Here is a 72,089-nt window from a genome sequence, read left to right as displayed (position 1 = left end):
AGAAAAAGCTCTAGAGAGAGGAATAGTAGGACGCAGGTGCTATGAAGCATTGGTGGAAAAAGCTGGGGCATGGTTTAACTGGGAAGGAGTGAGGGAGGATAATATAAAGGGTCAGAGAGGGAGAAGGGATTAAAAAGACATTGAGGGTATTTGAAAAAGTCATAGGGAAGCATAGATTATGTTTACTTAAAAATACATTTTATGTGTGTATGCAGGATATACATACATACATGTATAGCTTCTTAGTGTGAAGTTATACCACTTGGAGTGATAATAGACTAACAGAATCTCAAGTTCCTGGGAAACTTCCCTTCAAGCTGTTGATCAGGGATCCAAGAGACTCCCCAAAACAACAGAAGCTATTGCCATTACCCATGGTCGCCTCTCAGAACTTGAAGGAAAGACCCTGTTGCTGAAGACCCCACACTTTTCAGAGACAGGCAGCTGGAACTGGCTTGGAAGCCTCCTCCCTGAGGAGTAGCTCTCAAAATATCTGAAAGTGTATTCAAGCTGCCAAGGGAGAAAAGCAGTCACCATTCCTATGCAGCTGCAAAGTCTATGAAGCACAAAAATGAACAACAGAGCAGGAAGTTTGACATCTACTTGTTTTCTGCCTTGGTGGTGCTGGGATTGAACCAGGACCTCTCCCACACGGAACTATGTCCCTATCCCTAATCAGTTAGATAATGACATGTGAAGGAGAACATATTGAAAGCATTTCTAAAACCCAACAATTATGTGTGTTCTTCACTAAGTCCTGCTTTTCTTTTTGGTCTTTAAAAAAAGGTTTCACTCACACAGACACACGCATATACACACATGTATATTCAAACCCCATTTACTTTTGCTCGCCAGGGTCAGACATTTTTAAATTGTGTTTTTCATTTTCATCTTGAGAATCTTCTCTTAATTTTGAGTATTATTTGTATAAATAATGTTTAATGAGTGTCCTATCATGTGATGGTATTTAAATGTAGCCATTCTCAAATTGAATTAGTCTGTGTCTTAACAGGAAACAGGTGAGCTAGCCATCTGGTGTAATGGAAGGGCTTGCAAATGCTTGAGCATAGTCAGGGACAGCAATGAAAGGCAGGAAAGTACTTGGGAGTCATTATTGCTCCAGCCTAACGGGTGAAGGGGTTGGGTGGTTCCTGATGAGAATAAGAACTATCAGGCTCTCTGGGAGGAGCTGTAGTTGCCGATGAGGGGCATAAATAAATACCCTGATTCCTTTCTGCTCCTGCTTCTTAATATCTCAGTCTTGTTTCTTATTGGACACACACAAGGAGAAGTGAGGGAACATGGACATTTGTCGGCTCAAGGCCTAGAGATGTCAGTGAGCCTGGAAAAGAAGCTGGATGGAAAAGAATGGAGACTGACCTTGAAATTATCCAGCACACAGATGTTTTCAGCACCTCCAGCACCCATTTTCACCATTGTATGAACAAGGCTATGAGAACTACTATGGTATACAAACATTGATAACCAATTATTCAACAGTGCTAAGCGTCTTTAATGAATGAACCATAAGGTAAGCTTGGTAATGACTGAGAGCTGGAAAAGCAAATCTGCTTTGAGCCTTCTACAAATGACTAAAATCACATCTAACCAAGAATCAATCATCCTAGTTTAGCTCCATAGATGACATAAATAAAACGTGTAGGATAGATTTTTTTTTTTTAAATTTTTCTATCTAGGCAAAGATAGACTCCGTAATGTCACACCCGAGTGGGCTTTCCTAAGAGTTAGCCGAGCAGGCAAAGTCCCTTGGCTCTGCTGTGGTTTGTTCTGACTTAAGGAGAGCAGCTCCAAGACAAGACCTCCGGGGGACAGATGAAGGCTCCTTAAGGCATTGTTCGCCATTAGTTCTTTAAGAAGAACTCAGCATGCAGCAAGAAAAGAAGCCAGCTTATAGATTTGCTTATCTTTTAGAGTGAATAAAATGGAATTGTGATCTGCCATTCACTTGTTATAGTATAGTGACTAAAATGGAAAGTAAGCCCTGTGCTGGTGTCTGGGTATTACCCATGTAAAGGTACAGGATGTCTACCGAAAAGCTCTCTGGAAGAAAAGCATGCAAGATGGCACTTTTGAGAAAAATGCAAAATTTTAAATTTTAGCTATTTCTCCTTTAGCAAGATATGAGGGACAACTTATTATATATGGGTGTGAAAATAGGGCAGCCTGGAAACTTCAACCCTTTTCCAAATACACCAGAGGTTTGGAAGGCATGGAGAAATTTTACTTCCAAAATGACTCTTCATTATTATTTTCACTGAGAAGTTGTAGGATCCCTTATATATTTTGGACAGTAGTATACTTGCCTCCTGATAATGTGATTTGCAAATATCTCTTAGCATTTTGTACATTTCCTTCTCATTTTGTTCGTTACTTTCATATTGTTAATGAAAATGACACCACTAATTGAATTCTTTCTGTACTTGAGTATTACACAAGTAGAGAAAAAGTTAAATTCTCTAATTTAGTGGACTTTTCCCTCCCCTCCCCCACCATTTCCTTATTTTCCCTGAAACTGGGAACATTTAACTCATACCCATTTCCACAAAGTATTCCCTCTTGATTGCAATCTTTCACATCCTCATTTCTCTAGTCTCCTTTAGCCTTAATATGCCTGATCTTTTCCTCCTTCTCTTTGCACCTTAAGAACAATTAAAGCTTAGAAAAGACTCAGAAAATCATTTTTCTAAAATGTTCATGTAAACAAGCCTCCCAGCCCCAGAAGAATCCTAATTCATCTGAGGAACCAGAACATGTTATCTTTTAATCCATTTTAACAATTTCATGCATGTGTATAATATACTCTTATTACTCTGTACCCTATCCTTCAAGGTCTCTTCCATCCTTATCAACCCTTCATCTTCCCTACCTATCACTTTCCAAGGTTTCATGGCTTTTGGTTTGGTTTTATGACCCATTTAGTTCAACCAGGGCCATCACTGTGACCATTAGGTCAGAACTATCCATTGGAGCCTGGTAGGGTCATCAATTGGTATGTCTGAGAACTTTTGAGAATTCTACTGCTGAGCTTAGGAAGACCTTATCAGACAATAGTTATATATGAAGAAGTTACCTTACCCACTAGACAGTGGCCACCTCCCTTAAGATGACATACTGCATTTATACTTCAGCAGGTGCACCTCTGCCTTTTAACCTGACTTGTATTTGGCCTAGAAACATGGACAGAAACATTGAAATGAAAAATAAACATAGGACTCCATACTAATGTATAGATTCTGAATGCCTAAGAAGATAATCTTAGAAATTACGTCTTGACATTTTTACTACATTTCCAGTGAGGTCCTTTGGAATGCAAGGAAATAGGAACTAAGCCATTTAGAGAAAAGATGTAGACTGAAGGATGCAGCCAGTAACAGCCTGGAAGACATCAGGGCCTAACGCAGTAGGGGAACTTTTTGCACACAGTGCTATCATACACCTAGAAAGAACACATCTCCAACAAAGCCCCGGTCTTCCGTGCCTTCCTGTAGCTCCTCCGAAGCACAGTGATGGGTCCCTAAACAGGAATTCAGACTCAAACCCTGGTAATGGTTAAAACAGGGAATGGCCTCTTGATTGCTAACTGTCAGAATGTCTACAGTCATGAGCTTATTGATGGCAAAATTATTCAGGGGAAGGATGATATATGTCTGGTAATTAGTTGAGGCAGTGACAAAGTAAAATCAGAAACTACAGTGAGTAATAAAACAAAACGGATGTCTTCCTTTATCAATGTTGCACTTTGCATGTGCTGTTTTTAATCTCAGTGCTTGACCGTCTTTTTTTTCATCCCCTGCCCAGCTTTCAGTGCCCTTAAAGACAACATCCAAGAATGTGTGATATTGTGCTCTAATTACATTTGAGGGCGCAGCGGCATGTGGTTGCAGTATAATAGCTAAATCTCTGGAGTGCCTTTTTCTTCCATTAAAAGTGAACTTAGCCTTGGATCACAGGACTTTGCACTGATTGGCCTTTACCGTGGTTTCCTCTCCCGCAGGTCTGCTTCCTCATCCAGGGTGATGCATTGGATTGTGACACACGGGGGCAGGGAGCAGAGAAATTAACTATCTTTCCCGTGAGAAACAATTCATCAGTCAGTGTTTGGTCATGTGTGCCTGTGCTGGACGTGAATGAAGTTGTGGGATGTGATAGGAGCAGTGGAGAAGACAAGCATTGCATAAGTGTCATTTAGTGTCCATTAAGACGGCAACAATCATTTTTACCTCTGTAAGGGAGGCTTTTGAACTACAGAAAAAGAAACACTGGGTTTGGTTGCTGTGAAAAGCCATGGTTATGCTAAGTTCTGGTCTCAGGACACTCTGCAGGCAGGACAAGCTGTAGGTTGAAGGCTTAGTGACTGGGTTGGTGTCCCAATCCCTCCACTTGAGGCCTTGCCTGGTTTCAGAAGACGGTCTGTAGCTAGAGTTTTCCTGCCTGGCCCACAGTCAAGACAAATCTCTCTCACCTGCCAGTCCCACAGCCGCTCAGACCCAACCAAGCAAACACAGAGACTTATATTGGTTACAAACTGTATGGCCGTGGCAGGCTTCTTGCTAACTGTTCTTACAGCGTAAACTAATCCATTTCCATAAAGCTATACCTTGCCACATGGCTCGTGGCTTACCAGCATCTTCACATGCTGTTTCTCATCATGGTGGCTGGCAGTGTCTCTCTGACTCAGCCTTCCACTTCCCAGCTTTATTCTCCTCCTTGTCCCGCCTATACTTCCTGCCTAGCCACTGGCCAATCAGTGATTTATTTATTGACCAATCAGCAACACATTTGACATACAGACCATCCCACAGCACTCCCCCCCCCTTTTTTTTTTCAAAAATGAAGGTTTTAACCTTAACAAAGTAAAATTACATATAATTTGGGAATTTGGGCATAGCTTCTCTTACTACTTCCTGCTGGAGGGGGGCGCTGTATCTTATGGGGACACAAAGAAAATTTTAGGATTATGGAATAGTCCATGAGGTTGTATTGTCTGAGCCAGTTCAAACCATTCTGGATGTTGGATCATCTGGGCCATGGTGTTATCGGAGACCTTTCAGGGGGTCTTGGCTGGTCAAACCTGATGTATCTTAATCTGGAACAAATCCATAGCCTCTGGCTTTCTGTGGGAACAAAAGCAGAAACTCTTTTCCAAAGCAACATATCCTTATATCCAAATTTTGAAGTCAAGGTACCTTTAAAATATACATTTTGGCATAACTCAACAGCTTTTAAAAGCAAATGTTTTTCTGCAGTTAAAAATCCCAAAGACAAGACAATCCAGATTCTCTGTGTAATATTCATCTTTACGTGGCTTATTTTTTATATTAATTTTATTGTCTCTTTAAAGACTTTATTTTTTAAAACTGTGTATTTGTTTCTATAACTGTATATATCACCTTTTTTGTCTCTTTCAAGCCTACGTATATTTTACACACATTGTAAACTATTACATCTGAATCTGTCTTATTGTGAATCTATTGCTTTAAACTGCAGCAGCTATGGTTGCTGGCTCCGCCCACCTCAGCTTCCCAACATGGCGGTGGTATGCTTACTGCCAGCTTTGGGAGCTATTGTGGGTCTGTGCTTTAAGCCAAGCAGCGTGTAGCCCAGAAACTTCTTTTCTTGTTTTATACTAGCAAAGGCTAAATCCACCAAGCAGCTTAATGTGCCACTTGCAGAGGCCTCATTCCCGCCATATGGCAGGTCGAGCGCACACGCTAGGAACCCACCAGTAGGTCAAACCGGCAGCTGCCGCTCATTTGAGAGAGACAGTTAGGAAGCTGTTTTTAGCTCCGTTTTAGAATCTTTTCTCAGGTTTTAGGTGGAAACTCTTGCCAACACGTTGGGCGCCATTTGTAGCTAGAGTTTTCCTGCCTGGCCCACAGTCAAGACAAATCTCTCTCACCTGCCAGTCCCACAGTGGCTCAGACCCAACCAAGTAAACACAGAGACTTATATTGGTTACAAACTGTATGGCCGTGGCAGGTTTCTTGCTAACTGTTCTTACAGCGTAAACTAATCCATTTCCATAAAGCTATACCTTGCCACATGGCTCGTGGCTTACCAGCATCTTCACATGCTGTTTCTCATCATGGTGGCTGGCAGTGTCTCTCTGACTCAGCCTTCCACTTCCCAGCTTTATTCTCCTCCTTGTCCCGCCTATACTTCCTGCCTAGCCACTGGCCAATCAGTGGTTTATTTATTGACCAATCAGCAACACATTTAACATACAGACCATCCCACAGCAACGGACGGCTTAGGCTGTGTGTCCACCATTATTAGGAGTCGTTGCTAGGGTTACTCTCATAGGTTCCAGGGAGTTTCCATTGCACTAGGTTTCCACCTTGCCCCAGAAATGCCTCCCAATTCCAATTGTTTCTCTCAGTATTCTCCCCCCACATCCCTCCTGTTCCCAACCCTACCTGTCTCCAGTCCACCCATGAAATTTATTCTATTTCCCCTCCCCAGGGAGATCTTTGCATGTCCCCTTAAGCCTTCCTTGTTACTTAGCCTCTCTGGGTTTGTGACCTTAGCATGATTATCTTTTACTTTATACATATAAGTGAGTACATAGCATGTTTGTCTTTCTAGGTCTGAATTACCTCACTCAGGATGATTTTTTCCAAGTTCCACCCATTTGCCTGCATATTTCATGATGTCATTGTTTTTAACAGCTGAGTAATACTCCATTGTGTAAATTTACCATATTTTCTTTATCCATATTTCAGTTGAGGGGCATCTAGCAGAATCCTCATTAAAGACACCAGAGAGACTTCATCCAGCAACTGATGGGAGAAGATGCAGAGTCCCACAGCCAAACATTAGGCAGAGCTTGGGGAGTCCTGCAGAGGAGGGCTAGGAACCAGAGGGGTCAGGGATACCAGGAGAACAAGGCCCACAAAATCAATTGACTGGGATTCATGGGGGCTCACAGAGATCAGGGAGCCTGTAGGGGTCTGACCTAGGTCCTCTGCATATATGTTATGGCTGAGTAGCTTGGTGTTCTTGTCAGGCTCCTTAAAGCGGGAGTGGGGTTGGTTGCTGACTCTTTTGCCTACTTATGGGACTCTTTTCCTCCTACTGGTTTGCCCTGTCCAGCCTTGATGTGGTGGTATGTGCCTGGTCTTATAATTGTATATTATGCCTGTGTTTGGTTGGTCTTCCTGGGAAGCCTGCTCTTTTCTGAGAGGAGATGAAGAGAGGGTGGATCTTGGGGAGAAAGAAAGGGAGATGGCGGGGAGAGAAACTGGGGGGAGGAGGGAGGGGAAACTGTGGTCAGGATGTAATATATGAGAGAATAATAATAATAAAAAAGCCACGGTTCTAACTATTGCTAGGGAAGTTATCTCTATTGGAGCTATTTTACACTCTGTTTTCTGTGTATTTCAATACTCTTAAGAATGGTGACTGAAGTTGGATATGTCTTCCTGCCTTTTCTAGAATTAAGAACTTTGATGCTTAACACCTGCAGGAGTGGAGATTACCATTTTCTCAGAGTCTGTATTGAATTTCCATCCAGCAAAACAAAGGACAAGAGACGTCTACTGAGTTAGAGCCATTCAAATACATCTTCCAAAATTCCCCCGAGGCTGCTTGCAAGTCAGACATTATGCAGTACTGAGCTAGGTGTATGCAAAGAGAAAGGCAGTGATTCTTGTTTTATTCATCTTAAAAGTGCATAGAGCCTGACGTAGCACATAACAAAATGTTTGTGGATGTATTGTGTATAATAGTAACAATTCAGAAATAATTTAAGATAAAAGATGAGCAAAAACAAACAATGGAAAAATCACTATCCTTTGTAAAAAGTGCAGTTGATCCATATGTGGAAAGGGATATGAGACGTAATGGACCTAAGGATGGTAGCTGTATAAAGTATTCTGTCCAGCATGGCACTCCATTTAAATATATAATGTACACAATGCTAAAGATTCCCTCCATTACTAGTAGATGCATAGCAAATAGCCCTGAAGGACACCCTCCCAAGTAGCTCCTATACAGCATTGGGATGTGCTGGGCCTCACGCTATGATGGGTTGTTTGTTGATAGTCTAGAAGCGGTGAATGATACCCTTTTCTGATCTGATGAGTTGGGCTAGTTTTGAGGAGTTCAAGGGATTAAAAGCACTAGTCAAAATGAGCTTTAACTATTATTTTTAATATCTTAGTTTAAAGGAGATCATTGTAACTCATCAAATATATCAAATACTAATTTAAATATAAGTCAATTGCAGTGAAACACCACTTGGTAGTTTGAATGCAATTGGCCCCCATAAGCTGATTGGGAGTGGCACTATTAGGAGGTGTGGCTTTGTTGTGGTAATTGTGGCTTTGTTGGAGGAAGTGTGTTACTATGGGGGCAGGCGTTGAGGTCTCTTGTGCTCAAGATACACCCAATGTCTCAGACCACTTACTGTTGCCTGCTAGTCAAATGTAGGACTCTCAGCTACTTCTCCAGGACCATGTCTGCTTGCATGCCATCATGCGGAACCGTGATAATAATGGACTAAATCTCTGAAAATGTAAGCTACTCTAAATGTTTTTCCTTTATAAGAGTTACCTTGGTCATAGTGTCTCTTCACAGCAGTAGAAATCCTAACCAAGACACACAGTATCTACGTTATAGGTGCTAACAATCCAGGGGCTAAGGGCACACACTCACACCAGTAAGATTAAAGTGGCTAGCCCTGCATTCCTTGATATCCTAGTCTCGTGCAATGGGTTATGTAGATTGGGAAGATTCACATCCCTGGTTTTCTTGGGTGAGCAGGGGCTGAGTGTAAGTCTCCTCAGTGAAAGGAAACCTCTCCAGCATTCTGGGTTACAAACTAAGAAAGCTTGTGTTGTCACTAGCCTGTTAGTCATTGGTTCATTCATGGAAGATGCAATTGAGTGAAGGAAAAGGTGGCATTAAAAGAGTCAAGGAGGAAAACCTAGCTTGTATTCATTAGGGTTTATTTTGCAGCAAAATAAAACTCATAATGGTCATCTGAATCTCAGGAGAAAGAACTGGAGGGAAGTTAACAGTATCACATAGGCCCCACAGTATCGATGGAGGGACAGTATTGAACTTCGAAAACACAGTTAAGATACTTCCCAAGTACCTTGAGCAGAAATGGTACTAGAGGAATTGGAGTTCACAAGATTTCTCACCTTTTAGGCTTAACAGTCTGGTTGTGAATAAATCTTTGTATTAACAACTTTGTACCATATCCATAGGACTGGCCTAGAGTAGGTAGGTCATATATACTTGGCTGACAGAGAAATATGAAAACCAACTGACATAACTAATACCACTACAGCACCTTCAGTTTCTGTAAGGGATCAAAGTCCAGACATCTGCCAACACAGCATGATGGAAATATCACAAAATGGGAATGGAGTAAGTAGTTGAATGGTGGAGAATCAAGAGTACCTCATCAACTAGGTACTTAAAAGAACCAGTTCCCATACTGAGCACTTTCTCTTGGTTTTGTTTCATTTGACATTCACAGTGACTCTGAGTTAAGCCTTATTGTTACCATTAGTTGCCATTTGTGACTTTCTCTCTGTTGTAGATAACTGCTGGAGAGTTTGTCTCCTCCCCTTCCCCCAAGTCTGTGTTTTGTTTTTTTTTTAAGACCTGCTGCTACAGATTCCCAGCATGTGTTGTCTTTTTGCTTTCTTCTCAGTTCATACAAGAATAAAAATATTTTAAATCACTACATGGGACAGGTAAAAGAGGAATGATCTAAAGCGGCCAATGGCTTCTCATAGCTGCAATTTCTGTACCTGCCAGACCTTCAAACAGAGTCAAAAAAAGATTCTTACTTTTCTAGTAATACAAAGAAGCAATTAGGAGTTACATTATTGGATCAAATGATCTGTCTCTCAGTTGAGAGCTAAGTGGAGACAAGGGTTTAGAATCACAGAATTAATAAAGTAAATGGTCCAGCCACCTGCTTGGAAAACTGTGACTACATCTCATTTCACAATCCACACTACCAATCACACATCACCGCTTGTTTAATTTTGCTCAGTGGCTTTTGCTACATTCACAACGAAGCTTTAACTCCTTGTCATATCTGGAGGTTATTAGAGTCTACTCTGCCTTTTGAGTTTCATCTCTCCCCACACCCTCCCAAGTTCTCTCTCTTCTTACTGTTCCCAAATACTCAATCTAGTTTCTACCTTGGAGATTTAAGTTCCATTCGATCTTTAGGCTGTTTTTTTTTTTTTCTTTAAGTCTTCACATGTTTACCTTTAGCCTCCAACTTAAAGGGTGTACTGAAGAGAACTACCCTGATCACTCAAACTCAAGCTGGCTTCTCTCTACATCCTTTGTCATAAGTGAATTTCTTCACAGCCCTATCACTGCCTGGGATTCAGTTGTTTATTTGTTTGTCTATTACTAATTAATTGATTCTATTCTTTAGACGATAAACTCCAGGAGATACGCATGCTTGTTTGTCTTGTTCAAATTCCATGCTTCCAGCCCCGGCCCATAACAAAATGTGGCACACAAATGTTTAAGGGAAAAATGTGTGCCATTTACTCACTCTCACAGTGGCTGAATTCATTTAACCATTTCCATTTATCTTTCAAAGGCTGAGTGATGGCAGGGTAGCACAATCTAGAAAAGTCTAGAACATTCCTTTTATTTTGTAGTTCAAAACACTAAGACAGAAAGGTAGAGATAAATCTGGTAGGGTCATAACAAGTTAATAGCAATTATGGACTAAAGTCAACATGTCCTTCATGTCAAGAATGGGCTCCTTCAGTATGCTGTGCTGCCTACGTTCTGGATGAAAAGACATAGGAGACTTCTGGCTTAAGACTTTTGTAGCCATCACATGGAACAATATGGTCTCATAAATGTGTTCCATCTATCTATCCATCTATGTATGTATGTATGTATGTATGTATCTATCTATCTATCTATCTATCTATCTATTTTTCTATCATTCTATCTTTCTTTCTTTGAAATACAGTCTCATGTAGTCCAGGCTGACCTCAAACTCATTTTGTAGTTGAGAATGACCTTTAATACCTTATTCTACTGTGTTAGGATTATAGGTGTGCATTAGTACAACTTGTGCTGTGTTGACATCTTGGAAACTAATATCTTACCTCTGTAAGGGCTGGGCATCTGGGATGATTATAGTGACAGGTATGGCATAGTATCCCCCATGTAATATATACTCTCTTAAGAGTATTCATCTTGTATTCATCCACATAATCTTCATTAAATCCCGCTCAATAGACAATAGTTTTCATCTTCAATTAGAGGAAGGACATGGAAAAACAGATGCCAAGGACCTTGCACAACATTACATTGCTGTTAACATGCAATGAACACCAGGACCAAACCTCAGACAGTCCACCCAAACCCCTGTTTTAGGATATAAATGTTATTTTGCTTGTTCTGGCCATGGGACATAATTTATCCTTCAACACACTAGATCAGAGAGTTTTCATGGAGGCAATAGAGAGAAGATTCCTGAGTGAATCATGAGGCATGTGGGAATCAATAGTGCAGTTTTCATCAGAGCAGTATTGGCAGAACTAACCTTTTTCAGGCTTTAAATTTTCTTGCACAATGGTCCTCAAAAAAAGGCAATAAAAGAAACAGGACAAACACCACTGAGTCACCAGCCTCCAAGGTCCTGAGTGGTGCTTTATTGATGGCAGGTAGATTGCACTTCCTGGAACATATTGTTTATGAATACGGATGTTTTTCTGGCAGTAGGAGAGTGAAGGGTTTACCTACCCTGCTGGCCTATGAGCATGATGCGTTAAATAATTGATTAAAGTGGAATGGCATTGCTGTTCCTCCATGCAGACAGAGCGTCTGATTAAGGCTGCTTCCTGAAGGTAGAGATGACAGCTGGCCCAGGGCAAAGGCACCAGGCTTGAGAGAGATGCAAACCACAGACAACAAACTCTGCCTTCTGCTATATGCAAGCATCCCTTTTAGGTTGAGTGCAATTTGATGAGCCTAAGAAGTTTATAAATTATTAGTGCTTTACGTTTTGTTAATTTGGGGTTAATAAAGCTATGTATTGATGACTACTAAACTAAAATAAAAGAAAAAGTGTACCAGAATATAGTAACTCAGATATAGAAAGAAAGATTGGATGAATCAAGTGTTAAGTATTACTGCACTGAAATGTCTCACTTTTATAGCAAAAGTTTGTGTGTCTTTTTCACTCCATTTTTAAAGCTCTCCAGGTTATATATTTGGGAGTTTTCTGACTTAACGAGAGTTGCTTAGATGATGAAGTTTGGCTGCAAAGTAGCTGCTCTTGCTTTCTCAGATCCACATCTTAGATAAGACTAAATCCAGAAGTGAGGGCAATTGTTTCCATGATGATTCCCAGAGTGGCATAAGGTGTATGGGTGTTCTGAGAGGATGGATAAACCTGTTAGGGGTATCTGGATCAGAAGTAGGCAAATCTGCTTCCTAGGAGACCTGCCTTAAGAGATTTGACTCTATGATTGTGGAGTCAAAACTCAAAGGGCATTCTGTAAATGTTTATACATCTCTTATGGAAATTTGCACTTCTCAGTTTTAATCATGGTCATAATCAGTCAGTGGAGACATTTCTATGAAGAGTGATAAAATGTATTAAGTCAAGTCATCACTACATAAGTTCAAACTGCTCACTAGCTATACAAAATTAAAAATTAGTTACAAGAGATACCATGATAAATGGAGACATCATGGAAAAAGGGAGAAATAGGGTGCTAGGAAAGTTCCCAGGATCCACAAGGATGACCCTACCTTAGACTACTAGCAATAGTGGAGAGGGTGCCTGAACTGGCTTACTCCAATAATCAGATTGGTAAATACCATAACTGTCATCATAGAGCCTTCAGCCAGTAACTGATAGAAGCAGATGGAGAGACCCACAGCCAAGTACCAGGTAGAGCTCTAAGAGTCCAGTTGAAGAGAGAGAAGTGGGTTCTATGAGCAAGGGGTATCAAGATCATGATGGGGAAACCTACAGAGACAATCAAACCAAACTAGTGGGAACTCATGAACTGTGGACCAATAACTGTGGAGCCCCCATGGGATTGGACTAGGCCCTCTGCATAGGCAAGACAGTTGTGTAGCTAGAACTGTTTAAGGGACCCCTGGGCAGTGGGATCAGGCTCTGTCTCTGGTGCATGAGCTGACTTTTTGGAGCCCAGTGCCTATGATGGGACACCTTACACAGCCTCAGTGCAGGGAGAGGGGCTTGAACTTGCCTCAACTGAATGCATCAGGCTCTGCTAACAGCCCATGGGAGGCCTTGCTTTGGAGGAGGTGGGAACGGGCATGGGTTGGGGAGGGGGGAGGCTGGAGGGAGGGAGGAGGGAGGAAAGGGGGATCTGTAGTTGGTATGTAAAATGAACAGAAAATTTCTTAATAAGAAAAAAAATTAGTTCCTTCTAGTCTAGACCAGCTCCCCCATAAGAGCCACCCTCAACTGAGTTGTTAGAAGCATGCTGAAGAGACAATCTGAACTTCCTTTAAACTGTTCTAACCACAGGAAATTAATTCTTGTTTAACACAAATAGTAGAATAACAGGAATCGAAATTGGAGACTTGACTTTTCCCCAAACTCATTGTCTTTCCTTATCAAGTCCCTTAGAATCGCTGATCTCCAGTCACCTAGAAATTTTCTATCAGGCTCTCAGAAGACAGTGTAAATGTATTTTCAGTGCCACAGAAATAACTGTAAGTTAATGTATGCTCTCTGAGTGTAGTATATGATGAATCTTAGCTGGCAAAGCCCATTGTCCCCTTTTGTTTTCAAATACCCTCCTTTCTGTATGAAGTGATATGTGATTTAGAAGAGTCAATTTTGTCTCTCATTTAAAAAAATTCTTAGTCATTATTTTTGTAGTGCTGAGGAATCCACCCCAGAACCCCACTTCACTATAACCAAATGATCTACACTGAGCTACACCCCAGTCCTGTCAATGTTTTGAAATATCAGGCTGAGAAGTAGAAAACTTAAAAGTTGACAGAACTGTAGGGCTTTTCTTTCCAGATCCAACCTATGAATCTCAGTTTCTGGGACTTAGTAAACAATACTTAGGTTTGCCCAGGAGTGTCAGTTGAAACGTCAATATGCCAAGTTTGCTGACGTCACCACCGACGGGCTTTTCCTTACCCTGCCAATAACACAATTCATTGTCGGTTTAAAGAGCTACAGAATGACTGTTTTGTTTTCTTGCCAAGGTTTTAACTTGTCACACTTGATTCTCTGAGGTAAAACGAACTCAGGGAAAATTGACCCTGTGAGGAGGAACAAATTAGCAACCTTGGTTACTAAGCAGGTTCTAAGAGGCTTGTCACATATAGGGGATGTAAACTGGTCCTGGGGACTTCCATGACAAATGTATGTGGAACTGACATTAGTGAGTTTTCAGAGTCAAAAATAGTAACAGCCATTGACTAAAGAAAAAAATATAAAAAAGGATGACTTATGTATGCACAAGTATGAGCTCACACATATAGACATATGCACACACATACACACATGGATGTGAGTATAAGTAAATGAGAGAAAAGCATTTCACATGAAGTAACTAAGGTGTAAACACGAAGGAAGTGGTTCTGACACAGCAGTGGTCTGAATGGCTCTAGAATGCTGTTTGAAAACACTAGTTATTTACTAAAAGTGAAACTGAAACTCCAGTACTAAAATTCAAGGCTGCAGCAGATACTGCAATAACATCTCTGCTTTAATGCTTAAGTGTGAAACTATAGTAGATAGAACAATTGTTGAAACAAAATCCAAAGTGGGATTAATTACTCTAGAAGAGTCAAGTACAAAGCAAATCCAATATTTTGTTGCTTGCATAATTCATCTTCACCCAAAGTGCTGAGGTTAAAATCTTTCTCACTCTCACTAAGTTGATGAGGTGTAATTCAAATGCAAATAGAGAATTGCAGAAATGCCGAGGCCACACACACACACACACACACATTTTTCTATCATATAACCTATTGCCTTGATGTTCATAGCAGGCATTTCTAACAAATCAATCAGATTGAAACCTGCTCTATTGGGGTTGGGTGGTTCTCTCAATGACAGAGAACTTGTATACAATGTGCAACACTCTGAGTTTGATCTCCAGCACTGCAATCAATCAATCAATCAATCAATCAATCAATGATTCAGTCTATATCTTACTAATACATAGATGTCTATGTAAATGTTCAACTCTTTAAATCAGCTTAAAAAAATACCTTAACAGAAACTGTTTCTGCCAAGAAGGTTGTCCCAGAGACTGTCAGCACAAGACAGTGGTTTTCAGATTTTCCTGAAGCAATCCAGTAGAAAGAGAAGTTGAAGACTAAGATCCTAGGTCAGAGACTCAGCACCAGCATTCAGAAGCTGAGGGACTCCCAAGCAACTCATCCAATTCTCTATACTGAGTTTGGTTATAAACTGTAGAATGTAAAAAACAACAGCCTAACCACATGGTTGAGAGTCAAATACCACAGTATTTGTGAATGTGTTTGGTGTCCATGAAATGCTAATCAATGCATGGTGTGTATATTTCCCAACCGAGTGATTCAATGAAATACTTGCTTTGATTTTATGAAGTGATTCAAATGAAAAGCTCATTGGAGTGTGAGCATATATGCCCTCTCTCACACAGTGGGGTTCATGTCCTTAGTTTAATCAACTCCCTCTTTGGGAGGTACGTATATTTCACTCTGGAGTTTCCCCACGAACAGGCTACAGAAATTAACTGCTCCCAAATTATTTTCTTGATGGCACATTGCTCTGTGCGAGAAGTTAAGGAGCCATTTCCATGACCATCTAAATGTGCCGGGAAAATGGCCACCCTTTCACATCCCATTTCACCAGTACTGACATGTAACTGCTCCAGATGCCAGTTTGCTGGCATGGTCTTCATATCACTTGACTGTCTTTGGGTTGTTGTCAGCTATGATTTTATATACTGTTTAGAGACTGTATACTTCATGTTACTATATTCCTTTCATGTGATTCCAACCATGTTGCAAATACACCTCCTATGAAAATCTTTTATAATCAACTCCCTAGTTTGTTAAATTTATTTCCAACACTGGATTTATAGAGGGTTGTACCAGAGCCAGACCCTATATGTCTGTAGATACTGATGGAGTTGTAAGATACTATACAAAGTTAAATCTTGGTGTGCATAACGATGGTGAATCCGCCGGGCGGTGGTGGCGCACGCCTTTAATCCCAGCACTCGGGAGGCAGAGCCAGGCGGATCTCTGTGAGTTCGAGGCCAGCCTGGGCTACCAAGTGAGTTCCAGGAGAGGCGCAAAGCTACACGGAGAAACCCTGTCTCGAAAAACAAAAAAAAACAAAAACAAAAAAACAAAAAAAACGATGGTGAATCCATTAAGCAATTTCAGTTGATTCATTTCAGTTAAAAACAAAGCAAAACAAAACAAAACAGAAGTATAAAACTGGTCCGTCTAGTTTTCATTTAAAAATAGAAATTACCATGAGTTGATTTAGGACAGGTGGATGTCAGTTTGTCTCATATTATAACTCTGTGTGTGTGTGTGTGTGTGTGTGTGTGTGTGTGTGTGTGTAGGTACGGTCATTCTGTCTGCTTGACCATATTATGGCTGAAGGATTTCATAGGACAAGAACTTGCAGACTCTGCTGCCCTTACTTTGGTTAATTTCTCATGAGTCCTGAGCAGTCCTGTGATGTCTATTCTTCTCCTCTGAGTGTGCTGAACTAGCTAATCCTCAGGGACTGTGAGAACACGTAGACCTGTAGCCAAGAGGTCTGACAAACTGACATCCACCTGTCCTAGATCAACTCATGGGAATTTCTATTTTTAAATGAAAACTAGAAGAACAAGTTTTATACTTCTGTTTTGTTTTGCTTGGTTCTTAACTGAAATGAATCAACTGAAATATATCTACAATATATCTACTCACTCCAGTTTGCTTCTGACAATCCCTTGTCATACCTGACATGTCACTTACAGAGAATTCAGAGTCAGAGTTGTGGCAATCTGCATAGATGTCAGTACAAGGGTCTCACCACAAAGTAAAAGTAATTAATAACTATGCTTTTCTCTTGGCAAGTTTTCAGTAGTCGTATGTCCAGTGGTAGAGACACAAATTCAGACATGTCAGTCTGTTCTTCTCTCTGGGGCCACTAAAAACCTGGCCGGGGAGGGGAGTCCTCAAAGATTAAGTTCCTGACCTTGGATGGTCTACTCTCTGCTTTAGACTATTTGCCTGTCTCACAATCCATTGTCTATACAAATTTAAAGATTTCTTTCCTTCCTTCCTTCCTTCCTTCCTTCCTCCCTCCCTCCCTCCCTCTCTCCCTCCCTCCCTCCCTCCCTCCCTCCTTTCTTTCTTTCTTTCTTTCTTTCTTTCTTTCTTTCTTTCTTTCTTTCTTCTTTCTTTCTTTCTTTCTTTCTTTCTTTCTTTCTTAAAATTCTGATAGGTAGTTGTTTGGCTTGTTCTGTCTGTGCTGGATATCAGGGGAGACTAGGAAACTGCCCATAGCTTCCTTGTACCTGCCCCTGCATGGGAGCTGGGTGTGCCTGCTGCTGCTGTGACTTTCTTGGGCAGCATGACCCATGGTTCTGGATCATCAGTTTCATAGAACAGACTCCCAGGACTTACATCAAAGAACTCCTCTGAGTTGAGGGACTGACACCTGTGGGCAGTCGATGAATGACCTACAGACTCTCAAAGACCAGTAGACACTCAGAAATACCCATGTAGATAGGATAATGTAGCAAATCAATGTTTAAGAAATGTTATTAAGTGACTAGAGCATACAGTGCAAAGATTTGGATAAAGTCCTCTGCTAGCAGTGAAGGTGAGCCTAAACCAGGAAGATAAATGGTAATAGGAGTATCACATCCTAATTTTAGCTTGATATAATGATGTTTATGTCTAGTGCTTTTATAGATTTTCATGGATTGTGGATCATTTCTTCTTAATAAATGAAAAAAATTTAACAGAAAACTTAATGTCTTATCTAAAGTCACACATTTAGTAAGCTGATGGTTGAAATCAAAGTTGGCTTTCTCTGAGTTTCGCTCCAAGTCCTTTCTCCCTAAGAGATAATGAGAAGGTGTAGCTGTAGTAAGGAATATCAGTGTTTGGATGAAAGGGGGTCTTTCTTCATTGAAATGCCTTTGGCAGCAGCAACTTACTTACATCTGTGAAAATCTGTCATCTGTGATAAGACTAGCAGTACCACTGAAGAGCATGATGGCCAGACCACACTCGGAGCCCACCATCTATTCTAATTATTGCAAGTCTTGATGTTTAGGAGGAGTACTGTGGAAAATTATTTTGGTGGTTAAAATTCTGAAAATTGGGGACTGGAGAGATAGCTCAGCAGTTAAGAACACATGTTGCTCTTCCAAAACAACAGTTTTTATTTTCAGCATCAGGCAGAATTACAACCATCTGTAATTGCAGCTCCAGGGTACCTGACGCCTCTGGCCTCTGTGGGTTCCTGCACTAGTGTACATACCCACGTGCAGATACTTACACAATTTAAAATAATAAAACAAACCTTAAAACAATTCTGAAAATCATGGCTTACAAGGAACAACTGAAGGAATTAAAAATGTTTATCCTAGAAAAGGATATATACAATATATATATGTATGTATGTATGTATGTATGTATGTATGTATGTATGTACGTACGTATGTGGTAGTTTGAAAGAAAATGGCCCCCAAAGGGAGTGACACTGTTAGGAAATGTGGCCTTGTTGGAATAAGTGTGGTCTTGTTGGACAAAGTGTGTCACTGTGGAGGCGGGATTTGAGAGCTCATATATACTGAAGCTATGCCCAGTGTCTCAGACTACTTCCTGTTGCCTTGAGTCAAGATATAGGACTTGCAGCTACTTCTTTAGCACCATTTCTGCCTGCATGCCACTATGTTGCACCATGATGATAATGGACGAAATCTCTGAAACTGTAATCAACTCTTTTTCCTTTATAAGAGTTGTTCTAGTAATGGTGTCTCTTTATAGCAATAGAAACCCTAAGACAGTGTGTATGTGCGCACACACACACACACACACGCACACACACACACACACACACACACATACACACACACACACACACATACACACACACACACATACACACATACACACACACACATACACACACACATACACACACACATACACACACACATACACACACACATACACACATACACACACACATACACACACACATACACACACACATACACACACACACACACATACACACACACACACATACACACACACACACACACACACAGAGAGAGAGAGAGAGAGAGAGAGAGAGAGAGAGAGAGAGAGAGAGAGAGAGATTGAGAGAGAGAGAAATATATACACATCTATCTAGGGATGAAAGTTGATGTGAGTAAAGAAAAGAACTTCGTTGTCTCTTAGTTTTGAATGCTGTGAGGTCAAAGAGCTCAAACCTGCAGCTAGCTCCAGAGGCAGACTATCTTAAAAGTTCATTTTTTAATACAATAGAAAGAAAAATTTAAACATATTTCTCAAACAATCCATGATTTTATTGTAAGTTGTACTATCTAAATTATTAAGCAAGCAGGCTACAGGGATCCCGGGCTATCATTAAAGGAATCTTGGTTAGGGGATGTAGTCCAGTGACACAGTAGTTTGTCTAGCACAATCAGGCTCTGGGGTCCATCCTGAGTGTCATAAATTGAAACAGGAACAATAATGAAATGTGTGTGGAAGGGGTTCTAGGTTCAGGAGCTAGAAATGTGGCCTTCCACATGCTCCCAAGTGTTCAGAAGTCAGCGCCAAGTTATCCAAGTTAGTCCTTCATTTGGGGGTTTTATCATCTGTATCCTCCAGAGTATTTTGAAACTTCTTCGGGAAAGTAAATGCTAGAGATGCCTGGGGCCAGGTAGGCTAAAGCAGGATTCTCCAAACCATAAATTGATTGGCCACCAGAACCAGGAACTACAGAATGAGCCTCCTGGTGGGACCAGAGGGTAATCTGAATGTATTTATCAGTGATTGGATACTTGATAACAATCTGTTTCAAATTTGCTTTGTCTTCCCTAGCCTTGCCCTAAATGAAACAAGGTCTAGAGCATGGCTCCTGGAGTCTGTCATATTCCACTGGGTTATTCATGGCTACACCTTCTGAAATGTCCACGAGTAGAGGGAGAACCTGAAACAACAACACCATCAACAAACACGTAAAACCCAAAATAGAAACAAACCAGCCCGCAGGGTTTGCAAACAATAACAGGATTCTGTGCTGCCCACTCATCATGGCCAGCTTCTTATTCCAGGTTTTGCAGGACCTACAACGCTTCAGAAGGTTCTCTTCCATCCGCCCCCAATGGGACCAGATCCACATGACTGAGCAGTAGGCAGATGTGGGCTGGTTTTTAGTGGCACAGACAGAGGAAGTTCAGTTCATTCTTAACATTTGCTTTTTAAATGGCAAAGGCTCTTGAAAAGAATTCTGAAAATAAATTATGTTCCAAAGCCTTGGAGAGGATGTTCACTTAGAAGACAAGCCCATTAGCCTGTGGATACTTTTGCTGCTGTCCCCCCTTTCTTCCGTAAACAAAGGACCATGGAGAACATGGAATGTCCTCAATTTAGTTTTCCAGGAGGTAGGCTACTACCAAATGAACTAAAAAGAGCATGTGGCAAAATAACTCTAGGTCAAGCTAAAGCAAACCCCTTCCTTGTTGGTTTACTGAGTAAAACATGGTCCAGGTAATTGTATTAGCACAAGAAATAGCAGACTGTCTCAAATGGACAGGTTCTATCTATTTTAGCTTTAAAATATTTATAGATTAATTGGGCAATGGCCATCTCCCATTATCTTCATGTATTCAGTACAGACCTACACTAAGGGCTGTTGGATATCAAAGGTTAATTTTTAATAAATACTTCTCAAATAAGGATTCCATCTATTTGATTAGTCAGTGTCTTAGATCTAAAGTAGAGGTAGGTAATGTAGACTGTGTGACCTGCTGTCAGAATCCTGAGGGTCAAATCAAAACTTATTTTCATTAATTCTATAATCTTGAGCAAGTCTTTTTCTTTGATGGTATAGTTAAAATGATCAGCATCTGATATCACAGTGCTATGAGATGCAGTAGATCTGCATAGGAAAAACACCAGGGTCAGTGTCGAGTCTGAGCTTAATCAACACTGGGCCTTTATTCCTTCTTCTATTTCCCTTTTGATAATTCATCATTTATTGGTGAGCTAACATAAAATTTAAAAACTAACATTTTATTTTAAATTACTATATTTTGTGCTATCATTGCAATATCTTTAAAATGTACATGGAAAAAAGGGGGAGGTGAAAATTCTGTTTTAGCTGATTTTTTTTTTCTGGAGGAGAATTAACCCAAATGATGAGATTTCTTTCCTAGAATCCAGACTGTGTTACTTGAAGAACTCTCAAAAAATTTCAGATGAAGTATAGTGCCTGGCTTCAATGCATGAAGCTAGCTTCATCTCAGATCAAAATACAGACACTATAACAATCAACTTCAATTTTAATGCTTTTCCTCTTTCTGGTTGGAAGGATTTTCCCTTCATAATTAATAGAGTTCTAGAATCAGCTGAACAGGGTATGGTATGACCTCAGTTTGGTGTTTACTGTTCATCAGGGTATTCTTGATTACACAAAAGGTCCCTTACCTCATGCTCACAACTGAGAGATGAGTTAGCTTTCATTTTGTACAAGAGAGAGGCCCAGGGCAATAGGAAATAGTTACCATGATTTTTAACCCAAATTTCAGATGTTTTATTATTTCCATGAAAGCAAATAAGGTAAGTAGGGTAGAGATAAAGAGAACAAAATGAGGGAAGGGAAGAACAGAGACAGAGGAAGGAAGTATTTCCCAAGGAACTATGAAAGCTTGCCCTGCTTACCCCTTTTGCCCTCCCAGAAGACTGGCTCTGCACGTGTAACAGTCTCCCCAATGCTTGTCTTGCTAGTTCAGTTGTTAGAGGGTCAGAAGGTCTACCCTAAAGAAATTTCAGCTTGAGCAGTCTGATACTCTTGGCGTTTTTTGTTTGTTTGTTTTTTTCTACCCACTGGTACATAAAAGACATTTCAAATACATGTAGGAATTCTGGAAAGTTCTTGTCAGGTCTGATATCTTGATAAACCTATTTCAAATAGCTAGCTGAATTGTCTCATTTGAGGACAAAGGGAGCTGAATCAAAATAACCAGGCAAGCAAGCAAATTTAAGAAGCACTTTGGGATCCTGCTGGCTAACTCACTCCAAGGTAGTAGTATCAAAGCAAGAAGGTAGGTAGAAAAGAATTATGTTTGAGACTAAAGGGAACATCTGAACAAACAAATAAGCAAACCAAAGCTCAGAAGTTCAAACTTGTTTTGCAAAATGTTCTGAATGATGGGCCCTTGGTGACAGTAACTGAATCCATTGTCCTTGCCACCCTGCTCTCCTCTTTGATTTAGAAGTAGGCCAGGTCATCTTTGTCCTGCCAAGTACTTAGCCAGCAGGCCCCAGGGCCCACCCAAGGGGTGAGAACCAGAGCATCAGAAAGCTCACAAGTGTTGAGGGGTGTTCACAGTGGTTGCTTGTGGAGATTTCCTTAACATGAGCTCATAGCTGACAGTTTCTTTCCACACGTTCTTCAGAACTTCACGAAGACGGCACAAACAGGAAAACCAAAGACGCATTCTGGCTGTTTTCATTTGTCTGAGTCCACATGCTCGGTGGCCTAGGCTGACTTGACATGTCCTACAGAGGAAAGGCTTTACAGCTTGGAAAACTCTTCATAAGTGGTCGTTTGGCTTATGCCTTCTTCTCCTGGCCTGACAAGAGAACAGGATTTTACTGATGGATGTGGCCTGTGACCGGAGAATGTCCTGGTTGAATCTGATGAGATCATGGTGGTTATCACCTTGGATGAACATGACTAATACTGGGCACAAGCACCACACTGGGTACCCAGGGGAAGGACACTTGCAGAAACAAGGTGGCTCAGTCTGAACCTGCAAAGACTAAAAGCCTTTTCATTTCTAACTTTTTAAAAAACAACCTTCTCTGAGAAGGGTGGCATCCTTTCAAAGGCCTCAGTCCCTCAAAGACCTTTGTAGAATGGTCCTTTACCAAGCATTTTTCTCCCAAAGCAGATGAACTACACTTGGCTTTCAGCTTAAATGACTTCTTAAGAGTTTTCTATTTGGGCCAAGCTATCCTAGGATGGGACGGCCACTTCCAGAGGATAAAGTCTTAGATTATGTGAAAGTCTTATTCTAGTCAGAGTCACCAGAGTAAGCGGTAGTTATAAGCACACTGGAGACCTCATACCCAGCCCTGCATTCTGCACAGAAGCTCTGGCAAAATCACTGAAAGAGTCAGCTTCCTCATTTTCAACAGGAGGAGAGCCTGACACTTCTGCTTCCTATTGACACTCAATTCATGTGAAATCTGTAGAACACAGAAGAGCCCAAGCAAGTACTAGAGTTGACCGTTGGCTGCTGTGACCTCTGGGATGCTGAAATGTGAGGTCACTTGGCAAAGTGTGTGTGGCCTTTTGAAAGAGAACATGTTCTGTAGGAAGGAGATGGGAAATAAAGGAATCTTGCCTATAAAGTCTTACAGGACTGTACCAGGGAATGCATTTGGACTTCCTAAAGCCAAGTTAGGGAGCAGCAGGGCTGAGCTGAAGATCATTGGTGTCCATGAGAAGTGGCATTTGGGATTTTAAACAGTGAAGGCAAGATAGGTAAACAAAGTGAGAGGAGAGACAGTTAACTGTTTCCTAAACTACAGTTTCTCCAGAACCAACAGGCTTAAACTCTGTTCCTGTGCAGCAGGAAGGACTGCCTAGTTCTTAAGGTAAGCTGCTGGTGGCCTAAGGGTGGATCTGTGGAGAATGAATAAACAGCCCAGTATCCATGCGGAATTTGTGTTCCATGACCCTGGTTTGTCCAACTCCAGTGACAGCTTCTGGAACACCCATTCTTATGTTCTTGTGCCTCAAGAACCACCCACTCTTATATTCTTGTCTGATTCAGTATCATCCCTCCACCAAAGAAGAAAATGTAGCTTTAAAATAGATTTAATATAGGGGAAAGTCATAGAAGGTTTTGTAGATCTGTTCAGGATGTTGCACACTTTTCTGTTTCCCTCTTTGCAAGCATGGGCATGCAAGGCAATTTTCTTCAGCAGTTTCTCTTCATTTCAATGTTATTCTGTCCTGGAATATACTGATAATCACAGAGTATTTTTTAAAAAGCCATCAATAACATTAAACTCAAGGAAAAAAAATGATCCTTGAAAGGAAAGCCTTCTTAGACTGTGCATTTATAAGGAAAAATTCCAGAAGATCTAACTTATGGCACACTTTCTGAAGTTGGTGCCCATCAAAAAACAAGATACAGAAATAGAATCTTCTAGAAACAAATAATCAATTGTGACCATAGATAGGGACTTGGGTTAAAAAACAAACTTTGAAAATGAAAAATTGTAATTCAATAAAATAATACTAAAACCTTCATGGCCCAAACTAAGCATTACAGAAATGTTATAAGGAAACCTGTTACTCCACATTCTAGTTAAAAATAAATATTTCCCAGCCCCTTCATGAAGGGACACCACATAATATATTAGTAAGTGAAATGTAAAGTTAGAATTGGTGATGATCACTCTAGAGTCTCTAACCTAAGCCACTTACTAAAATCCAGAAAACTATAATCAGCAGAACTGAGTGATCAGCCATGTGATATAGTCCAGGGCAAAAACAGGGTTTCGTTTTTAGTTTAGTTGTGCTATTGGAAATGGAACCCCAGACCTTGTGCATGCTAGAGAAAAGCTCCTCTAATTACTTTTTAAGGTTGTTGATGTTTGTTATTTTGAAAAATAATTGCTAATTGACTATTCTTCAATCATACTACCATACACACCAAAGACCAGAGCAAGGATCAGCCAGATAGTAATTAATTCAGGCTTTATGTGCCAAGAAATTTAACAATGTAAGTATTTATATAGTGAAAGAGAAAATGAGTCTCCATGTTTTTTATAAATGAATAAAAATATAACAATAATTGTGTACAAGTTTACACTTATTTTATTTTTATTGAAATTTCATATATGAGTACTTTATTTACATCATGTCTTCCTTACCTTCTCCCATCTCCAACCCCTCTGTGTTCCTCACTCTTTCTTAAATTCATGATCTCATGTTTAATTATTCTTGTTTTATATATATTTATATATCAATTATTCTCTTTTTATATATATTATATACAAATGCATATATAAATGCAATCTTTTGAGTCCATTTAGTGTTGCTGATTTGTATTTGTGTTTAGGGATGACCACTTGGGATCAGATAACCTATAAGGTGGCACTGGTCCTTGAAAAAGACTGATTCTCCTTCTCTTAAGAGTCATTGTTTGCCTGTAGTTTTTCATTTATAGGTGAGGCCTTGTGAGAGTTCCTCCATCCGTGTTGCGATATCAGCTGGTGTTATCATTGTATGGGTCCTATTTTGGTGACTGTGTTGCTAAGACATTATGGGTACAATACCCTGTCATCTTTGGAAGACATTATCTCACATCAGACTTTCTGATCTTCTGACCCTTACAATCTTTTCTCCTCATATTCTGCGATGATCTCTCAATGCATTAAAAAACAAACAAAAAATAAACAAACAAAAACAAGTCTACTCCTATGAAGGAAAGTTTATAAAAATAGAATTTTATTTAATTAAAATTCAGCATTAATGCTCCTAGGAGGCTGATGCAGGAGGATCATGGCCAATTCAGCAAAAGTCTGTCTATCTCAAAGTACAAAGAGAACTCATCACCAACCACAGAAAGGTGGGACTTCCACTCATCTTGTGTAACATCCAGGATTCTGTCTTCTACACCACAATTAAAAATAAAATAAAACCTGGTAGGTTTCCCATGCTCCAGTGGATGGCCTTACGCCCATTCACATATGGTACCTCTCACTGGACTTGATGACTTATCAGAAAAAAAAAGAGTTTTGGAAGGGGATAGGTTGGGAAGACATAGGAGAAATTGGAGAAGACAGATAGGGGATAAATATACAATCATATTTTATTATACAGATAAATGAGGTTTTTCAAAAATAAAAAATAAAAAAAAGATCAGCCCTTTTCTAGCCCTGGATTCTATCAAAATGGCTGCTGACTGAATCCTACTGACTATGGTTTGCTGCTCCTGTTATCGATACTTGAGTCCTAGCCACAGAAAGGCAAACTCTGCTTGACTAATGATAGCCACTGGTTACTGCCTCCCATGGACTGTCACTGGCCCGAGTAGTGGTAGAGTTCACTGGATTTCAAATTAAATAACAGGAAGTGTTTCACTTAAGTGGGAGTCACTGTTTCAGCAGAGACTATTAAAGGAAAAGTGGTCGGTAGTAAGCAGCCTGGCATGAGAAAAGATGCCCATTGTGAAGCAGTGTGAGCCAGGATAAGTCAAGACAGAAAGAGAATGGGAACCTTCTGAATGGGTAATAATAAAGTCTCATTGTTCAAACCACTGATAACTATGATCTCCCTGGAGACTTGGCTGGGCTATGGCAGAGCTGCTGCAAGCCTGGATTTAGAATGGGGTTGCTCTTTGCTATTATTGTCTTATCAACTATCTTTGGTTAGAAATAACAATGAGTTTCTGAATAGCTGGCTCACTATAAAGCCAGATTTCAAGCCCAGTGACAGATGTAGTCTGGATGTTCCTTCAGTACGACCTGGAGGCTATCTTTACAATATGCTGGTGATTTTGCCTTCCTCCCTGGCCTGGTTGCTCTGTCTTTTGATATGACATGCTCTCACCTACATATCTGAGACTCAGACCACCAGATCTCTAAGCCCAGAGAGAGAGAGAGAGGAAGACAACAGTCTGGTTTGGCATTAGGCAATGGAAAGGCTCCTTTCATTTAGATCAGTTGGGAGGATCAATGCAAGGGTTTGTACCCACAGGTAGGGAAGGGCCTGTGAAGGGGGTGCCCTTCTGAGACTTACTGTAAACTAACTTCTGGATAAAGATTTTCTAGGCTACCTCTTCTGTGTGGTTAAGCTTTCTGCCAAGTACTCTGGAAACACATATACTCTTTTAAAATCTGTTTAAGATAATTTCTCCCACCCATTCTCAAATTAAACCTGAGGAAATCTGAAAAAAAATTAAATTATAATACAATAAAATAAAGTGAGTAATAGGGGAAGGAAGACTTCTTAGAGAGGGATACTTCTCCAAAAGTGTTGAAAGACCTCTGCCAGAGTCAACAGTAGCAGATAAAGATAGAGGGCATTCTGCTCAACCCGACACATCGTTCTTTATTTTATTAGGAGAATGTACCCAGGGACAAGGGATGTGCAGACTCTTGCTTTTACAATGATGGATTCTGTTGGGAAATGAGTACCACAAGGGAAGTTTCAGACCTGTGGCCTCTGTGTGTCCTGCTACAAAGGACCAGGATGGCTGCCTTATTCTGAATAATTGACTTTCAGGTTTTTCTGTATTCCCTTCCTGTGGGTGGTTGGGAAACAGGATGTGCTAAGTAGAATAGCTTTCTCCTAACACGATATTTTCTACTTAGGGTCATAGAAAGTCAAGTGATGTTAGACAATGCCATTGTGAGGAAATGGAAACAGAAATGATCAACAAGGTGTTCAGTATCACTGCTTCTATGAATGACAATACTTATTTAGAATCTTGAAAGGTCAGTTGGGTATAAGACAAAAAAAAAACCCAAACCTACAAATAGTAAGGGCCCTCCACACATGGATTGCCATTTTTCCACTGTAGATTTTACCAAAGGTTCAGTATAATAATTTCCCTAGAAGAGAAGCTGTATTAATCTGTACTGGGAGCTTCTGCCACAAACCACTTTCTGTCAGGATATTTTATTTTTTATATACAGTGAGGGCAGAATTAATTTAATTTTAGCTCTATGATCACTGAATGAAATTGAAAGATGTCACCAGCTTTCCTGGACACCGGGAGAGGGGTTTTTGTCTATTTGTGTTGATCTTTGAAACTCCAGTTTCTAGAGGAGTGGTCCACTATGTTAGTATTCATAAGCACTCAGTAAACGTGAGCGAAATGACGCATGAGGATTTGGAGCATTATAAGTTTGTCCTAGAAGCAAAGCCTACTTCTGTGTAAGCCACTTTAAAATACAGCTTATTTGAATGTTTTCTTGTAAATGTTGGCAAGGTTCAGGCGAGGGGAGAGGACTTCTGAGAGAGTCCTTGATTCCTGGTTGTGCAATTTTCAATGACCTTTGCCTCTCAGTTTCTGCTTCTATAAAACGAAGACAACAACAATGCTACCATATTGGTGCATCTCCTCTCACTAAATACCTTAACTGAGTTACTACATAAACTGTTTATGCCGATGTTTGTCACAAACAAAGCACCATCTTTTCATATTAATCTTATTTATTATATTATTATGCTACTTAATATAGCCATTCACTTTAGTATTAATCACCTCAAACCTCTATTATCCCTCATATATCATATTCCTACCACATGGTTTTGCGATCTGCAGTGATCACTCACTACTAATGTTTATGTGGGAGAAACAAAACTAAACACGTTGGTCCTCGTAATGTAATATAATGATTAAAACTGCCACAGCTTTACTAATCATTAACACACCTGTGAGAAGAGCTGTGTAAGAGTAAACCAACCCTTTCCTTTCAGCTTTCTTGGAGCTGAACGTAAACATATTTATTTGGGACCAGGTGGTTTCTTCCCCTTCTAATCATGGGCCACGTCTACCTTGGCCCGTTCACGGTGTTGATGAGCTTTTATTGTAGGACATCCAAAGGGATCATAAATGAGTGTGAGATAGAGGAGCGACTGTTGAGCTGTGTGTTTGTTCCAGTGCCTTGGCCTGTGCTCACTGTGTATCACAGCAGTGAGTCCATCCTTTGTCCACCACAGTTTGGCTTCCTTCTTACATATGCATACATTCACTTAGGCTGAAGTATTTGATGTCCTTCCTGTGACTTGTACTCCGTTGACCTTCTCATCCTCTCCCTGGTTTTCTGAGGCATTTGGAACATGAAGCCCTCTGTGAAAGTCGCTGTGTTTTGGGGGTGTCTCCTACAGCCACTCCCTCCACCTCATCCTCTCTAACTGTCCCTCTCTTCATTTTGTCCTTTCATGTTTCTGTGGAGAGTCGATAGGTCCCTGGTTCTCTACTGAGTAAAGTGAATTAATGGCCTCTGAAGACTGTAGTTCCTGCATCCTGACACTTGCAGATGCTACCTTACCGGGGGAAATGTAAAAGATGTTTATGGATCTGGTGAGTTCTAAGGTGGGGAAATTATCCTGATTTATCTGGCTAGCCTTAAACACCACCGTGACACATCTATAAGAGGAAAGGGAAGACGTGGTAGTGGTATGAGAACAGTAGACAATGGACTTCATAGAGAAAACTGCAATGGCACAGTTCTAGTCCAAGAAACGTCAGCTGTCAAGCAGTAGAATGGAGGAAGCATGGAACAGACTTTTTGAACCTTTCCAGAGGGAGTATGTCCCTGCTGTCTTCCTGAGTTTGGTCCAGGAGTACTGAGTTTGGACTTCTGGTCTCCTGACCCATGAGGATTTCAAATCCATTGTTTCCAGCCCACCTTTTTAAATTGATGGTTTCAGTAATTTGTTACTTTAGTCACAAGAGACAAATGTAACTAGACAATCCCTAAATCTATATTTTTAATTTCCATCTCCTTTCTGAATGTCAGATCCATACAAACCAATGTCTGTAGCATCCACCCTCACCCCACTTCCAGATTTCCTGCTGAATATAGAGGAAACCATTACTGAGATGTAGCCACATGCCTGGAACCTTTCCAGACCCTTTAGAAATGTCATCTCCTGATATACATTTAGTACTTGTACAATTCAGTAAGGTACATAAATTATTTATTCTTGCTTTCAAAAGAAAGAATGACATGGAGAATTTCACTATCTTAGGGTTTTGAAGATAATGAGTTTTCAAACACGGGGTTTACAACCTGTGCCCAAATCAGGTCCAGCCACCTAGCCTCAATAAGCCAACTGAAATAGCCAAGTTAAAATGGGAAAAGAGATCTATTCAGTGTGGCCACAGTGGGAAGAGAGACAAAGAGAGACATTGAACCTTCCAAGTCCCTCCTTGGGGTCCTGAAGTGAAATTAAAGTTTAAATAGCAGGCCAAGGATACACACATTTAAACAGTCCCAGACAAGGCCAAGGTGTGATGTCACCCACCCTTGACCCATTGTTTTCTGGGCTTCAGCCTCTTCCTGTAAGGTAGCCTGATACGCTGTTAGATCTGTGTGGAATCTCATTCCATAAGACGAGTTCCTCTTGTAGCTGGTACCTTTTCTATTCCTGGGGAAAGTCCTGTTCTTTGGGAGTCCAGCATTTTAACAGTCTGACAGTTTTATTTTTAGAATACCCTCACTCTTGTCAGGCCGTTTACACTTAGAGTTAAGCTCTGGAACCTAGAGTGGTCTAGTTTCAGAGACAAGCCCTGGTTTAAAAAAATAAATACTCTGGCATGCCACATTGCCTGGTGTCTCAGGGTATACAGAACACACTGTAGGCCCTGGCATCAGTGCCCCAGGCCTCAGGATATATAACCTTAGCAGCATTTTGACAACTCATTATGGAGCTCCAACTACCTGTCAGGTGCCCTGTAAGCTTCTTATGCCGTTATCAAGTGTGACTTGATGTTCTTTCTCAAATATCAAGCTGTCTGAGGCAAGCACACTCCAAACGTCATGAAATGTCAGAGGTACAGCCGTCAGGAGAAAATCTGAGCCATGCAGGAATTCTTGCTTCCTCCTGAAAGTCTCATGTCTACTAACACAGTCCGTCTATGGACTACATTGTTTGGAAGCACTGCAGTGCTTCCAAGGGCCTCTGAGCCAAGTGAGACTAAAACAAGCAGCTTCCCTTTTAGCATTTATGGAGCTCAGCACCCCAGGACATGTTTGGTGTGCCTGGATCATTCATATTTTCCTTCTTTCTTTCCTGCTGTAATCACTTGAAACACAGACAATAATGTCCACTGTGACATCTTAGTCACCCACAGTACCTTGTATATGTTTGTGTGTGTGTGTGTGAAAGCATGTGTGTGATCAAATTACTCTTTTACATAACTCTACAAACGCAATTTTATTTTTCCATTTTGTGGATGATTGTCATGCTTGGAAAACTAGCTTATTTGACCCACCTCACGCAGCTAGTCAGTGGCTGTTTGGAGCCAAATAATAATATAGTGACATAAGCAGATGATTGAACAGCCTAACAAGATTCCTTAACCCCATCAACATTATTTCATCACCTCGCTGTGGGGCAGGCTGATGGAGGGAGCAGAAGAGAACTGAGCTTGTATGCTGTGTTTGTTGCATAACCACTTCTCTGGGTTTTGCCACTAGACATGATTCAATAGCCACCCCCCCACCCCCCCACCCCAAAGTATATAAGCAGAACAGACCGCTGAAAGTGACTCTGATACGTGGAGCTTCTAGAAGAGGCTCCATTCAGCTGAAGTGCCTTGAAACAGTGATCAGTCAAGCCTCCTAGAAGAGGCTCAGAACAACCTAAGCTGCCTGCAAAGACACTGTCCAGCCTGCTAAGCTGCCTGCAGGCTGTGCAATACATTCCACGTTTCTGGTTTTTTTTCTGGTAAACTGTCATCCATGCTGGGGTGAGCTTTTGATGACACAGCTGTCTTTGACACATTCTGCTCCTGTAAAGAGCTCCTTGCCCACATTCCTGCAAGCAACTCCCCCAGTAAAACTCACTGGTTCACCAGGTTGAACTTTGGTGGTGTCGGTACTTCAGTCTTCCATCATTTCCCTATCTGGGTTGAGTAGATGTTTGTCCACATCTCCCCGGGAAGAGTGTGATCCATGGATGAAGCTTCCATGAGTACCATGCTTGTTGGGGTTTTCAATGACACTGCTGCCTTTGAGTTATCCAGGCTCCTGTGAGTGACATCTCACCCACATTCTTCCAAGTAACTTCAATACACTCATTGGTTTACTAAGATAGACTTGGGTAGCATCACTTCTTTAATCTGTTGTCACTGCCAAATCTAGGTTCACGGATGCTTGTCTTCACAAGGAAAGTGACACGGTTGGTGTCTATAGAGGGAACAATAGACCCAAACACAAATCAGGGAAGGATGGACGCCTTGCTGCGGTAATGGGCTCTGAGATATGCAACCGATTTGTGGGAGGGTGTAGCATCCTCGAACACTGGGGGCAATCTCAAACTGACTATCTCTCCTCATACGGAGCACAATACTCCTTGTGATGGGAGACTCAGATCAAGCTTTCCGAAAGGTGCATGTCTTTATGGGAAATCCCTGGGTTGCTGGCTTTCTCTGTGTCAGTACTTCTCAACCACCCTAATGCTACAACCTTGGCACTTTAAAATGGTTCCTCATGCTGTGGTGACTCCCAACCATAGAATTATTTTCATCATTACTTCATGACTGTAGTTTTGCTACTGTTATGAATCGTAATATAAATAGCTGTGTTTTCTGATGGTCTTAGACCTGTGGAAGGCTTGTTCGAACCCCCAGAGGGTTTGTGACCCACAGGCTGAGAACCACTGTTCTATGTGCTATGGGGAAGCATACTTCCCAGATGAATGATGTCTACCATGTAGGTATGGGGCTGGCCTCCAAACAGTTGATGGACTAGAGAATATATTTTAACCCCTGAAAGCAGCACATATGGGATGGAATCAGAAAGAGGTTATGAAGTACGTGAGGGTCACTTGTGTAGTTTGTTGCTGGTGATAAGCCCTGCAGCTGAAGCTGAGTTGTCCTCCCAGCAGCAACTTGCCTACATAAAGAAGGAGTCACACTGAGAAAAAGACATGGAGATGCTAAAGGCTACACTAAACTCTCTGATTTGAAAGAGAAAATAGGTAACAGGAAGAAAGAAGTGGAGGTGTTTGCTTGCTGTGTCTTATAGCTGACAGGATGTCAGGGAAAAGAGTGTCAATTATTGTCATTTGTTAAATAATCTTTGGAATCTATGAGAAGAATCAGATGGTGATGAAGACAAAGTTATAATAGAAGTAAAGTAATATAGACCCAAGAGCTGATCTTTAATACAGAGCAAGGAAGAGTACCTAAGTTAATATGTAGACAGGGAAGAAACTATTGTAACCAGAGAACTGTCATCAGCATCTGAACTTTGTGAATTGTGAGACTTCTAACAAAGCAATTTAAGAGCCTCTCATGGCTTTGTAAGGCTATGGAACATGGGAGTGGGATCAGTCTGAGGAATGTGGAAGCAGAGAAATGGGGTAATATACTTATCCATTCTGCTTCAAGACAAAAAAATAATAATCTGAGGCAATATGAAGGAACTCAGCCTCTGGTAGCTTAGAATATACTATGCATTAGAGATACTTGGTTATCACTGGCTGAGAGGTCCCCATGAATAACAGGGACTGGAAGACAGTAAAGAAAGTAGTTATAGGCACTAGAAAATTGAACAAAGAGAGATATGACTGATACCCAGTTCATTTTCACTGTGCTGGATAAACCTATGTTAACAGGTGATTAAAGAAAGTGTTTGATTCAACAAGGATCTTGGAACTCATTTAGGACTTTCATAGTTTTCTGCCTTTCATTGTGGAATATAATCTTATGAGATAAAGATACATTAGCAGATCTGAATGACTTAGAGCAGAATATAAACTGAATTTATAAAGTGTTAAAGCAATCAAGAAAATATGGGAGAAAGGGAAAGTAGACAAAGGGGTCTGTTTATATCACTCAAAGGCAAATGTGGCAAGATTTGTGTGGGGCCAGAATTCCTAGGAAAAAAAACTTAGCAGAAGGCCAAATACTGTACTAGTGAGCTTCCAGGAAGCATTAAAGCTTGAGCAACAGCTTGTGGAAAGCAAATTACAAAACAGCGCAAGTGGAAAAGATTAGGCTCGTCATCCTATGGGTGAGCAATTATTTTCTTAGAGTTATGCTGTGCCTATTACTTCCCACAAACAAAGTATACTGGTCAGTGGAGATTGGTCATCTACTTTATGGCCCTTTCAGTAGTCAAGTGTAGTTGAAGGGAAGGCAAAGGGTGCAGAGCTGGCCCAGAGCCTGTCAGAGCAAAGCAGCTGGCTTCAGCAGTAGGCATGGCAGACTAGGGTGCATCTCTACTCTTCCCTGTGTCTGAACTGTCTTAGCGGCACAAACACCTTCCAACACCATCAGTGCTGGGGAGATGCACCTCAGCTCTGTGGCAGCAGCTCCTGAGGATGGAGACCCAGGATGGCTCATGGGAAAGAGCATGGACTACAAAGGACTACATGAGATGACATTGGCCATCATCTGTTGTAGCTATTGTCATGCTGTTGTCACCTGTAGCCACAAGTTTTCTTGTGACCCTCCTGGTCCACAGTCACTCAGACCCAAGTAAACACACAGAGGCTTATATTAATTAAAATTGCTTGAGGCTTGCTACTGACTAGCTCTTACACTTAAATGATCCCATTTCTGTTAATCTATATGTCGCCACGTTTTCCGTGACTTTATCTATGTGCCATTACATGCTGCTCTCTGGATGGCGGGCTGGCATCTCCTGACTCAGCCTTCCTCTTCCCAGAATTCTCCTTGTCTGCTTATCCCGCCTATACTTCCTGCCTCGATACTCGCCAATCAGTGTTTTATTAAACCAGTGTACAAAAGCATTATCCCACAGCAGTAGCCACACTGTTCTCTTGAAGAAACAATTTATACAAGTTATGGGAATCTTTTAATGTGGTATTGCACCTTGCTGATGTTTCTGTTTTAGTATCTCATTAGTCATCCAAGACCAACTTGATTCAAGTGGACCTCACTAGGATGTCAAATACCCTGCCCAACCTCTGTAAAAACGTTTCTTTATAGATGCTAACCCCTGAGTAGCTGATAGATTTGTAAAAATATTTAGAAGAACAGCCAAAATACCAGTTAAGGAGTTAAGCAAAGAAATGTCATGTGAGTGGAAAGTGGACTCCTGGGAGCATTAAATTGTTCAGTGAAAGTTCTTATACAGGGATGAGCTACTTCTAGATGAGTTGCTGTTCAGGGAAGTCTCCAAGATCCCCAAATAATAAAGCGATTGCCACCGCTGTCACTTGCATGACAGACATAGACAGAAATTCCCTGTTGCTGAAGATAGTATACACTTTTGCTGTAGACTTGAAGAAATCAGACTGGGAATGAGATGTCAGCAGAAGATAATGAAGGGAGACTATAAAAACTAGTGTAAGGGGTGGACTGTTGTGAATTCAAACATCCCCAGCATTCAGAAAATGAAGTATGTGTTTGCATTACAGTTTTAGAGTTTTCAACCCACGGTCAATTAACACAGTTGCTTTTGTGGATGTGGTAAAGTTGTGTAGTGGGTAGCCATTCCAGCTTTGACTTGGAAGTTCCAACCCACACTGAGGCTTCGGTAACTGTCATGCCTACAAGGCGGGGTCAAGAGAGGACCCTAAAGACCCGAGATCCGGATGCGCTGGCTCTCTTGGTTCCTGGACCCTAGATGCTGGAGGTAGACTGAGCAGAGTTCTCTAGAGAACACCGCCGGACTGCTCTATGTCTTTCCCAGACCCTGCAACTTACCTATCCCTTCATTTGTAAGTTATGCCACTAAATAAACCTCCCTTTTAACTACATGGAGTGGCCTTAATAATTTCACCAATAAAATTGTGCATAAGGGATGCTGCTAACCACATGGACACCGTGAAGTGATGACAGAGAAAGGAATGGCCTGTATCCCAATACCCTGTTGTGGGCATGTCCTTAACAACCTAGCTTCTTCCATGAGGCCCAAAGTCTTATCTACCTTATCACCTCCCAATAGTGCCACAGGCTGAGGAACCAAGCCCATTCACATATTGGCTTATTTAAGCCATAGCATGAGGTTTTAGAAGGAGCAAAGTCTGGTTCTTTTCTTTCCCTAAAGAATTTACGGCATAATCTCCATCTCTAAGGTTGCCTCAGTTCAGTGTACAGTGGACTTTAGTAAGTTTTGATAGTATTTGTATATAATATATGTCATTGAGATATGAAGATTTTCTGCATCAAAGAGCTCTTCCTACGAGTACAGGAGGACAGAATCATCTGTGGGACAGCTACCCTAAGCAGAGGTGGGTCTTCTCTGAAGCTAAAGAAGTTGAAATCTAGGACACTTGATTATTTAGGCATGCCTTTATTATTTTTATAAAAGTCAAATATTTTAGCTTCCCTCAAATTTCAAACTCTTTCCATATGAAATTCCTTTTCTTAGCCTCTCCTATTAGGGAGCTTTAGACTGTCTGTGGGCATTTGAGATTTTTGGCTAATAGGAAATTGATCTTGGGATGCTTTTGTTTGGGTTCAGTGGGAGGTATTAATGCCATTGGCAGTCACTTCCAGGTACAGTGATAATTGCTACCTTCTTTACATAGACATGCTTTCAAAGTCCTTTGCCCAGGCATTTTGTGTGACAGATGAAAACATAAGACCAGGGGTTATAATGTGATATGAATACATTCTGCAGAAGTATGAAGTACAGGATAAAATAGGTTTAGAATATTCAGACACTGAAGCTTCTTTGTGGCTGTTCTTTAGTGAGAAGTTATAATCAAAGGTTTTGTTTTATAATGATGTCATGTCCACTGAGAAATTATCTCATTTCATGAAATGCACGAGAAAATACTGCCCTAAGATACATCAGAAAGTTAATGAACACATGGATCGTTTTTTCTGGATTTTGTATTATTTATGGTATTTATGTTGTGTTAGTCAGACTTTCCATTTCTATGACAAAATGCTAAACTAAACTTATAAAAGGAAAGCTTCACTCGGCTCATGGTTTTTGAGGTAGCAGTCTGTCATGGTAGAGATGATGTGGTGGTTCACATTTGCTCATACGGTGGCCAGAAAGCTAAGAGAGAAAAACCTGCGCATGCATGCTTGCTTTCTGTTCACCCTGTCATTCCACCCAGCTTTCTTGTTGTAGGATCCTGTCACCCCGTGCAGGGCAAGTATTGACCCTTAGTGAATCTTCTCTGGACATAGCATCAGAGTCACACCCACAGGTATGCTTTACTAATCTCCTTGATGCTTCTTAGCACCATCAAGTTGGTCATCAAGAGTAACCATCACAGCTAGCTCTTAAAAGTGCATACTTTGGGGTAATTCCTTTTATCATATCCAGTAAATATTTATGTTTGTATGAATTTAGGGCCCAAAGGGGGCCCTATACCTGTATAGGAAGATTCCAAAAATCTTGATAACTCTCTTGCCAAAACATTCTGTAAGGAAATAGAAACTAAACAGAGTTGTCAATGAATGGTTGGTGGCAGGAGGCAGGCAACAGAATGCAGACCTCTGGCTTTCCAGGGAAGTGGTCTTGGGGTTGACCCAATCTGGACTTACTAGTTCCTGTAGAAGCTGGTCCAGCACATTGTCTAGCTCCTATGTTTCACTCAGGGTGTTGCAGTTTTTTATAAAGTTTGTCTAGTGAACAGGTAGCTATCATCACTTTCCACATCCACATCACAGTCCTTTTCCACCTGCTATGGGGGCCTAAAACATCAGAATTAGAGGCATAATCCTGTGTTTAGAAAATGTTTGTTGCTAAGAATGAAATTACTACAAAGCAAATGTTCCTTTAAGCACCGTCATTGTGCAATAGACCAATAAGTACCCCTTACTCCTGAGATCTCAGATATGTTGCCATGGGCTACAAAACCAAGACTTCAATACGTGGGCCTTTGGGAGACACTTACCTCAACAGTAGCACATTGTTGAGGAAGAGGCTATGTTGGAAAGATGAAGCCAAGGATGAGGATGATGATGGGCACCTTTTGAAACCCCACTCTATATCAGCTAGCATGCTTCATCATCTCAGTGAGACCCACCACAGGAAGAAACTGAAGTTCAGATGGTTAACACAGTTCAAAGTGAATGAACAGAAGATTAGAAGACAGAGAAAGAGCTAAATAACACTAAGGAGACAAGGGCCTTAGACTGTTCAGGCATTTCACAATCAGGCCTTGGGCCAGCCCTGCCCTTCACTGTGTTCCCCAACTCTATGAAATGCTGATTATACTTTCCTCTAATCATAGGGAACTTGGTAGGGTACAGTCTCCATCGGGGAAGGTGTAAAACATTAACCTCTAGGCAATGAAAGTATACTCAAATTGGGATTAAATGACAAATTCCACCTGGATTTCAACAACAACAAAAAATAATCATCAAGGAAAAGGTTTTTAAGATACCTAGGAAGACACGGTTAAACATTAGTGTCCAATGGTTTGAAGTGTTTGGGTTTTGCAATGGTGTGGTTTGGAAACTTTCCAACAGAAAAGCTATTTTCTTTTAAGAGGAGAGCTCCCTGCAAGATTTTCTTTGCTGAAATAATGTGATCCTTAATGACATATTATGTGACCCAAACTTTAAATAGACCTCATTATTTTAGTCAACCATATTCTTACGGGCTTTTACAGGTCAGTGATGAACTATCAACAGCTTCCTGATAATTAATCCTACTTGGCCCCCAAACTGTTAGTCTTATCTGCTCTAAGAGGAAGCTTTCAAATGTACCAGACTTCCTCAGTGAATAACAAAGAACAAACTGAAATTCTGGAGAAGAGCTAACAGGGTGGTGAGGTTTGAGAATGAAGAAACAGATGGACAATTACAAAGCTGCTCTGTCTTTCAGGGCCTTACTTGCTGATGTTCTGTGGTTTATCTGGCATAGGAGTGGCTAGCAGTAGAGTCAACAGCACAGTTAGGCAGGCAGGCTGGACTTACCGGGTAGCTGCAGTATGGAGTATTGTATGGAGTATTGGTTATTGCCTTTACCTGGGTGGTCTGGGTTGAGAACCAATGGCTCAGGCATCTCCAAGACAACTGGAAATGATTCCCATGGAATTTGATTCTTCTACCATTGAACACTATCTATCTATCTATCTATCTATCTATCTATCTATCTATCTATCTATCTTGCCATGGAAGATCTTAAAGAATCTACGATTAAAATACAGCTGCAAGTAGGACATGTTGGTGGATGACTTTGGAAGGTAGAGGCTGGTGAACCTCTGTGAGATCTAGGACAGTGAAAGCTACATAGGAGATTCCATCTCCAACAAATCAAAATCAAATTAAATACAGCTGTAGTCTTTAGTTGCCACCTATTCCAAAGGAAGACTGGTGTTGGATAGGAGAAGAAAGATTTGTTAGGACAGGGATCAGAGCGACCCCTGGAAGAAGAAAGGTGTTAAAAATAGTAAAGTTGCTTTCTTCAAATGCCTGAGGGAGTAGGGAGCTGCTGCTGGCCCCATCTAACAATTTGTAAATGGGTTGTTTGACCATATGGGTCTTAACATGTTTGTAGACAGAGGGTGTGTGCTTCTGTGTATAAAATGGAAAGACTTCTTGCAGTCAGCACAGTAGGAAGTACCTGTGGTAAGGGCATGCTTTGTAATTAGAGGGTGTGTGCAACTGCTAACTGCTCATGATGTGTCTTCTTTCTTTGCAAGGCCCATTTTTGATTTTCAGTGATGATTTATTATAAATCTATTTGTCATCAGGTCAAATCCAATGTGCTCCAGTACATTTGGGTAAAGAGACTCATTAAGATGACCTCCTCTAAGAGAAGTCATTCTGTTTTATATTAAACAAAATTAAACCGATGCATCGTATTTAACCCAGTGCATTATACATTTTTATTACAGTGGTGATGATGAAATTTTTGAACACTTTGAATAGTCATAACGTGATACATGAGACTGAACAGTCTAGACTATATTGTGAGAAAATTCAACAAAGCTAGACTTGGGACCCCAGAAAGAATGAGGCCTAAATAAATGTAAGATTTAAAATTTCCTCCCATACAAGAAACTTTTTGGAAATAGTCAATATTCTAGGAAAGTATTATCTTACTGAAAGGTGAATGAGTTACCTACTGGTGACTATCAGTGTATATTACAATACTCTACAAGTACTCTAAGATGAAAAAAACAAATGATAGTTGTATACTATTTTCCTGTGTTAATGGTACAAATTTACTATGTTTTTTAACAGTCAAAAGTTACTGTAAATCACATTTTAAAGAAGAACTAATGTATAAATATAAGAACTATCGTCTTAATTATCTGTCTCATTGCTGTGGTAAAACACCCTGACAGAAAGTAGTTTAAGGGAGAGTTGGTTCTGGCACACTCTTGCAGAGGGAGTTATGGAGTCAACAGCCTGAGGCAGCTGGTCACATCGTATTCCTAATCAGGAAGCAGAGTGAGATAAATGTTCAGCTCTCTTTTTCCTTTTGATCTAGTTCAGAACCCAAACCCAAAGAATTATTCCACCCACTTTTAGTAAGGGTCTTCATACCTCAGTTAAACTTGTCAAAATAACCCTTCATAAGCAGTCCAGAGGCTGACTTTAGCAAGATAATCCCTCCCAGGCATGGCCAGAGGCTTGTTTCTCTGGTAATGTTTGATTCTGTCAAGTCAATAATTAATATTAACCTCAAATGTGCTACTTTAAAGTGCAATACAATATAGCACATAATCCTCTCTCCTTTCTCGTTGTGTCTTTTTCTAGTTGACTCTATACAAAATGTTTGAAGGGACCTTTGTTGGTTCCTTTGCTTTAAGTTGCTGCACAGCAGAGCTGTGTATTTGTGTGTGCATACTTAGATGCATGAAAATAATAAGCAATATGAGGAAGGGGTAAAATGATTTTATATGCTTAATATTGTGCATTATTCTGCTTTATTAGTTATTCAGGGTAAAACCATTCAAAGGACTGTATAATCCTTATAGGCTGTGATCCACAAGAAATCCAGCCTAGACTCATTCTTTACCCAGATCAACACTGACCACTTAACTAGTCTTTCTATTTTTCTCTTCTCAATTCCTAACTGCATCTAGAGGTAAGAATGATCTCTAAAGAGAAATCACTTTATTCCTGTTTATAGTCATCAATGACTTCTTGAACTTACATAAAATCCAACTCTTCACTATAGCCTATGAGATCTGACCTTTGACTTTCTCTTTAATCTAATCTCATGTCACCACCACCCCCCCCCCCCTTCCTCTTGGTGCTCTGGTTCCATACAGTTCGTTTCAGTTCCTCTAGCATATCAGATTGTTGCTTGCCTGGGTACAAGTTGCTCTCTAGGCCAGGACCACTCCCTGACTTCTCATAGCTGGGAGCTACTTCTCTTTTAGTTCTTGCTTTTCATTTTTCTTTCTTTTTTTTAAATACAAATAGGTATTTCTTGACCTTCCTGGTTTAAACAGATCTTCCTTTTTTAATTATTTATCTCATCCCATTGTCATACATCAACCACACTTAGAAACATGAAGAAAAAAGATGCTGCCTAAAAAACTTTGTTCAAGTAACAGGCAAGATTTCCTCCCTGTGGGAGGAGGGGCTACACCAGGAAATAGTGTTTTGAGGCTGGATCACATTAATTTTAGGATCAAGAACTTAGAGTTGACAAATGTGACTTTATAGGATTCATCATGTCTGTAATGACAACCTTTTCATTTTGGGTTTAGTATTGAGTCCCTTTGACTTTGAAAAATTCTACATGTCACCACTTTGCTGAGACAGATGGAGAAAAGATAGAGTTGAGTTACACAGATGCTGAGGATTCAGAGACATCTGAAAAGTTGTAGTAGTAGTGATCAAAGCGACTGAGCCCTACAGAAAGGCAGTGGTCTGTGGGAGATTACTGGTAGAGCTAGCTCCCACACTGGAGGAACTTTCGTTGATTCAGAACTTAATTACAGGGTTGCATATTCTTGAGTCATTCACACCCCAGCTTTGGAGGCTCTTCATGACACAAAGATCATAGGTAACTTTCTGGTTTTTGCACAAGGAAAGTACTGTTGAAGGGCCTGTAAGCACTTGTGTGCTAATGACTGAAAGTCACTATTTGTGGCCCAGCAGCCCTAGATCTTTAAGCAGATATCTGTGTATTCTTGACCAGCAGCCAGGGGAAGATGGAGATTCAGAATATATCTGCCTTTGAGTTCAGGTGGGGCTTAGAAAAAGACAACTTTATAAGACACTCAAGATGAATGCCTGAGAGAGAACTCCTCAGAGTCTGAGATTTGATGCCCCACAGGCCTGGTCCCCTGTGAGAACCTGTGTGGTTTGTGCTTCTCCCTCAACCCTTGTTGCCCTCTGCGCATGAGCATTAGGTTGACCTCCAGCTCCAGATGCACAATTGGGTGGTTCCTGAGCCTGCCGAGGGCTTGTCCAATCTGTCCTCTATGAAAGTCTCGTGCTGATGTCTTCTCAGTCCAGCTCTAGGGGAATGTTCCCTAAAGTACACATACTAGGTGTTGTTCCCAGTAGTACCCATCTTACTGGTTCCCAAAATTCCTCAAAATGGTTATATTGATGATTCTATTCATATTCTTACCGAGTCTCAACCTTGATGTGGGCTGCACAATGAATGGGTCCGAAGGGAGCCTCAATAATAATGTGACAGCCTATCTACAAAACAAAGCAAAAATCAAACATAATAAACCCCTCAAAAACTAAAACATGGTTCAATGCACTAATTAAATCTAACTAAAATATTTTACAGTAAATTTCAAAGTTGAATAAAATTATTACTGTTAATGATATCTCTTGTATGAGTGTTTTAAGGTTGTTTTTTCAATGCTGGGAAGCCAACACAGAGTCTTAGTGTTAATCCCACTGATCGAAATAAGACCGCTACCACAATTTAAAGCCAAATTTGAAACAAGCTTTAATTAAATAATTTTATAATTATAAAGTATAAAAAACTAAATAAGTATTTAATTAAATTAGTGGATGATCTTTGGTCAGGCCCATATCCAGTTTCCCAGGAAATGGCCCAGAAAGGAGTTTTGCAAGGGCTTAAGAAGGAAAACCTGTAATTCATTGCATTTCCCCAGATCCAATCAGGGACAAGCATACATCCTGATGTACCTCCAGCCTACATCCAGTCAGGGTCAAGCATATAGCCTGATATATTTCTAGCCTGTGAACCTCCCACCCACATGTGAACATGCACAGATGGGTCAAACATAATTGTCTAGGGGAGTGAAAACAGATGGCTTGTTATTTCTCAGACACAATAGCCTCCAGCATTTCAGGAACTATCTGTCCTTGGGTAAGGGGCTTGCAGATCAGAGACATTTTTGTTTCATGGATCTCTTAGGCACAGTAATTAAAACTTAAAAGGTAACTTTGGCTCCCAGTTGCCTTATTTTTTTCTCTTCTAATATTCTAATAGGCATTTATAGTAAGATAAACTAAAAATGCCAGTTTGTCATGCTGATGAATTACTCAATTCTTTCACTAGTCACAAGTTTCAAAACCTGGAAAGTGTGCTTGTACCACCTTACAGGGATATCTTATTTATATAAACTTCAGTTAGTTTTCTTGGGAGTATTAACCCTATCCCCTTTTAATCCTTAGAGATCCTGATAGAGGCTTGGTGGAAGCTAATTCCCTTGTAAGATGTTTTTATGGTGTACATATCAACAACTCTTCTCTTTACTTCTCAGCTAATGCACAGTTCCCCATGTTTTGAATCCTTTGCTTTGGTTAATAGCATAAATTAGAATTTCCTTGAATCATATTAGTAAAATTAATGTTGGCATTTTGAGTAACAACATACAGCGAGTCTGCAGGTAGTTTTTCTACTCATACCTAAGGACCTTAGGCTTGTCAAATCTTACTAATTTGAAGAATATTATTTTTAATCAATGTTCTGCATTTTAGTAGGTTCAAAAATTGTTTACGTAAGTTTTGTACTCAAATTTTCAAAAAGCCTGAAAAACAATTTTTAATTGGTAACCATAGTCCGTGCTAATTTTTCTCAAATATCACACAAGGCAGTGCATGCATGTTTGACATAGTAAATGACTTAGGTATAGGGTAAATAAATGTGTCTTCCACAGTTTCCATTGATTTACCTCATACATTCTCCGGATTAAGTGTATAAAACTGGTGCTGGTAAATGGGTGTTAGAGTTTAGATATGGTCTGCAGTTGTCTCTCCAAAGCTTGAGTGATTGGAGGCCAAAGCTCCAGTATGGTGGAGTTTGAGTAGTAGGCCTTTAGGAGGAAGGTACAGTGGAAGATGATTAAGCCTTGAGTCAATCCTGTGGTGATATTGTGTTCCCCAAAATATTGTGCACCCTAATAAACTTATCTGGGGTCAGAGAACAGAACAGCCACTAGACAGACATAAGAGGCCAGAAAATGGTGGCACACATGCCTTTAATCCTTTCACTTGGGAGGCAGAGATCCACCCGGATCTCTGTAAGTTCAAAGCCACACTGGAAACAGCCAGGCATGGTGACTCATGCCTTTAATCCCAGGAAGTGATGGCAGTATATAAGGCATGAAAACCAGAAACTAGAAGCTTTTGGCCTGGTTAAGCTTTTAGGCTTTTGAGCAGCAGTTCAGCTAAGCTCTATTTGGATGAGGACTCAGAGGCTTCCAGTCTGAGGAAACAGGATCAGCTGAGGAACTGGCAAAGTGAGGTTAACTGTGGCCTGTTATGCTTCTCTGACCTTTCAGCATTCACCCCAATACCTGGCTCCAGGTTTGTTTTTATTAATAAGAACTTTTAAGATTCGTGCTACACAATCCCTCTGGCTTCAGGTCTTCAAGGTCTCCTGCATAAGCACTCCTGTCCCAATGAAGCAGTATTCCATTCTGTGGCCCAGCAAGAGGCCCTCTCCAGGAGTCAAATAAATGGCCTCAGATACCAGAATTTCTCCGTTTTAGCATTCCAAACAGTGAGTTAACTAAGCTCCTTTCTTTACAAAGTGCCAAGCCTTAGCTACTTTGTTTGGTCAACAATTAGCAAAATGGACTAATGTAACGACTGTTTAGCATTTGTGAGCATATCTTTTGAACATTGAAATCTTATGTAAAGGAAAGCAGCTTACAGTGAGTGGGCATTCAATATATCAACCCAAGTTCCAGGTAAGAACTGGCTGATACATGTCAAGATACAATGAACCTACTCATAGAAGATGGCCTCATTTTCCACAAGGCAAGGGTTGCAAATACTTGGGGATGAATTCATCTTAAAAAGGAAGAATGATCGAGTGTAACCGATTTTACTATCCTCCACAATGTTTCTTGTGTTCCATAACGTAAGCATCATCCTTTTGTCAGAGTAGTTCAGCATCTTTCAGTATAAGCACATGGAAGAAAAGTACTGTAGCATAAAATAACAGCTCATTTCCTCACACCTGGTATTTGGGAAGGTAACATGTATATTTCTAGTTTGTATGTCACCAAATGAATATCAAATTTGAATATCTCTCTTGTCTGGAGTAAGGACAATCATCTGGTCCATGGGACTTATAAGTCTGATTGAAACAGTAAGCATTTCACCAAGATGTCCAAACAGGAAGAAACATTGGCTTAATCAGCATCAATAGCAGCATCAGTACCAGAAAAATACTGGCTGATCTCTCTGATGAAGAATTCTATTATGGGACAATTGGTATTGAGTTTGGCTTTAATGTGATGTCATTAGTTGTTTCAACAGTATTGGTACCTGGTCATGGATTTTCTTCAGTTCATTGATTTACAACTGTGAATGGAGTTATTTTTCTGTGGTAAGATAGAGCAAAGGAATAATTGAAAAATAACACCTTAGAAAATGACATTTTTAATAAGATGTTTAGAAATCCAATAGTAAGATGCAGCCAAGTCAAAGGGCCCTCTGAGTAGCTATAGGGTCTTTCCAAACATAAATGAGCACCCATGGTTTTCAGTCTACTAACACAAGTGTAAAACTCAGAACTGTGGCAACTAAGGGAAATTGTGTAACCTTAATTCTTCCATGACTAGTTTTACAAACATGGCAGAAACCACCTAGTCTATCCTCATTTGAAAAATTAGAACCAGCAGAAGAGTTCTGAAGATAAAAAGGAGGTAATATAGAGGAAAATTATAATTGTTATCATTTTGGTAATTGTTATTGGTTACTGTGGTGGTTTGAATAAGAAATGTCCATCAGATTCTCCAGAATTTGAATACTTGGTCCTCAGTTGGTGGTGCTGTTTGTGGGAGACTTAGGTGGTCCATCCTTGCTGGAGGAAGTCACTGGTGGCAGGGTTGGAGAGTAAAAAACCTCACTATATACAGTTTACTCTTTCAGGTTTGTGCTTGCCATTCAAGGTATGATCACTCAGCTTCCTGCACTGGCCACCATGCCTGCTGGCTGCCATGCTTCTTCACCATGATGAGCCCTCTAGAGCCATAAGCCAAAATAAATCCTTCCTTCTCTAAATTGACTTTGTCATGGTATTTTATCACAGCAACAGAAAGTAAGTAATGTAGTTACTAATAATATATTAAGTAATAACTTAGAACATAATTTTGAAATAACTTAGAAATGTTATATCCTGGGATGTTGATAGTCTTTGAAACATTTCTTATTTCCTTGAAGAATCAAAATAAAAATCTTTTTACAAGCACCATTTATTTCTCTTATAAACAGATCTCTCTGTGAATTTTAACTTCTACATAGAGCATTGCCATCAGTGGCTACTCCACCACTGACAACTGGGGAGCAAAGAGGTCTCAGGGTCTCTGTGAGATGGCACATGTGTGTTCATGCTTGGAAAAGGAAACTGGTGTCCCTCACTGTCATAAATCACTGAGACTTGCCCTCTGAATGAGGCAGGTGGTCAGAGTTCACACCACAGACACGGACACTCTTTTGTCATCGCTACAGTGTGCTCCTACATTCACACTACCGTTGGTGGAAATGGCCAAAGGGTAGAAGCAGCAAAAATTGGAAGATCATGAAGAGAAGTGAGTAGCTGGTGTGGAAAAACCAAGAGAGCAGCGTGGTTATGGGAGGAAGAATTACCAGAGGGCTGTGAGAGGGAAGTTAGAGTCTTAATATTGGCTTTCTGGATTCTTTGTTTCCCTCTGCTGCTGGGTCTGAGCTTGGGAAATTGTTTCCTGTTTGTTTACTTCTTATCTTTTGAAGTCATCTTTGGGAAAGATAGGAATCAGAGAGAACAAGAAGAGAAAAATGGCTCCACTGCTCAGTGTCCTGGGGCCAATCTCCAAGCCTCCCACTGTGTTTCCCTTTGTGGGGGGTTTCTGCACGCTTCCCGTGAGGCTGCTGGCTTGCTAGCTCTCGGTCCATGCATAGAGGAAGCCATCAGTCCAGTCATGGTGCAGTTTGACTCTTCGCAGTTGATTCTGATTTAAAGACTTAAGTTCCCAACATTATGCCAGGTAGAACTTCTCCTACTTGGAAAGAAATAAGTCGAAGACAATTCCAGGTCAATTCCAAGTTTGAAAAGAGTAGCAGAAGACAGGAAGAAGGTCAACCCATAGAATTCGAGAGACTCCCAGACATGAAGGACCCACCTCTCTAAGAAACTTGACCTTCCAATGCTTTGCTTTTCCAATCCAGAAAATACGGAGAGAATATGCAAAGCTGTGCCTTGGGGAGAATAGTTTAAAAATGAGATTTAAAGTACTGAGCACACACTCTGTTGCATACTAGCAAATTCAATAATATTAAAGCCAAAACTGAACTTTTTCTTATTGTGTTAAGTCCAGGCTGATTGTTACTATAAGTTGCAAGTCAAGAACAAATAGTTGTAAATGATATTCTTTCCTCAAAAATCTATATTAAGCTTTCCATTAAATTTTTCAGATAAAGATCTTTTGCTTGCTCAGGGAACAGTCTAAATATGCTAAGGAAGCAGCCCGAATACATTATTTCAGTTTGGTGGCTTTAATACTTCTAGAATTTTTTTCAGTTATGTATATCTATGTGTGTCTGTGTATTTCATGTGAGCACAGGTGCCCGTGGAGGCTCTTGGATCCCTTGGAGATGGAGTTACAGGTAGTTGTGAGCTGCCTGATGTGGGTGCTATTAACTGAACTGGGGGTATAAATATGAAGGGGTTCTCTGCAAGAGCAATAGGTGCTCCTAATTGCTGAGCCATCTCTCCAGCTCCTGTGGTGGCTTTAGTTTATCATTTCATGGCATGATATTGCCAATGGTCTTCTTTTTTTTTTTTCCATTTTAAAGGAGAAAAAAAAATTAACAAATAAGCCTAGAAGTTAAAACCTTCTATCCTTTCTCCAAAAGCCAAGTGCATGTGACTCTAATATCAGAATAACTGTGCTAAGTGTCCTGGCTGTGAATGTGCTGGGAAATACAGACTTTCTCATTGAATACTTCCATTGGCTATCTACAGAAAGCAAGCTAGTGCTTCACAATTGCAAACTCTGCAGTTTCGTGTAAGGGTGGCTGCAACTTTCCAGAATATAAATATTACCTCAGTTTGATGACAGAAAAGAGGGACAATGAAGACCATATGCTTCCATTCAGCACTGTGTAACAAGTAGCCTCTGTGCATCAGGCATATATTAATCCAATAATTCAATTGCCTTCCCTGGAGCTGCCAAGAGTGAGTTGCCCCAGATGTCCCAGTGTGGGAGGCAGGCAGGAGGGTCTAGTTCATGCCCGACACTGGGGAATGCTCTATTATTAAAGAAGTGTTATCCACAAAGAATTCTCCTGCTGGCTAGGAGGAAATGGGGTGTTCCCCACCCGTGGCATGGACTCTCGCTCTCAGCACATGGTGTGCACAGCAGGCCCTCCATGACCTGCTCCTACTTCTCAGCCAAGTTTCCTGTTCTCGGGAGAGGCCATGGGAGTAGCTGTATGGAGAAGGGTATCTACTTCTGAGGACAAGGTCCCCACCTAGAGAAGAGGCTGCAGTCACTGCCAGTGCAGTGCAAGCCCTGGCTGGGCCCTCTTGTCGGGATCCCCCCCCCGCCGGGGGGCGGGGGGGGGCGGGGCAGCTTTCTAATTAAGTTGAAGATCTCTTCAGCCCCACAGGACACGTTGCAGATGTGATCAAAGTATTCATCCCATTCGTGGGCTACTCCACTTTGGGCTTTATTTCTCTCACTCTTTCTGATGGAAGCTTGAAATACAGCACAAAGTAATGAGAGTGGGGCTAAACTATTGTGTTTTTTTTCCCCCAATGCAGTGTATTTAATATACGACCAGCAACTTTGACGTTATCTTAAGAAAATGCAAAATTCTTATCAGCCTTTGAAGAAAAAATTTCCTGACAATCTATCAAAAAATATTTTCATTATCTCAGTCTTTCATTCTGTCTGCCTCCCCTCCACTCCTCCACCCCCCCCCCCCCGTGTGTGTGTGTGTGTGTGTGTGTGTGTGTGTGTGTGTGTGTGTGTACGGGAATTAAATTCAGAGCTAGGCAAACATTGAGCTGCATCCACAGTACTCTCCTCTCCCGCTGGCCCTCTCCCCACAGTGCTTGCCTCAGTTTCCACTGAGAAGGAAGAACTAAGCCAGGGACGTCTCATTCAGGCAATGAAGACTAAACAGCATTCACAGTCAAATGGGTGTGAGGTAGGTGCAAGGCCTGACCCCACAACTTAATAGTTGTGAATTTAGGAGGCTCTCATTACCTCTTAATCCCTTTGTTTCCAAGTCTCTATGGCATGGAATACCTTCGTCTTGACTTGGAGGCTGTGAGGTGTGTGGAAAGAGCTCAGGTTGGAAGTAGTGGCTCACAGATGCAATCATATCACTCAGGAGGGTGTTGAATTGTCACACACACGTACGCACACACTTTCATATATATGAAATGTGTTGCTAGGCAGCGTTCATGGTTGGACACGTCCTGAAAGAAAGCGGTGGGGTTATAAGGACAACGTAGGGGTCCCGGGCTGCTTCAGTCCCTCAATCCAATTTGGCCTGGGCCCTGCCTAAGCTAAGAAAGCCTGGCCTTTGGCCGAGTGTCTCCATTTTGGGGACTCGGCTCCGTAGGGCACCAGCAGGGGGCGGCATTGCTACGCTGCTAGATCTGCGTGGGCGACACTTGCACCCCATCTCTCAACTCGGAGCGGCACAGGTTGGGCTTCTAGGCCAGAGCTCCCCAAATTCAGAGGCTGGGTTTCTGGAGTTGTGCAGGGTCTTGGGGAAAATGGTTATTAAACTCAGGACCTATCCTCTGTACCCGGACTGCAGCGGTCCACATCCTCTACCTGGCGGAAGGGCTGCTAAGCATTTCTTTGGAAAGAGGCAGCCGGTGGAGGAAGTGGGCAAGCAAAAGCAGCGAGCTTTCTAGCAAACACCGCGGTGCCAGGGCACGGAGATAACCTTTCCAATCCTTCAGAGCTACACTAGCGACTGAAGCTGGAGGGGAGAAACTTAAAACATCTTTTAAATTTGTCCTTTACGTCTGGTGAAAAGCCAGACCTTACCTAGATCACTGACATTTTGATTCACTTTAGAACTGAGAACTTTAGAGGCTGAGAGGAGCGCGCTTCGCCTCCTAGGTCTGCGCCAAAGGACCTCCACCCTGGCGGCCGCTTTCGTGCACTGCTGGGGTTGCGCTCCGCGACCCCGCCGGTTGGCCACGCGCGCCCGCGGAGCTGTGGGGTGGGTGACACGCGCCCGCCCCGCTCGCGCGCAGCAGCTAGCTGCGCACTAGGGCTGGCTGGCACCCGACTTCCCCAGCTCTTCTCGAGGTTTCCAGAATCGAAACTCAGTTCTCAGCAAATCCTACCCCTCCCGCACAGAAACTGACATGCGTGACAAGTTGCCTCTGGAGACCACACTTGGCCCAGGGTCCCTTAGTGGTATCGAAGGTCTAGCCACAAACGGACACGGCTGGAGGAACCTCCAGGAGACCCAGAGTTACGCAGTAGTGACGCTCCTCACTCGGTCAGAAGGCTAGGCTTGGGAAGTTTCTGGAGTTGTGAGATTTTTAACCCTGATTCAGTGTTGATGGCTGATTATCACATTTGGGGCGTTCAAAGTGTCTTCTTTTTGGGGGGAGGGGGTGCGAGGACGTGCAGAAATAGCTCAATCTACACGTATGCGCCACAGGCATCTGCTATTGCACACAACCCACCCTGGCTTGCCGCCAGCAGCAACTCTGGGCTCCGGCGACTGTCCACCCAGCGACTGCCCGCGGGGGTGGCGCTGGGGGGGGGGAGGTGCCCTATGCAAATGAGAGGGTGTGGCCAGCGCCGCTCTCTGGGGCCCCGGAAGCGCGGAGAAGCCCGGTATAAAAAAAGTACTGAAGACATTTCCCCCGCACAATTGCTAAAGCTCCAGAGACGCGAGTGCGCGCGGCGGCATTGGCGGCACCGAGAGCCGCCACTTCCGAGACCACCGCAGCGGGGGCGCGGGCGGGGCGCGGGCGAGGGGCGGGAACGCTCAGGGCGCGGCGGGGGTCTGCGCGGGGAAGTCGCGGGCCGCTGCCCCGAGCGCACTCGCAGCTCCTGCGAAGTGTGTCCGCCTCGCGGTTCCTCGGTCGCCTGCGCTCCTAGAAGGGGCGGCCGCCTCCAGGTGACACAGACGGGACTCTCGCTTGTGCTTTCCAGATGCATCAGAGATACTTTTGGTGCGGGGCTGCTCTGCGGGGCGCGGCTGGGCACTGGGGTCGGTCCTGGGAGAGGGGCTACTCTGGGCAGTTCCAGGAGGGTCACGATCGGGATCGGGGAGGTGGTGGAGCCCAGGTCCCTCGGAGGGTCCCTGTCCCCGCACCCGCGGACCTCCCTGATGTTCCCCTAAACCCACTCTTTCCTTTTAGGACTGACCAAGGCCAATTGGCGTTCGGCGGGCACTACATGGCCGAGGGCGAAGGGTTCTTTGCCATGGCGGAGGACGAGCTGACCTGCGGCCCCTACATCCCCCTGGGTGCTGACTTCGGTGGCGGCGGCGGCAGCTTCGGCGACCGCTGCTTGGACTATTGCGAAAGCCCCACGGCGCACTGCAACGTGCTGAACTGGGAGCAAGTGCAGCGGCTGGACGGCATCCTGAGCGAGACCATCCCGATCCACGGGCGCGGCAACTTCCCCACGCTCGAGCTGCAGCCGAGCCTGATTGTGAAGGTGGTGCGGAGGCGTCTGGAGGAGAAGAGCATAGGTGTCCGCGACGTGCGCCTCAACGGCTCGGCCGCTAGCCACGTCCTACACCAGGACAGTGGCCTGGGCTACAAGGACCTGGACCTCATCTTCTGCGCTGACCTGCGTGGGGAAGAGGAGTTTCAGACTGTGAAGGACGTCGTGCTGGATTGCCTGTTGGACTTCTTGCCCGAAGGGGTGAACAAGGAGAAGATCACACCGCTCACTCTCAAGGTAAAGCCACTTGGAGATGGGCTTGGGCACAGCGGCGGACTGGGGTGCGAGCAGAAGGCAAGCCCGACTTGCCTTAACTGCCGTTAGTTCGGCCCTGGTGCGGACGCTTATTTATTTTTTATTTTTTATTTTTTTTTCACGAGTGAAGTAAGGTGCGAGAATGATGTGAAGTGTTTTAGTTTTCTGGGAGCTTCGGCGCCACAACTGCGTGCTTCCTCCTTTTGCGTTGGTTCCCTTCTCTTCCTTCTCTGTATGGTTTAACTCTTGACGTTCCTTCTTGGACTCCTGTCCAGAGTTCATTCTGATTGGTGGAAGATCGGAATGATGTAAATACTTTTTTTTTTTTTTGAGTCATCTTGTGATCCAGGCTTTGGGAAAATAGCAGCTTGAAGCAGAATTGAGTCAATGGGTTTTTTATTGTATTGGAAAATGTGAATAGGTTCCTACTCTGGATTCAACTGACTTCAGCCTTTAAGATATTTGGTGATTCTCCGGGTTAATTTATGTGTCGAGGGTATAGTAGTATGTTCCTCCCCTTCGGTTTAGGTGGCATTTTGTTTAATTAATTAAAGTTGTCTGAAGGTAATTTAGTTCCTCTTTAGCTATAACTGTAGCGTGTCACTGGAGGGACACCCCAGGGACTGATAAGATTGATTGCCTGAGGGGGAGGAGAACTGGGTGACTGGCGACAAGGGTGAGAGGCATACTCACAACACTGTCTGCCTTTCTGTGGATACTGGGTGAATATTACGCCTATTAAACCATCTTCAAAAAATAACATTTGAAGTCAGACATGACAACAGAACCTCTTAGCACGCTGCTATGTCTGCCAAAAGCCTCAAACTATTACTTCTAGTCTCTTTCCCAGACAGCAAAACTACTCGTTAAATGTATTTTTTTTCCTGTTTTCCTAAGACTGTTGAAGCTTGTAGGTAGTATTTTGCCGAAACTTGACAAAACAAACAGGAAGGAGCAAAATAATTCTCAGCCGAGAAGCTGAGATGTATTGATTGTTCTTTTTTTTTTTTTAATTTTTTCCAGTTTTGCTCATCTTCTTGTTTTGTCTTTTAAATTGTAGGAAGCTTACGTGCAGAAAATGGTTAAAGTGTGCAATGATTCTGACCGGTGGAGTCTTATATCCCTGTCAAACAACAGCGGCAAAAATGTGGAGCTGAAGTTTGTGGATTCCCTCCGGAGGCAGTTCGAATTCAGTGTAGACTCTTTTCAAATCAAATTAGACTCTCTTCTCCTCTTTTACGAGTGTTCAGAGAACCCAATGACAGAGACATTTCACCCCACAATAATCGGCGAGAGTGTCTATGGTGATTTCCATGAAGCCTTCGATCACCTTTGCAACAAGATCATTGCCACCAGGAACCCAGAGGAAATAAGAGGGGGAGGCCTGCTTAAGTACTGCAACCTCTTAGTGAGGGGCTTCAGGCCTGCCTCTGATGAGATCAAGACCCTCCAGAGGTACATGTGCTCCAGGTTTTTTATCGACTTCTCAGACATTGGAGAGCAGCAGAGAAAGCTGGAATCCTACTTGCAGAACCACTTCGTGGGTTTGGAAGACCGCAAGTATGACTATCTCATGACCCTTCACGGAGTGGTAAATGAGAGTACGGTGTGCCTGATGGGACATGAAAGGAGGCAGACTTTAAACCTTATCACCATGCTGGCAATCCGGGTGCTAGCTGACCAAAATGTCATCCCTAATGTGGCTAATGTCACTTGCTATTACCAGCCAGCCCCTTATGTTGCGGATGCTAACTTTAGCAATTACTACATTGCCCAAGTTCAGCCAGTATTCACATGCCAACAGCAGACATACTCCACTTGGTTACCCTGCAATTAAGAATCACTTAAAAATGTCCTGTGGGGAAGCCATTTCAGACAGGATAGGAAAAAAAGGAAAAAATGCAAAACAACAACAACAAAAAGGAGTGATCCATCCCTAATTAGGGATGTGTTGTGTGCACTGGGGACGTGCTCCGGATTGCTTGGCAATGCTTATGGATCTTTCCATTGGTAAGGGAGCATGATCTCAACTTGTCACCTTCCTTAGCCACACCCCCCCCATGGTCTCTACCCAATTGGATTGTGTCTTGAAACAAAAGAGGCCCATTAGTAAAAGCAGCCAGGTTCTCCCAAGATAACAAGGGAATTAAAAAAAAAATGGCTCCATTGTTGACAATATGGGTTTGCAGCAACTACTCCCATAGCTCTGCCGTAGGGGAGGGGGAATGGTGGGAAAACTTTTAAGATGGCATTCACAAAAGGGAAAATACAGAGGAGAGAAGCCTTGTCTTATCAGTTGAGGAGGTCAGGAAGTAACAATGTGGGAAAAGCGGGACTCCTCCGTCTTGCAGCAAGTGCTTTCTCTGGAAGGATCCCGTTCTCCTCACAGAAACTGCTCAACCAAATGAACAGTAGTAGTTTGATGCTGTTCTCATAACGAACAGTGGAACTTAATGATGACACAACCCATTAATTCCAGCTTTGTGCATAGCTCGCGTTCTTAAAATGTGAAGACGCAAGCAAAACCAGCTGTAGCCAAGAAAATATGCTCAAGGACCAAAGATTTAACAGATAAAAGTCCCCAAGCAGAAGAGATAGACTAGGATATATAAAGAGTTACTACTATATTTGTTACACACCAATACACATCAAAGTGCCTGTTGCTTTTAGAAGATTTGAAGTGGAAAAAGTTATTTTATGGTTTAATGGTTATTTTATTTTATCAGGGACTCAAGAAAAAACAAATAAACAAATATACAAGCTTGTGAATGGTGGAGGAAATGCCCTATTTTTTTCTTGGCAAATACCTATATAAAGTTGATATTGTTTGGTGTGATGTTATCATAGGTACGTGTTCGTATATTGTTTGTGTGTATGTACACACACATATATGTGATATGTATGTATATACACACACTCCTTTGTCTATGACCTATAAAATAATGTATCAAATAGGAAATTTTAAAATATTGTGCATTTTATGTTTTTGTTAGAATCATAGATGTCATGGGCATGTTGCAATGACAAATTAAAACCCATATAAAAATGAGAGAAATGGAGAGAAATGAGTAATATATTTGATAGGAAGAGCAGAGATTATACATTTTTAGTGAGGTTATTTTTCTTCTCTTCAGTGAACCAGAAAATTTCACAAATGGGAGAATATTTGGTAGAACATTTTTTTTAATTGACTTGACCTGACATTTTGACAGTCTGAACCTCTCCCCTTAAATAAATAGAATCACATGCCTTCAAGGCATAGAACTTGTGGATCATGGATCAGAGATAGGATAATTAATCCATAACTGCTAAAAAGAATTTCTGGGACCTGAACACTACTTCTTAATATTTAAATAAACATACAAATGAGTGCATTCTGCATTTTGGACCACTAGAATTTAATAAATGTGAAATGACCCTTTTTAAAGAGTATTTGCACAACTGCATAAAGTTTATATATAGGATATATATTATATATACATTTTATAAATTTATTCCAATATGAAACATGTTTGATCTGGTTGTCACACTGCATAGAAATATTTAGTACTGTACATTAAATTGAATCACTTTGATTTGATCAAACCCAACTTTATTTTTTTTCCCAAGAGACCATTTATATACCATTGTGATATGAGCTAATAATATGACTTCAGTTCAGTAACAGCTAATCCTAACGCCTGTCCCAGCCCTGTAGACACTGGTCTCTGAAAATATACTTCTAAAAGCAAAAAACAAGTGCATTACAAACTTTCCCTTCTTGTTGTGAAACAATCACATAATATCCTTGAATCTTTATGAATGACTGCTAATTATGATAATTCCTTTGCAGACTCAATCAGTTACAGAGGAGTTAGGAGGGAGGACATAGCACCCTCACGTTGGCAGTGTGATTGGGTTTTTTTTTTTTTTATTACCTGGGCATCTCTTAGATTCTCATGGCCAGGTTAGTATAGGTTAATCTGTCTGGACCACCCTTCTGTATTTGAAGGGTGCATCTGTATTTGAAGCCTTAACAGGAACCAGATGAGTTTGCTGTAGCAGCTTCCCTGTGAATCCCCACCAAGCTGTCACAGCCCCCAACACTGCCACTCTCTTTTATAAGGAACTCATCCTACTCTCTTATTGGTCCAGTTTGTCTCATCATGGGCCCTAGGTTTGAAAAATCACTTGCAAAGTCCCGGGAAATACTGTTCATCTTGCAGATTAGGCCTGACATTCACCTATCAGAAACCACAGTCCAGCCTGCCTAGCTCTTAGCAAGTTCTCCTGGACTGCTGGGGAGCAGAGGCTCATCTGGTGACCTGGTTTCTGCTTGTGCTAATTCTGCATACATGAGTTATCCACTGTTTTAAAAGTCTGGAGATCTCTGGCTCTGCCATAGCAGCAACCTGCTGTTAATCCACAACACAGGGTTTTGTTTGAAGGAGCCTTATTAGAAAATATGCCTTTCATTTACTTTCTCAAGTATTTATATTCTTTGCTTGATGACTTTAAGGTTGGTAGCTTAGTTGAAAGTGCCAGCATATGGCATTCAGATAGAACAGGCTGTGTTCAAGACAACTTTTGGCCTTCATTTTAACCCTTATATAATTTATTTCTGTTTTGTGCATACTATAGTCCTGTGCATATGTAGTTGAACACACAATGGAATATATGTCTCTCCTTGTGGATGTGTGGCCTAAAAATCTGAATGTCAGAGCAAAGAACAGCTCTCCGTGTCTGATCAGTGCCGGTGATTTGTTTGCTTTTGTGTTTATCTGCCTAGTGCACTGTTACTTTGAAACAGGAAGAAGTTTTGCCTTCTGGAGGCTCTTCTCATGTGTCCAGTCTGGCATGTCAGAGAACACTTAGCCTGTGACTGTGTCCTTTTACAAAGTTTACTTCATCTGCAGTAAGTTCAGCTGCCTCAAGAACTCTTACAGGGGGATGGACTTTGAAAAATTGAATTGAGCACTCGCTTTCTTTAATATAGCTAGACTGTTTTGACCTGGGTCCAAGAAATGGGCAGAATATCTGTAAGTCAAGCCTGGGAAGAAATGAAATGAAAAGTGAACATACTGTTTATGATGCCACCCTTTCTGTTTGCCGTCGTTGGTTGCTTTACTGTGCATATCCTTGTTTTCAATGCAATGCTTGTTAAATAAAGATTGTGAACTATTTTGTAAATGAAATGTATTACGTTGAAAGCTGTCAGCAGCTGTCAAAAATAAGCTTTTGTTGTGAAAGAAAAAAGTGTGTTAGATAAAAGAAAAAAAGCAAAAAAAAAAAACACCTGTTTTCATATATAGTACCTATTTGAATATACTCTTTCTTTAAGATTTCTTTTAGCATCACCATTTCGGTGCCGTGGAGGGATCTCCGTGTCACATTTTGTCATGGTAATGGCTTGCGAAGAAATAAGTGATGAGAGTACAAAGTGGGAGATGGTGAGGGGCTGGGGGATACTTGCTGCAAAGCTTTGCAGGGTGTAAGAGGCTCTGTTTCCTGTTGACCCCTGCTCCTGCTTCTCTACAACTGTTGCCTGCTCTGAGCTGTCCCTACCACAGCAAGCTGCACCTTGGGTCACTCTTGGAATGTTTTGACAATGATGTGTCACAGGCAGGAAAGGGAGTTGATGGAAAACGGACTCTTCAAAACTGACATGTTCGTATCAGTGCTAGAGGGAACAGATTGTGAATTTTGTTTACAGCATCCAATATTTGGATTTTTTTGTTTTTGTAAATAAAAAAGTTATTTTTTTCTATTGATTAGTGTCTGCTCTCTCTGGTGTTTAATGTGCTAAAGATCGTGTCCTCTGAACCCCAAACTGTGTACACTGTCAAGCATGAGGCACACACAGGAGCAGACCAACTTTCCGAAGCTCTATTGTAGCACAAGAAACGACTGTGTCCAGCCTCCAGCCAGTCCGTCTAAATGACTCCAACAGCTTCAAGAGAGACTAGCTATTCTGTGCCAAAAATTTTTGTCTGGGTATAAACTTAGCAGGGATAAGTGACCCAGAAGACAGAGCTGTTTTCAGTATCAGCAGACTCTCAGCTCCGAACTTCAGGATTCTGGGAGTTCTGAGTAGGCTTGGCTTTTCTGAGTAACCCAACAGCCGTGATTCTGTCATCAGTGTTACTTAAAAATCATCTAATGCACAATTATGTTATTTAATAGGATGTTTAATTTGTATGAGGAATACCTATTGGTAATAAAAGTGGGAAGAGGAAGTAGAAAAAAGATGAGATGGGATGTGTGTGTGTGTGTGTGTGTGTGTGTGTGTGTGTGTGCGTGTGTGTGTGTGTGTGTGTGTGTGTGTGTGTTTGGTAAGCCTGTGCTACAATAGGACATATTTGTGGTTTTAAGAGCCAGGCAAAGCCTTGATGTTGAATAGAACACATGATCGATGTTGCATCTATGAAAGGGGATACTCCTAGTATTGAAAGTCAGATTCCTTCACACTCCCCCTGCCACACACACCAGTTATTTGGAAGAATAATAGTATTTGTGTGTCAGCTTTTTTATCCTTTGTTGCAACTTTTTCATTCTTCTCCAACCAGTCCCTGATGAGTCTTTGGCCCATCATGTAATTCTTTTTAAACAAGGGTTGGATAAGGATAGTATATATTAAACTCCTCCTAGGCTTAGGTACACCCTGTCATTTCTAGTTGAATTACCAGGCTGCACTTAGCTAACCAGTCCTTTCCTTAGGAACCCCATTCTCTAAATATTCAGTTCCTTTAATAAGAAAAAGAAAACATGGCAATAATAATCAAAAGGGAAATTATACTCATCTTTAAAATGATTAAAACCATTATATGTTTCTGAAATGAAGCCATAATTTCCTCCTCTGAACCACGTTTGAAATCCATGATAGGAATAACGTGAGGCTAACTGACAAATGTATTTGGGCAGGAAAAGGGGAGAGAAGCCACTTAAGAACTCAATGGCTCTCATCCAACAGGGCCCACATCTTGGTTTCTAGTGCTGTATTCCAACAGAAGGAAACCGAGCTCTGTGGAGAAGTGGCTGGCTCTAAACCTAGGAACAGAGAAGGGAATATACACAAGGACCATGGGACATCTTGTTATTTCAGAAAGAAAGAGAAGCTTACAAACAGGTTATGATGATGGAAGGAGATAGAGCTCCAAAGGGTGAAGCTGAAACTTGCACAGCAAAATCAATAACCAGGATAATAAGCAACATGATAAATCATCCATGCAGCAATGCTGATATAAATGAGTAGCTGGATGATTGAGTGAATGATGTGAGGAGGCAAATTTCTCATGCAGAATTCAACATAATCTCTGTAAATACTACCCCCTCAGTGAAGGGGAGATTAACTCTACCTCTAAAGTGTGGGCAGTCTTAGTATTTATCTATGTACTACAACTAATATAGAGGCCCGAGAAACCTTATATGGGCCAGGTGATCATGGTCAACATTAATAGGGCATATTTGCCACCTAAACTTGAGGGGAATTCATTCTGTTAAGTACCAACCCAGACATCCTTCATCACTGACCAAAAGAAATCTGAAAACTACTCAAAGCAAGAGAATCCACAAAGGAGACATTGCACCAAATATCATATGGGTTCCTGGATAAGCTCCAGGACCAGAAAAAAAAAAAACAAAAAACAAAAAACCAAAACAAAACCTTCAAGTTGAAACTAAGGCAGTCTGAGTGGAGTATTCTGGAACAGTGTCTCCTCATACCAGCTGTGATGAGTGTACCATGTTGATGTATGATGTCAACACTAGAGGAAACCGGATATAGGGTTCATGAGATGCCGGGAGATCTCTATGGTTTTCATAGTTTTCTGTAAATCTGAAACTATTCTCAAAGTGTTTATGAACAATGAAAACCAGGTGGCCCCTCCTAACTATTTCTGGACGATGACTTCATTTGTAAAAAACAATAATGGATTTAATGTTGTGGTGGCCGTGCACCTGCCATATTGAGAGAATGTGAAGAGCTAAAGGTAAAATGATATATATTACTCAAAATTCTTAGAGAAGCCTCACTTGGACATTCCAGGGGAAAAGGAATAGATTTAAAGAAAACTTAATCTACCACTATTGTTCTCCTGTAGGACAGACAGGAAGAGGAATTAATGCTCAAAGGTCGTTTAGGGATTCTTTGCAAGAAATCATGCTAAAATTATTGCTAGTGTTACACTCTAGTATTCAATGGTGTGTGGCAGTAGGTTATTATTTGATATTAATAACCAATTCCAAATTTATTTGCTTACTTGTGTTTATTGTGTCAGACAGCAGGCTTTCTTGAAAAAGAGGAATACCTAAGATTTCCTTTCCTAGTGTAATAACTACTCTTTGAAACAGTTAAAAATGGTGACAAAGAATAGATGTCTTTAGCAAAGCTAAAAACAACCATTCCAGCCTGGCAGCTTATGAAGCTAGTTGAGGCCCAGGCTTTCTTGCTTAGGGATGCAATGCACCTGAACCCCAGGGATTTATGAGTGTGTGGTAAGTTGTGGAAAAATCTCATCAGGACCCCCTTCAGAAACTATTGATTTTCTAGCACAGTGTATACTTAATAGTGATGCCAAGGTCTTGTGGAATCATCTGGCCATGTCATTAGAACAAGGTCATGTCATTAGAACAAATCCTATTATTTGGGTTTTCTTTTAACAAAAGTCATTATAATAGACATCACTGGTCATGGTGGGTAATGCTATTTATTCCATGCATCCATTCATAATTACTTAGGCTCTGGGGTTTCTCTATATCTCTTCAAGCAAGGCCAAAAAGATCATAGTTTATGTGTTCTTCATTTTAACTGGGGAGAGTTAACAAACCTTTAAAGTAGTTTAATACTGTCCTAGGAGCCAGGCCGCAGAGAAAAGAAGAGGAACAGATCTAGTTAAGTTCAAGGCATGAAGCTAGAGTTGTCAGATTTAGAAATAAAGACATAGGATGCCCTGAATGTAATCTTAACAAACTGCATATCAACAGTGATCTTCTATAAAATGTATACTATGCAATATTTGGTTCATGCTCACACTAAAATCATATCTACATATATCTGAAAGTCAGACTTCACTGAGAGTCCTGTATTTTATGAGGCAAACTGAAAACGCACCTAAACTCACAGAATAGGGCACAGAGTTTCCTACGGTTTGAGTAAAGGATATTTGACAGTTTGTTAATGCCTAACGTTTATGTACCATTCAAAACTACATCATCATAGAGCACCACAGCAGTCAACCTTCTGAAACGTGGCTCATTCATTCATTCATTTTAATAGTTAATGAACACTTTTTATGTATTTAGCCTGGTGCCGAGTCCTGAGATGGACCCAGAAGTGGAAGGTCCTTAGTTACTTTTCACATTGCTGTCACAGCATACCTGGCAGAAGACTTCCTATCAGAGGAAGAGTTTGTTTTGGTTGACAGTTAGGAAGGGATGCATGCCACTCAAAGTGGTGGGAAATGCATTAGGTGAAGGAGGCAGCCAGTCAAAGTGTTTCATTAAGGAAGCAAAGAGTGAGCTGAAAGTGCGGCAAGAGAAAATTTTGAGCCTCACCAGTGTGATCCACTTCCTCAAAACAGCCTCTGCCTCCCAAAGGTTCCAGGACATTCCAAGCCTGTGCTACCAGTTGGGGACTAAGTGTTCAAACACAAAAGTTTATGGGGACATTTCACATCCACAACGAAATACTCTTTCCACAACTTACTTTTCATGTAAGATACATAAAAACTGAAGACCTAAGGTACAGCTGGTGATGAAAATGAATGCATTGTAAACTTGAAGTTCAGAAGTGTTCTCACTGTATCCACATACCAAAAAAAAAAAAAAAAAAAAAAAAAAAAAAAAAAAAAAAAACGGTTTCTGGAGAAGGTAGCAGAGAAGTTAGCTTAGCTTGGTTGTGGCAGTTGTTACATAGTGTATATAGCTCTCAAAGTAACATATTACACACCTTTAACACAGATTTTATTTGTGTATTATGCCTAAATAAGGCTGAGAGTGGGAGCATTGAAAGGCTTGCTCCACTACCCTATAAAAGGTTAGGCTCCTTTTTCAAGGAAGACTCACTGGCTGAAAATTCATTTTTTTCCAGCTACCTTGGGGTTAATTATTCACGAGGCTTACCTCTGTATGGGGCACTGTAACCCTGGAGACTCAAGATGAAGGTAACAGCCCTTGCAGTGTGCCTTCTTGGGAGTTTGCAAAGGCGGAGCTCCTCAAAGGTGACCCCTGTGTACCAGACATCTGCTCTTTGCTTGTTTTGTAACAGGAGCAGGTCAGATACCTTCAACTTTCTGCTGAGGGAAGCAACAATTCTAAGACTGTGAACACTTACATTCCATTTTCCAGAAGGCCCAGAAATCGTAAGGATTTAACTAGAATGCACCTTGAAGTTTTATGGCCTTATAATCCCCTTTGTGGCAGCTCATTAAATTCCCTTGAGTGTTTCTTACGTAACCATGTCTGTTTAACTGTCATCTTGAAGTAGAGTTTGTTCTTTGCTGCCTTTTCCATCGTGTCGAAAGTTACCCTTTCTGTAGCTTTAAAGGTTCTAAATGCACGGCGTATTCCAGACCTTCCCTCCTCCTGATTTCTGCAAAGCCAGCTGTATGCTTGTCTAGCTAGGTTGCTCCACTAGAGGCTTATTTAAAGAGAGGTTTTTGTTTGTTTGTTTTTTATGCAGCCTCGTGAGCTGCATGGTAAGAGAAATCATTACGTAGCCTCAACCTTAGTAAACATTTAAAGAATCCTCAGTTTTCCTGGTGCCTTTGACTTGATGCTAGAGGAATATGTACAAAGAACAGCACAAAAGTGGCCTATTTTTACTAGAGACTGTAATTGAAGAATGGCCCAAACCCACAGGCTGACAAACACTGTACAAAGCAACGGTGATATTCACCTATCAGTCAAATCCACTTCAACAAGGCCAAGTTCATTGTGTCCCTTTATGCATTTGAGGTGTTCCACGTTTGTGTTAGTTTACTTTCCATTGCTGTGGTAAACACCATGGCCAAAAGCTACTTGGGTAGGAAACTGTTTATTTGGCTTATATTTCCCTGTCACAATCTATCTTTGAGGGAAGTCAGGGGAAAAAAGCAAAACAAAACAAACAAACAAACAAAAAACACCTCAAGCAGGAACCTGGAAGCAGAAACTATGGAAGAATGCTGCATACTGGCTTGCTCTCTATGGTTCACTCAGTTCGCTCACTCAGTTTAATCAACCCAAGACCACTGTCCAGGGATGGCACTGCTCTCCCACATTAATAATTAATCAAGAAAATACTCCCACAGACTTGTCAATAAACTAATCTTCTGGAGGCATTTTCTTTTTTTACTGGTGCTCAGTTCAGTTCCTCCTTTTTTATTAACTCTAGGACTCCATCCCAATGCAATGGTGCCAGCCACATATAGGGTAAGTTTTCCCACTTCAATTTACCTGCTCTAGAAACACACTCACAACACGCCTAGTGGAGCATTGCCATGGTGATACTAAATCCCACCAAGTGGACAATCACTATTAAGTGTTGGAGTATGTAAATTCCTATCCCATATTGAACACGATCAAGTGTTGTGGGGCCCCCACCAGAGATGACCACTCAGACACAGTCTATGGAGGCATTTTCTCAATTGAGGTTCTCTCTATCCAGATAATTGTAGCAACCTGATGAAAGCTAAGGAGTACAGCTTTCATGGAAAAGTGGTTGCTTCCCCCATCTCTCTCAATGAAGGAAATCTGGGGTTTTAGAAACAATTTCAACATAGGTTTAAGCTGAGAAAGAAAGAGGCGGGGGGTGGGGGGGACTCCTGTTGAATCTTGTGTATCATCCTCTCACTAAATTCATTATTTCTCTCTCTCTCTCTCTTTCTCATTTTTCAGTAGTGCTACCGGGGATTAAACCTAAGTTCTCACACATAATAGCAGGTGTGCTATCACCAGGTTGCACCGTGAGCCCTGCATTCCTGCATCTTTTGATCTCATTCTTCCTTTTAAATTTTTGTTATTGATAAAAATGTTACTTTATCAAAGATTTCTCCTGATCTTTCTACTGAAAAATCTGAAAAAAATTCTTCTCCAAACTTCTTATTCTAATGTCGCATTCATGAAACTCCTTGATATTGCATTATATATATACATATATATTTTTTTTTTTTTAGGTTTTTCGAGACAGGGTTTCTCTGTGTAGCTTTGCGCCTTTCCTGGATCTCGCTCTGTAGACCAGGCTGGCCTCGAACTCACAAAGATCCGCCTGGCTCTGCCTCCCAAGTGCTGGGATTAAAGGCGTGCGCCACCACCGCCCGGCTGCATTATATTTTTATGACTTGTCATCCTAGCAGGAAGCGTGGTAGAAACGATGACTTACATGCCTCTTACAACGCTTATTTTACTTTTTATTCTGTGTAGATGTGTACATGGTAGAGGCCAGCTGAACTGCCTGCATGAGGCACAGAGAAACTAAGCTACCTGGAGAGGACACTCCCTCCAACCTGTAGAGCTTTAGAGTGTGCTCCAGGTTTCCAGCTTTTGTATAACCTATGCTGGGGTGGGCTTTGGTGATGCAGCTGTCTTTGCGTGGATTTGTAGCACGAATTGTTAGAAGGTCTTATTAATAAAAACAAACCCGGAGCCAGGTATTGGGGTGAACGCTGAAAGATCAGAGAAACAGAATGAGCCAGTTTTCCTCACATGGCCAATTCCTCAGCTAATCTTGTTTCCTCAGACTGGAAGCCTCTCAGTCCTCAAATGGATCTCAGCTGAACTGCTGCTCAAAAACCTAAAAGCTTAACAGGACTAGTTCCTGGTCCTCACGCCTTATAAACCTTTTTGCTTCCTGTCATCACTTCCTGATTAAAGATTAAAGGTGTGTGTCACCATGCCTGGCAGTTTCCAGTGTGGCTTTGAACTCACAGAGATCCGGATGGATCTCTGCTTCCAGAAGGCTAGAATTAAATGTATGTTCTACCACTGCCTAAACTTATGTTTAATATGGTGGCTGTTCTGTTCTCTGACCCCCAGATAAGTTTATTGTGGTGCGTAATATATCAACCACATGGATTCTCCTCCTGCAACCCCTCCCCATATTCCTCCAAGTAACTCTATAAAACTCTTTGTTTCTCCAAGTTGGACTTTGGTGGTATCTGTACTTTGATCTGTCCTGAGTTCCCTATCTGGGGTGCGTAGGCGTGTGTGTGTGGTACATCTCCCCAGGAAGAGTCTGTCACAGAGGAAGTATTTACTTTGGCACACTGTTTCAGAGGTTTCTCTTCATTGCTTTTGGGGTCATGGTGAGGCAGACTGTGTCAGGGAGCATATGATGTGGTGAAGCTGCTTGCCAAATGGCAATCAAGAAGCAAAGAAGGGCCAAGGACTCACCTCCAAAGACCTACCTCCTTCAGTTCTCACTCATTAGTTTCCATCTCTTCCCCAAACACCATCACATTTTGACTGTATCAATAGGTTAATCTACTAATGAGTTAAGGGCCCTTGGTGTCTAATAACATCTTCAGATTTCCAACCTCTGAGCATCATTTTATTGAGGTGGGTGCTTCACTTTGTGGTCCTTTGGGGGATGTTCCAGATCTAAACTGTAACAGTGTTTGTTCAATGTTGGTCAATCAATGCGTGAATGAATCCTGTTGACTTTCAGCCTGAGAGGTGAAGTGGAATATCAAACAGGAACACATGAATGTAGATGTTCCAATGATGAAGAATGACCATGAGCTGTATGAAGTAAGTTTCTGGCTTGCTGCAAGAGATAACTGGAGAATCCAGGAGGAGAAATTCCTGAGAATGAGATATTGTCAATGGAGATTTTTTTTTTAAAAAAAGAATGCTTAGAGAAAAAAAAATGTATTATTCCCTCTAAGCTCCTGAGGCTAAGAAGCCAAGGACAGCAGAGTAGCCTGTGCTGACCATGTGTTGTGAGATTGTGACCAGAGACAAGAGTAATGGGTGGTACATCTGGCATGCTGGCCATTTCAGCACTGTTCCATTCTCTCTCCCACTCTCTCTGTCTCTCTGTCTCTGTCTCATTTCTCTCCTCTCCTCTTCTTCATCTACTACTTATGCTTCTCAGAACTAGGATATCCCTGAGAAAATTGAGAGTGCAGAATGAAGGCTGAAGCTCAATGCATTGCTATTTGAGGAAGACAAATTCACCGACTCCTTTGAGAGAGCAGTCCTGCTCTGGGGCATTATATCTGGTTTTGGTTTTTCAGGGGGTTCCTTGTTTTTCCCATGTTGTCAGACTTCTCTGTATTATTGTGTCACACTCAATAATGATTTTGAGTTTAGGTGCCATTTTGTGTTTACTGTGTAAGTCATGTATCTGCTGCAATGAAGATCCTGAGTTCATAGAAAAAGCAATATAGATAGAAACCATGTAACATGACTCTCAAACTTCAGTTTTGGCTTCTGTATGTGAGCCAGTGAGGATTCTCTGCATCCTGCCCAAAGTCCCAGTATTCTTGGCCCCAGTGAGTCTCATAAAATGGGAGTTTGTGAGGGAGATTGATTCAGTACAGTGAAGTGGCATAACATCATTCATAAAAAGTACTGAACAGCCCGGCGGTGGTGGCGCACGCCTTTAATCCCAGCACTCGGGAGGCAGAGCCAGGCGGATCTCTGTGAGTTCGAGGCCAGCCTGGGCTACCAGGAAAGTTGCAAAGCTTTATACAGAGAAACCCTGTATCGAAAAACAAACAAACAAACAAACAAAAGTACTGAACATTTCATGTAACATTTCCATTTTAAAGAAGGTAGATGTGAGGCATTCAAATAAACTTAAAGTTCAGGATCCTCCAGAAAATCCACATCAGAGGAGGATGCAATGGCATATGGATTTGTCACTTTCAAAAATGGACAACTCTCTATTAGTTTTACAGGACATACCAGGGACCAGGCTTAGTAGCTCATGCCTTTAATCCCAGCACTCAGGAGGCAGAAGCAGGTAGATCTCTGTGAATTTGAGGCTAGCCTAATCTACAGAGAGTTCCAGGTAAGCCAGAGCTACATAGTGAGACCTTCTCTCAGAAAAACAACAACAACATACCTACAGGATTCTTACATCATAAGAAGTTAGTTCTGTATTTACAAAAGGAAAAATAAAAGCAACGAAATTCCTGCATAGTGTGATATTTTCTGGCCACCTCAAAAAATATGAAGGACTCATACTTTAATTAAGTTCTTTAAACTGGCACCCTGAGTAAATTGCATACATCACCATTATCTGTCTCTGTCTGTTTATTTACTTTAGTAATGCATGGGCCATGTTATCATCACGGAATATAAGTTTGGGTGGACAAGACAGCTTTGCAAGTGTAATGAAGCATCCTGTACTATGTCAAACTTTGTATATAATGTCTGACCAAATCAGCTTGCTCATAAACCATGAATCACTTCCATTCTGTAATTTGTTTAGTTTAACATTTGTAATTATTACAGAGAAATGAATGTACCACATACATTTAAGATTTTACTAATTTACCTTTGTACTAGCCCTGAAAGCATACTGCGATTTTGAGATATTAAAATTATATCTCAGCAACAAAATAGAAGTCTATACAATGAACCAAACTTGAATCTATTTTAAGCTATTCTCATGTTCACAAGTGTGATACTGAAATAAATATTTCTATCCACCTCTGTTATGAGACTTCTAGGCTTTGTTTCAAAACTTATATGCACACATATATATGCACTCACATATGTAGACACATGCATATGTGTGTACACACATATAAAAGGCATGCACACATACATAATCATATAATTTCAGTTGTAAGAAATTTTATAAGTTATGTTCCATTAGCTATTTTAAAAGATTTCCTCAAGGGGCACTGTAAATGGTTCAGTCTGTAAATTGTTTGCCTTACAAGCACAAGGATCTGAATTCAGTACTCAGAACATATGTAAAACAGCTGAGTCTGGTGCCACATACTCATACTCCCAGAACCAAAGAGGCAGAGACAGTCAGACCCCTGGAACTCACCTTCCATCCATCCCAGTCAAATCAGGAGGCCCTAGCACAGTGAGAGACCTGTTTCCAAAAACAAAATGAATGGCACCTGGGGAGCAATATTCATGGTGTCTTCTGACCTCCACCCTCATTCATCAGACCTGTACACACATACAGAGAGAGAGAGAGAGAGAGAGAGAGAGAGAGAGAGAGAGAGAGAGAGAGAGAGAGAGAGAGACAGACAGAGAGAGACAGAGAGAGACAGAGAGAGACAGAGAGAGACAGAGAGACAGAGAGACAGAGAGACAGAGAGAGACAGAGAGAAAGAGAGACAGACAGAGCCAGAGAGACAGAGAGACAGAGAGGACCAGGATCCACTAAACACTGAAGTACTCAAACCAGTCCACAAGGCAAGCAGAAAAATATTCAACTCACTGATTATCTAGGACACTGATAGAGCACCCGAACATGTGATACTCTGTATTCCATTGAGAGTATTTCTGGAAGGGAGGGTTCTGATGCCAACTTCAGAACTAATTCTTTCATAATGGTTTAAGATGTCAACATATTAGCACTCTCAAGTGCACTGACATTGCATGTTTCTTTTGTGTGAACTTGATTCCCTTGAGTGAACTTGTTATTGAACCATTCACTAATAGTTTGCTCATCAGGTAAATAACAAAGAAAGGAGACCAAAATCTCTCCTCAATCAAATATCTCACTTCAGTCATGAACATGTAACCTTAATATGAGTAAGATTGGGGACTGGACAGATGGCTCAGAGTTTAAAAGCACTTGTTCTTACAGAGGATGGGGATTTCACATCCTAGCACCCAGAAGGCAGCTCATAACCATGTACAATTCCAGTTTCAGGGGATTTGGTACCTTCTTCTGACCTCTGTGGGCACCAGGCACACATGTGGTACACATACAAACATAGAGGCAAAACATTCATACACACAGATAGAGTTGATTTAACTTAAAAAATATATATGAGTAAGATCATGTCAGCATCTCTTGTTCTAGGATTTGTATTTTCTGATACATGGAATAACCTAGATCCAGAGTAGAGTCCTTGCTTCTACCACAAAACATAGGTAGAGTCAGTTGAGGGGCTTTTTAATATTTGCAGTTACTTGATTTATATAATCCATATGTATAGCCTATTGAACAAACTTCCTTAACTCCTGGAGACAAATAGAGCTTCTTCGGGTTCTTGGATAAGTTTGAATCATTGATCATCATTATATGAAGAAAGAGAAATATTGATGTTAGTCGATATCAGGACTGTGCAAAGAATCCTCTTTGGTTCTGTGGTAGCATTCAACTTAAGGGCACATATTTGTCTCGTTATTACTGGGAACTACTTGAAAACTCTACACCATCTTTTTAGATTCCCCAAACATAACAGTGATAGCCATTGTTTCTCCTGCCTGACTAAATATGAAATGAAAGCTGAGAGGAACCAAGCTGGCCTGGTCCAAGCTATTGCAGAAGCAAGAAGACATACAGAGGAAGTCTTGGATTGTATACTTTTTACTCTCTTCTTCAGGCTTCCACATGACATCTCTCTCCTTATCCTGATCACAGACTGTCAATGTAGGTATTCTTCTCAGTCCTCTATACTTGAGAATGGAAGATTGTACATGCTGTAAGAAGCAGACATAGGCAAACGATAATATAACTTAATTATATTTTCCATTCAGTTCTCAAGAAAATCTCAAATTTTAGATTAAATTTTATTATGATTATCTCACCATGGAAGCAGAAAAAAAAATCTGATCTTGTATATTAGACTTAAAGGTTTTCAGAACTTATTCAATGCCTATGCTGAAAGTCTGTTTCTATCCTAAACACACAAGACAAAGTTTGTCTTCAACAGCCCATCTCCTACCAATCATCCATCTAAAAAGCAGGTGCATGGTAACAACATAGTACATAGAAGGTTCAGGAAGAGCATCCAACTTTTCTTAACAGATGAGATCACTCAAATTGCCTATTGTGGGTGGATTCCCTTCTGAAGAATAAGCATGATTTAAATTTTCAGTTGGCAGTCAAAATTCAATAAACTGCACCAATGTTTACAAGACTGGTTTCTATATGCTATAGTATAGAGAATGGGCCAATTAATCTTCAAAAGTGATCAATTAGCCTGTCTCACGTCACTTCTTACTCACAAGCCACTCAACTGAGCTCTATGCCTTTGAATATTTTTTGAATTTGTAAAACAGGAAAATGTCTGAAAAGAAAGGTGAAGAGTATAATGAGTCTCACTAATCTTTTACAAAATTCTGATTGCATTCATGTAACTTGTGAAATGTTCATTAATCGTGTTTGTGTTCCTAACACACCTGTTTAGTATGCTGCCTCCAACATATTTCTTGATATTTTCCTTATAGTTTGTGACTTTCGCATAATTATGACATAGACCTTCTGTTGGGAGTAGAAGAAGTCCTCAGTGTCTGAGATCCTGAGTATTGTTTTCTGCCAACACGGGGCACCAGATGAAGTGCGATCCTAGTCTTAAGAATAACAACTTGATATATTAAAAAAAAAAAGAATAACAACTTGGAGTCAGATGTTAAGGGTGAAAGCTGAAAGATCAGAGAAGGAGAGCAGCCAGCCAGTAAAGACTTCTTACCTCTATGAAATCTCAGACTGAATGGGAGGGATCCTGTCTCTAGGAACCCTCAGACTGAATGGGCTGAGATTCTGTCTCCACCCACCTTATATTCCTGTCTCCACCTGCTGAGAGCTGGGATTAATGGGGTATGCCACCACCTCCAGGCTCTAGGTTCTATGGTTAACTAGTGGTTAACTAGTGAGTAGTGGAGCCCTCTGATCTCCAGGCAAGTTTTATTTGTCAGAATACAAGCAAAATACCACACAACAGTTTTCGACATGGGCAAGACCACGACAAGGACTCTAGCACGAGACCCAGAGGGAAATGGCAAAGCCTTCCCTTCTAGTCCGTGTGAGGATGTTGACAGTATGTGCAGAAAATGTCTACCACAGCTTTCTCCCCTGATATATCTATAGCCTGAATCCCGCTCTCTGACAGAGACTGTGCCTACCATGATTAGTTAAACCTGTCTCCTTGATTTAGCTGTATACCACAAATCCTGCCTCCTCGTTTATGTATATGAAATAACCTGCTTCCTTATTCCAGCTTTGTGCAATGAATATGCCCCCATCCATTAAATTTAATATAATAAACACACTGAGCTGGGGTGCTGTGATTTCTCCATCAGAGAACCCAGACTGCTAGATCCCAACTTTCCAGCTATGTGTCTGTCCTTTTCTTCATTCCCTTGATAGCTTCAGTCAGGTTCAAGTTCCTGGAGCCATGCAAATGACGTGTCAACTTTCCTCAAAACAGTATCAATAAAATTCTTTGTTACTTGGTGGGTTACATGTTTCTTGGAGGGTAAGAGTAGGATTGGACATGTGGATCTGATTCTCATATGGTATTTATCTTAACTGATGCATTTATAAAATTGTGCCTGAGGGAACACATGCGTTTCAAGCCACAACTCTTATCAATTATTATCTAATAAGTCTTGGATGAGGTAAATCCATATGCAGTTTTTACATAACATTTCTAGAGTACAACTCTGCTGAGAACATCTACTTTATAGGCTTGGTCGTGCAGAACCTATGTTCCTTGGCTTGGATCCTCTAGAAAGCATAGCTTGAAGCAATGGCTGTGCTTCTCATGGTTTTTTTGCTAGAAACCAGCACAGAATGTTGAGGTAAGGAGCAGATGTAATTCATTACAACAGAGTGTACAACCATGCTCGTTTCTGCACCTTAGGATATCACAGAAGACTTGAACAGCTGACTCAGCAGGCTCACACAAACAGCAGGGAGAGATTTTGCAGCATGTTTTGAAGGCAGTAATATATCTTAGAATACTATACATGAGTGAAAAATAACAGGAAAGTTCTC

The 72,089-nt window shown here is 41.3% G+C and overlaps 1 protein-coding gene across 2 annotated transcripts; it reads left to right on the top strand.

Moving 5' to 3' along the window:
* The first annotated feature begins 51,272 nt into the window (after positions 1-51,272).
* Positions 51,273-57,960, top strand: Tent5a (terminal nucleotidyltransferase 5A). 2 transcript variants are annotated; one of them, XM_052715610.1, is made up of 3 exons: positions 51,273-51,456; positions 51,646-52,192; positions 53,271-57,960. In XM_052715610.1, exons 1-3 carry the CDS (start codon positions 51,437-51,439, stop codon positions 54,045-54,047), a joined length of 1,344 nt encoding a protein of 447 aa, XP_052571570.1. In that variant the 5' UTR covers positions 51,273-51,436; the 3' UTR covers positions 54,048-57,960. The 2 variants fall into 2 exon arrangements, with proteins under 2 accessions (XP_052571570.1, XP_052571578.1); XM_052715618.1 differs by having other exon boundaries at positions 51,274-51,401.
* Positions 57,961-72,089: the final 14,129 nt, after the last annotated feature.

The sequence above is a fragment of the Peromyscus californicus genome, unplaced genomic scaffold (genome assembly GCF_007827085.1).
Source record: "Peromyscus californicus insignis strain IS unplaced genomic scaffold, ASM782708v3 Scaffold_11__1_contigs__length_118956290, whole genome shotgun sequence".
Taxonomy (NCBI): domain Eukaryota; kingdom Metazoa; phylum Chordata; class Mammalia; order Rodentia; family Cricetidae; genus Peromyscus; species Peromyscus californicus.
The sequence above is the reverse complement of the archived record's forward strand: the minus strand, read 5'-3'. Positions and strand labels throughout refer to the sequence as shown.

Coding starts and splice junctions, on each gene's coding strand:
- Tent5a (XM_052715610.1), top strand. CDS start 51,437: ATGCATCAGAGATACTTTTG. Junction 51,457..51,645: donor ATGCATCAGAGATACTTTTG/GTGCGGGGCTGC, acceptor CTTTCCTTTTAG/GACTGACCAAGGCCAATTGG. Junction 52,193..53,270: donor TCACACCGCTCACTCTCAAG/GTAAAGCCACTT, acceptor TTTAAATTGTAG/GAAGCTTACGTGCAGAAAAT.